Below are 60,948 nucleotides of genomic sequence, written 5' to 3'. Positions count from 1 at the left end.
CTTTATTTTGTAATCCCATTCTTTCCCCCTCATATTTTTTGTTTCTCTCTCTTCTCTTTTCCCTCAATGGTTTGCCCTATCACATTTTCTCTCATCCTGATAAGAATCATTACAATACCAATATAAGCCTTTCCAATTTTAGCCACTGAAGAGGAAAACAAACCAGAAATGAACATTATTCCAATGTTGGCGACAGGACAAAAACCAAACTAAATATATCTTAAATCTGTCATCATAACGGATAATTCAAATCAAATGAATATAAAATGACCTATCATTTCAATTTCTAAAAATTGCATGTTTCCTCTGGAAAAGCAATATTTGTAAATGAAAGGGAAACAGACAAGACAATTATCTCAGATAATTACAATGTTTAGTTTTAACATTATTGCATTTTTAATAATTACTAATAGGAATGGAAATTAGAATAATACATTACCCACATGATTACACAAATAAAGGATACAAGAAAAACATCACTTCATTTCATTTAGTATTAGTTCATACAAGCAGAAAATGAAAGACAAGTTTTTCATGTGATCAATACAATGATCATATATGTATAAATATAAAAAAATGAGATGACAAGGAAGAACCCCTTTAAATCAATGCTTAAAATACAAACACAAGTTATATTTTTACACAGATATTAAAAAACTTGCAAGTGTGTTTTCATTAGAGTGCAAATGAATAGCCTCATCATTGTTCTTCTAAAATCATGAAGCGTAATTTTTTTCAAATTCTTAATCCACTGTACCGCAATAATCTTTTTCGAGTCCAAGATATATTTGGACATATCATTTAGTACTGGTTTGGTCTTAATAAAGACCCTGCTTTCCTAGACATACTGGGCTTATGAAGAAATGTACTTTAAAAATTGTGACTAAAACCAAAACAAACTTACTACACTACAATTACATTCCAAGAAACAAACCATAATTGCTAGACATAAAAGTCAGTTTGGAACCTAAATTGACTTGCAAGTGATTGCACTTTTCTTGTATTAAAAGAACGGCTTTCCGCTCGAAAACTCAAATTCATGCCCGTACAGAATTCAAATTCCTCTTGAAACTTGCATTAGACATTATTAAAGATAAATGTTTGTCATAATCTATTCTTAATCTCTAAATTGTCTTTTGATAAAGCTCATAGAAATAGTCACAGTCCACTATTTCTTAATATGAAAAAAAAATGTGATGTTGCATGAACTGTGCATCAACTTTTAGATATGAAGGATATTTTATTTGAAAATCACTTTTAAATACAGAAAAATCAGAGGTGAATAACTTGAAATTTTGTTTGGTATTAAATTTCCTGGGTTAAGGGATTTATTTTTGAAAGGCAAGTTAATCCCAAGTGACCCCAAATAAAGATATAGCCTAACTAATTACCACATATTAAAAAAGTTATATTTCATGTATATAAACAAAATTAAAATAGGAACATCATGTCATTTTAAGTTGAAATTATTTAATTAACTAAAGCCTTAAGGTGAATATCACCTGGTGTCATGATATTTATAAACCTTCTTTCTTTATTTCAGAGAGTAAGAATAAAAAGGAATTAATCATATACATGTAGTAGTAAAGAGAAGGAACATGGAAATACAAAATGATAATAATATATTTTTAGCATGATTTAAATAGCACTTCATTGTAGTGTCTTTGGATCTTAACAGCAATTATGAACATACAAATGCCTGAATTGAGAAAAACTACAAAAGGAAAAATGAGATGAAAATATAGTGATACAGAGAAAACAAAGACAAAACAGGAATAGAATAAAGCCAGCATTTTATGCAGTCACATCATGATTTACATGTAAAGCCCAAGTTAAATAAAATCACAGATCCTCGAGGATATACAATACCCGGATAATGCCAGCATGATGCAGGGCAGTCCAGGATAGTATTGCCCCGGATTGAACGCCGACCAGTGCTGATGACTGTACACACGGTAACAACATGTCATCTACATAATGGATCTACATGGACCATGGCAGAAGAGCACGGCATCTACATAAACCATCAGGGCATCAACTTGGACCAACACGGCAGCTACAGGGACCATCCCGGATTGCTCTGCCAACACAGCAGTCCACAGATGGCGTCAGATGTTTTAGACCTCCACAAAACTGCCGGTTTGTCTCCCAGACGTTCATGAACCTACACAGACCTCCAAGAACTCTACGGGGATCTTTCCCCCTGATCTGGTCCTGGTTGGTCCGGCGTCTACATGTGACTGGGGCTTTAAATCACTTTGGCAAGAATATGTGTGATTGTGATTTGCATGCTTCATGTACGTAGCTATTGCCTTTCATATCTGACATCTTGACCTTGAAATTAAAAAATATCTACAAAGCAATTATAACCAAAAGAAATATACTGACAGCTCATTACGGAAGAAAATACATTTACACGGATGGACACATGCTGTTTACACCACCCTCCCCCCCCCCCCCAGCCAACAACAATTACACAAAAAAACGAGGCTTTACTATTCAGCACTAATATCCTGTAAAATCATGAACCAGTTTTACAAGTTGATTCCCTTGAGACTTTGAAAAAGCACCGATCTTATTACATGAGAGGCTTTAATGCATTGGTCATCTAGTTTCTTACTTCTAATCGTTAACATTCCATGCAGTCAATTAACATGACGAGAACAAAATGATCGTGTGGCAAGAGAAAAATCTACAGATCAGAAATCTTTGAGCTGTCATAAACACAAAGGCCATCTATAAACAGGGAAACATATTTTTCTAAATAGAACAGGACTACATAAAAATGGTGTTACATTTAGCTTTTTGACCACTCTTGAGGTATCACTTTGGTGAAAAACAATTGTAAATGGCAGAATTTCTGCACTACATGAATTGTGATCAAATGATTTGCAGCATGATTTTGATTTACTTAAGCTTTGCAAATCTAAAGATATTTTTAATTTATAGAACAACTGCAGCACACAAAGAGCAAATCTGTATAGCACAATATCTGCAGTAACTCAGTACATGCTAAGTGGATCAGCAAAAATATTGTAAAAACAGACTCTAAAATTTACAATTTCCAATGAATAAAAACACATTAGCCAGAAAATCCTATTGAAAAAAAAAACGATGCACACATCTCAATGGGAGATATGAATTAATCTAACAGTAACTTCTCCATCCCCCCCCCCCCCCTCTGCCTTCACATACAAATTAACTTTATTGACCCTGATCCAAGGAAGCATTTTTTATACTGATATTAGTATTGGTCCCAAGAATCTCCAAACTTGTACTATAGACACATCCTGAAACAATGCTGTGCAGGAAAACATACAATGAACAAGTGCCTTTCAAGACACCAAATTAAAAACCCAGGCAGATGACTGAAGTCTGTGCGGTGTATCAATTTGCCCCTTTCCTTTAGCACGGCTACATGTGATGCCCAGTTAAACATATGTTCCTCAAATAGGATGTCAAATAGTGATCCTCAGTAGATGAATGTCCACCTTACACTACAACCAATTGCCCTTTCCAAGTTCTATAGTATAGTAAGGAAAGCTAAGGTGAGATTGTCTATCTTCACAACTAGGTCAGGTATACCTGAGGCAAAGGGTGGTTCACTTCTTGCCTGTTGCACTGGCAAAGATAGCTCAGTCGGTAGAGCAGGGGTTTCAGATTCCGGTGACCTAGGTTTGATTCCTACTTGGTGCGCTAGTGCCCTTTGGTAAGGCATTAATCCTCATTACCAGGTTCCTCGGAGAGGTCCTTAAGCTGTCGTTCCTTTGGTTTTTTGCTTACAAGCATTCATGCTTTCTTAGCCATAAGGTAAAAAAAAATCACCACCAATCACTGGGTGGCATCAAATACAATACAAATACAGTAGAACTGCTTTAAATAGACCTTCCATAAGTCGAAGAATCGCCTCAGTAAAAGTATTCTTTTCACACCAGAATATGCAAATCATGTATTATTTAAATTATTATGTAAATGTACCTAAGTCAAACAGATTTCAGTGTTCCAAAGAGATTTGACATTGGTAGATTCACCTGTAATAACACACGATGATCATAGATGGAAGTTCAGATGTTACAGGTGGACAAACGTCATTGATCCCTATGCCGTATGAGTTTTCCAAGTTCTTCCAAGATGGATTCCAAGATGGGGTTTCCTCCTAGGTTTGTTATATGTTGATAAGCCCTGGGATGAAAAATAAGATGAAATAATGATAATAACAATATCCTGAACTTTGATGTATACTGTATCTGATTTTGTCTACATGGCTAAACAATACACCCAAGATAAATAAAAATAAAATTCGTGCAGACACTGACAGAAAAATAATTCATTTAATCTCCTAGGTAAATTAATTAAATACATGTTAGTATGTGGAATGAAATTTGGATGGTTTTTCAAGTCATTTATTTTCTCACATCTTTTAAGCACTCTAAAATATGATTTTGGGGAGAATTTTTTTTTCTGGGCTTCATATTACAACATATCACAGACACAGGTGACGATTGGGACCTTGCAGCTCAGAATTTTAAAAATCATATGAATGTTAGCATATGCCTGCAATGGAAGGGAAACTATTCAAACGAAAGTACCATGATCTGTGAATCTATTACAGAAATATATGCATACTTACTGCTTTTCTAGATCAAAGAGCACTGTCCTTGTATATTCAAATGAACCAAACTGCATAGAAAAACAAAACAAAAATAAATACACATAAATTTTATAAAAAAATAAAGTGTGTCTTAGAAATATCGAGCTCATACAAATAGAAATGTTCTTTTCCAAATTTTGGCTTGTAATTTCCTTGAAGGTCCCATATACAACACAGGGGGACATATGAAAGTGAGCTATCTGCTAAACTTATCGTTTATATGCTGACTGGTGTTACATCAAGCAAATAGTATATGCACTTATCATTCTTGGACATCAAAGTAATGTGTTTGGAAAGACACATTTTCTCACTGCAATGACTAGATTCAGTGTAAATATGCCATGGTAATCGCCATGGTAATTTGATAACGCATTGATGCAGAGTTTTATTGCCCAATGCAAATGCATTGTGGGATGGCCACTCTGCAGTAGTATTGCAGCAATATCTAAATTTAGTATAAATGTAGTAATAGTCTTGTTTACAGTTTTCAAAATTCCGCGCTGCCACCAGGGCAAATAAGTCGACTCTACTACAAGCAGAAAAATCAGAGAAAAATATTAGTGAAGGTTAGAAGAAAATTTGTCAAACAAAATAGCTATGAAAAAAAAAATTGATGTTGTTGGCGAGCAGCTCCTCTGTATGTCATGTGATATACATTTCAAAAAATGTAAACTTTCTGAAGAAATTGAAGATGATATTATTTGTGGGTTGGATAGATCATCAGACACATCACTCCATACCCCCTTCTAAAAGAAAAATATTAATATTCATCATGTTCCATTATATAAATGAAAATTCATGGAATTTATATCACATAATATATGAGGAGCTGATTGCATATAACATCACAAATAAAAAATTTTGAAATTCATGAAGTCCTCTCTTTAAATTTAAAAGCAATTTTTATAATATCTACATCTTGTATATTTTTCTGCTTTTATTAAAACCAACTTATCGTGAGACTGAACTTCACCCTTCACCGACCTACCTTTTCTAGCAGGTCTACACAGTATTTCTTGACATCCATGTCTTCCGTCCTCTGTCTTAGGATACTCATAACCTGTGTGTTCTCGGGTCGACTGCGGATCCCATGGATCAAAGGGAAGGAGAACTTGCCCTCGGTGAGGTCCTCACAGTAACTCTTGTTCTCAGTGTACTGCCTGGAGCAGAGGTTGGCATAGTCATCTCGGATCTGGAAGTAAAGGCCCAAGATGTCACTCAGGGGTTTGAAGTCACTGGAAAAGACAAAGAAATCAAACCTTGGTGAACAAATGCTAAGCACTGCAAATAGGTTTGATCAGATTTTCCACTGATGCAAGGTTTTCTTTTACTGGATTTGCTTTGTTTTTCATGATTTTACACTGTTATTTTGGGAATTCAAAGAACAAAAGAGATGTGTTTTGCATGAAATTCTATGAATTCTGTTTTTATTCCCAATTTCCGTGATTTTTTTTTCTGTACAGCAGAAAACTGTTTACCTTAATCTGTTACTTAGGTGGTTGAAGCCATCACAAAAAACAAAGATAATACTGGCAATAGATATAGGCCTACCTAAGGATTGACAGTCAAGCTATCTGGAATGTTGAGCCTTCATTCCTCATACCCTGTTTTCCAGTAGTTTTCTCTACATAATCTGACTTATAGTCTTTTTAGGACTTCATCCAGTTTAAAAGAGATAATATTGGAACCTTTTTTTTTGCCCAATATTTTAACCTACTTACTTTCTCTAATTCAACTCTTCAAGAACCACAGGCTTGTCAGGATAAACTACATGGGTAACTGTAAACATCTTCTTTTTTATAGAAAATATTGACTCTCCTACAGTATAAGGCAATACAAAAGAACTGACCATCATCTTCTATAAAGATATTGAGATAGATAGAAAGATAGATATAAGGATAGATAGACAGACAGACAGACAGATAGATAGATAGATAGATAGATAGATAGATAGATAGATAGATAGATAGATAGATAGATAGATAGATAGATAGATAGAAATAGTCTGCTTCGGCATATGGAATAAATAATCACAAATGGTTTGAGTAAATGCCGTAGAAATAGAATTGTAGATTTTAAAAGGAGCGTAGCTCTCAAAATTGAAAGGTAAAGTCACACTCTTCGTCAGTGCCCATGATGTGACCAAAAAAAAAGAGAATTCAAATCTGTTTCTGAAACAGTTGTGAAAAACATGATAGATAGATATTACTTTCATGTAGATATACAGGCAGTGACACTTATACTTATTGCAACATTATACAGATGTTTGACAATATTTTCAAAACCTACCTTTTGTTTGTGCTGAAAAGTTGCATGAGTCTGACAGCTAAACCGAACAGACCTCCAGTTTCTGTTATAAGAGTAAATCAAAGTTTACATCATTATTACTATAAACACTGGAAATACTGACTGCTTTAAACATTTTTTTCATAAACTTAGTTATCAACAATATTACTACTAACAATAAAATCATGAGCCAATCGCAATGTCGGGGGTGGATCAAACGTTTCAATATTAGGAGGGCATTGATAACAATTTTGACAAGCCCCCCAAAAAAGACATCACTACAAAATTGCAAAGCAAAGCAAAAGATTGAGAAAAATTATCTGCATAATTATGGACTTATTTTCATTTCTTAAAGAGGTGAGGGTACAAGTTGCCACAGGATTTTTTTTTTAACTGGATGGCACTTTGCAGGGTACTCAATACTACTACTAACAATAAAATCATGAGCCAATCGCAATGTCGGGGGTGGATCAAAAGTTTCAATATTAGGAGGGCATAGATAACAAGTTTGACAAGCCCCCCAAAAAAGACATCACTACAAAATTGCAAAGCCAAGCAAAAGATTGAGAAAAATTATCTGCATAATTATGGACTTATTTTCATTTCTTTAAGAGGTGAGGGTACAAGTTACCACATGATTTTTTTTGGTTAAAAATGGAAGGCACTTTGCAGGGTACTCAATGCTAAATGTCATTATTAACCTTACAAATGCACAGGCATTACAAGGAATAAGTATTCCTGCAAGGAGCCTACATGTATACATTTGCTACACCCGGGTTGAGTGCAGCACAATGATGCTATGGTACTCACTCTTTATGACCATCTCTTTGTATTCTTCCTCTGTGGGGCATGTATAGGAGTCTCTCCAATAGATGTCCATACCCTGTCCTTGGTGCAATAAGACTAGCTGCTCTGAAACCACAAACAATTATAATAATAGTTATTTGACTTGTGACATTTTAACCTAAATACTTCTTTGTGTTCTACCTATAGCAAGTTACGAGTTACATATCCACCAAATTTTAGTGATTGATGTCATCTCATGATCTGAAACTTAAAAGTAGTGTGCTTATCTACTAGGCTACAGATTATGTAACCATTAACAGTACACTTGTCTTTCTGAGACATGTTAGGCAAGACATTGTGATATTGCATGGTTCAGCTTTGTTGTAAGACCTGCTACTTTCTTCATTCTTCTGTCCGACTCCTGAATTCCGGAAGGTATGTATGGTCGGTTTACAAATGTACACTCCTTCTACAATGTCTTACATTAGGGTGCTTATAATAGTAATACCAGTCACGTAGTAGTCGTCATATATGTATTCCTTCCTCAAGGAAGTTATCAAAACCCATAATGTACTTCGTTTAAATTGATTATATTTACATTACCCTACTTTTAACTACCTATGGTTAAAATCACTATTTATTTTCCAGAGGGGCTTGTCAATACAAGCTTTGCTTTTCAATAAGTCCCTGATTTTTATTTTCATATGTTAACTATGACCTGTAATTTTGAATTATTTCATAATCATTGTGTTTAAAATTACGACCTATTTATTTACTGATTATTTTTTGTATGATGTTATCTGTAACTGAAGTATCTATTATGACGTTTAATCTGATTTGTATATTATGTATGTATAATATGTTTGTTATGTTTATTATCTGAAAATAAAAACAAATTGAATTGAATTGAATTAAAAAGGAGATAAAAAGCAAGATTTCAACCAACCTGTAAATATTTTCATTGCATCAGGATGATCAAACTGCATTACTTCCTTCAGTCCTAGGAAGTACATATAGTTGGCCGAGTTGATAGTTTGTGCTATACCATAGATACTGTGTGCTACTGGAATGCCCCGTCTGAGCTTAGAACTGTCCTCTATATCATCAATTCTGTAAGAATAATTCATTACAAGTACATTCAACACAGTTAGCATAATAGAAATTTTACTCTACATATTTTGAGAAAACAAACATATCATTTATCATTATTCCACCACTGTATACATTAAACTTCTAACATAATCCTACTGTTTGTATCATTATGTCATTATCTTTGTACATTAATAGTAACGTATTCAAATGGCGTGTACTACTATAATTCTTACCTTTGTGTTATACCCTCATAACCCAAGAGGGGGTAATAGGATGTACATAATTCTACAAATTCTACAAAATGTTGAAGGAAAAAAAAGAGAAAATAACTCACTGCAGAAGTGAACCTGTCACCATGTGCCGCACCACCATTTGAATGTATGCCTAAACAGAATTCCAACTCGATGTGGAGAAGGATCTCTTTCTTGCTATCAAAGAAAATAAGCTACATAAACTTTTCTTGCATCAGGCGTGATGCCAGATCACACACCGACACAGAATGCTTACCCATACAGATCAATGATCAAATTAAACAAGGTATGAAAAAATTCCTACTGAAACTGTTTCTAGCAATGTTACTTGCAGTTTTGATGATCATCACTACAGTTTCATTTCTAAGATGGCATAAACCCCTAGATCTCACTTCGACGCACACGCTACTCTTTTTTGAACGGTGTTTGGAGATGGCATTCGGCATTCCACTCATCGGCATACTCCATTTCCAAGCGTTCATCACCAATAAAAGTTCACGACGTTTTCCTGTAAGACATGGGATATCAATTCTTCATGGATTGGCCGCGAACAACGAACTGATTCTGCTGCTTGGATGTGGCGGTATATTCATTCTGAACTTATTTCGTCTCGTTGGAGCTATCATCTTCTTGCTATCGTCGGCAGCTTTACCCAGCGATCAGGAAATAGCATATTCCGTCATCCCGTATACAGCTTTTAAGATTTACCTAACCTGGCTAATGACCTCGTTTTTGTAGTTCTATGTTGATGTTCAGAAAATCAAGTGGACCCTAATCTGTTCCGTGTATACAGGGATGCTTAGCGGAACCGTTTGGCTATTGTCAAACACAACCTTTAATCCTTGGCTTGGGTTGCGATTGTTTTACGGGGAGAGAAATGGATTGTATTTGGGGAAACTCCTGAACCCCTTTGTAAGTCTTTTTGGTATCCATTTTTGCTTGGTTGCATTTGAAACATAAAAAAAAAGTTTGTGTGACAAGGAAGACAGTTTCCTCCACTTTCTAATAACTCCGCTCAGATCCTTCTATAATATATAGTCATAAAAATAAAGCAACCAAGTTGCTTGGGGGGACGGGGGAGACACACCCCTAAAAACTTCAGCTGAAGAACGTGAAAGGAAAAGGGCGTGTCCTCCTGCTCCTCCGCAAAAATAGGGGGAATCCTCGTATTTCGTAGAATGGGCGCTCTTGTAATCTAAATTTAGGATCATTTAAGGTAGCAATCACTCTTATAAAAATAGATGTCGAATACCAGTAAACTTGGGGGCAGCAGGAAGTATCCATCTGCTATATTGAAGATTATGATAATGGGATTCATCTCGTGTACAAATTTTGATGTGACGAATTACACACCTTCTAAAGGTAATACTCTCCTTTTGTCTGTCCGTTGCTCTGCGTGTCAATAGAAATGAAATAGTGTCGAAGGGCAATGGGACAAACGTGATAAAGTAATTTACTCTTTAGCACGAGTGTGATCATTGGAATTATGTATTATGTATTACTATCTCAAAAAAAATAATGTCTTCGTCCTTTTATGTATTTTACTCATGATGTAATTTTTTTTGCACAAAAATGTGAATTTTCCATTTTCACTATTCTATCATAGAAACGAATTCTGCATACATTGCATGACCAACTTGTAACCCCTCTGTGTTTGAGTCTGCGGCTTTCTGCTCTTCACCCCCCCCCCCTCCCCCCCCCCCCCTCTCTCTCTCTTTCTTATCCACTCATCAGCTTGCAAGGTAATTATAAGTGTGTGGAAGGAAAAAAAGAAGCCTGGAAATTGAAAAAGACATGGAAAGAAAGGGAAAATAATGGCTTATTGAAAATCAAAACAAGGAAAATATACAAAGAAATTAAAACCAAATATACAGTATACGCTAAAAACAAAAAGGGTGTGCTGTCACATGAGAAACTAAATATCATCCGTGACTTGGTGTCAAGTGAATCCGATACTAAACCAGTACTTTATCATAGATACAACGTCGCCTTTATGTCTATTCAACCTCTGATTATTCTCGTACACATTAACTAAAACCATCACTACCAGGAGATGGCCAGTCATTAAAGTGCATTATGATTTGCGTAATGCATGTCATGCACTTTTCATGCTACGTTGTTAACCACTATCCATTGGTGCTCTATCAACATCCTTCCTCCTCGATTCTCATTCCCCATTTGTACATTTATTTCCTACGACAGCGTAGTGTCTCATTCTGACACATCGTCTATAGGCCTAGGATAATATCAATGCAAATACGATGGATCACCAATTTGCAGAACTCTCCCAATTTAAAGCAACAATAATGATGTGTTTCTTCGTCACTCTGGGGATATGCTGCACTGTTTTACCATCGGTGATTGGGAGCAACTTTGATAGTTTGTCTAATGCAGAGGATCTAGGTTACGCGATAACGAGTGGCGTATTGATTCTCGTCATACTCTGTTGTGATATCATCATGATTAAGTTCCTTCGTGGGAAAGCAGCGTTTCACCAAGCTCAAGAAATTTTTTGGCCCACATGTTGCCGTCATTGTGCCAAAGCTGTCGGGATACTGGTAACAGGAGGGCGACCTGACACAAGTATTGGACATCGCCAAGAGAATAATGACGCTAGCCAAGAACCGAATTCTGAACAATTTTCTTGCATCGCAAAGGGCAGAAGTACACCGTCCGTTGGCCAGTCAACTGCTTCTTCGGTTGTTATTGAGGGACGTGCCCATACCTCTGGACATCATGGGCCAATTGATCCTGACATTTGTTCACAAAAACCAGGATCTAGAAAGAAGATCAACATCGCCGAACCCTCAGATATTGGTATGAATGGAGACTCCTTAATGCCACAATCAACGATGGAAAACCAGGCTCCAAATACGGATAGCAGATGTACATTTCTGGAAGAACACAGTGAAAATCTAGACGGAAAGTCCGAAGGTTTTCAACAAAGTTACCAAGATATGGATGCTCGTTCCCCGTCACTGTTTAAACGTCCTCATAAATCTCTTCTGCGAATATTTACCGTACTGGCGGCCGTTAGCATGCTCAAAATTGTGTTAGTAATAATTGGAGATATCTTGTGCATCTTCCAAAGCGATGAGACTTACAGGAGAAAGGTCTCCTTCGTTGCACAGGCTCTTTTGAATGCGACATGCGGAGGTATACTCGTTATATCGGTGTTCCTTTTCAATTCTTATTACGATGCTGTCTTCACCAGAAAGGGTAAATTTTGCTACCCAATAGAATACATGTTCGCTAGCTGCATTTGGGTTACACTTTCGCAAAATGGGTATCCGTCTAATTTGAACAACAATGAACCAGCACCTCATCTGGGTCATAAAAAGCGTCCATGCAAACTGAACGGATCATCTTTCGGACAATTTGTTCTGGATTTTGAAGAAGTAATAGATCCATTCTTAGTAGAGTGTGGTATTTTAGCTGCTGGTATATTTTGGCACATGTGGTGTAATGCCTTACCAGAGGCCGTTTTGAAACTGTCACCATGTGCGACTCCGCCATTTGAACGTGTGCCTAAACAGAATTCTAAATCGATGTGGAAGAGGATGTTCACCTTTCTTTCAAAGAGATTAAGCTATCGAAACCGGTTAGGTAATTACTATACCAATAATTCACGATTTGACATTGAATCCCTACCCCTACAGATCAACATTCAAATTAAACAAAATTTTAACAGATTCCTATTAAAAACGTTTCTTGCAATGTTACTTGCAGTATTGATGATCATCACTACAGTTTCATTTCTAAGATGGTATAAAACCCCAGATCTCATTTCGACGCACACGCAATTCTCTTTAGAACGGTGTTTGGAGATGGCATTCGGCATTCCACTCATCGGCATACTCCATTTCCAAGCGTTCATCACCAATAAAAGTTCACAACGTTTTCCTGTAAGACATGGGGTATCTGTTCTTCGGGGATTGGCTAGTAGTGATCAGATCCTGTTGCTTGGATGTGGCGGTATATTCATCCAGAGCTTATTTCGTCTCGTCGGAGCCGTAACGATTTTGGCTATTGATTCCGCATCTTTATCCATCGACGATCAGAAAATAATATACTCCATCATCCCGTATGCTCTCTATAGAATTTACTTGATTTGGCTAATGACCTCGTTTTTGTTCATAGCACAACGGCAGTTCTATGATGATGTTCAGAAAATTAAGTGGACCCTAATCTGTTCCATGTATACAGGGATGTTTAGCGGAACCGTTTGGCTATTAGGAAATACAAGCATTCGACCTTGGATAGGGTTGGAGTTGTTTTTCGGGGAGGGAAACGGGTTGTATTTTGGTAAAATCCTGAACCCCTTCGTAAGTTTATTCGATATCCATTCTTCACTAGTTGCATTTGAGATATTCAAAGAAGTTAATAATGATTATAAATATTTATGAAATAAGAAAGAGAGTTTCTCCATGCACCTTCGAATAGATCTGTCGCCACGGATCTTCAGTATGCCTTTTGGGCACGATGTTTTTCGTTTGTTTACTCAATATTGTGAATATGTAGATGTATCGATCGAACTTTACCAAGGAAATATTTTTATCACGAAGTTATATGCCCAATAGAGTCAGTACCATAAACTGTAGTTGATGTTACACTGTAAAAAATGGGGTGTTAAAACTGACACCAGTTGGTGTCTCTAGAGGACCACACCCTGAGGTGTTAAAATAACACCCTAGAGATTGAACATAACACCAAAGAGTGTAAATGTAACAATCAAAGGTGTTATAATATCACCCATAGGTGTTTAACTAACACTGTAAATCTAACACCGGTGTTGTCTCTATGTCTCTATGTACACCGGTTAACACTACAGTTTTTGCTGTGTATCAATTCTGATCTTATTCATGTTACTGAATGCATTAGGGACATTCTTCATTCTTATGATTCCTCGTAAAAGAACTGACATTGTAATTTCTGAAGAGCATAATTATCTCATCTTTTTTTCTATTTATTAGTATGTTTTCTTTATCATTTTGAGCCTGGTTATATCAAGTTTTGTCGCTTCACCAGATCAAACTGGTCTGTCATTATCCCTTCCCCATTTGACCTTTCTTCCCTTTTTCTTATCTGTTTATTGTGTTCTTCTTATCCTGTCATGTACCTTGTTTTGTCTCATCTTCTATATGTCGATCTTGTCTTTTCCTTTTTCCCTTCTTCTTTCTTTCTTTTCTGTCTAATGCACAACGTATCATTCCTGGCGGCGACCTCCTTGTGTGACTGAACATCAGATTGATCCCCATGTACCTTTTCAATTTCTTCCTTCTTTCTTTACTTCCTCGTTATATACGCATGTATCATGTTAAATACCCAGTTATTTCTATATTTCCAAGGGGATCCACACTTTACAAGCATTGCTTTTAGTGGACACTCCTCAGTTCAATATGTTTTATTTTGTACTGCTTTTCTTTAAAATATGAGTCCTTAAATTTGTATCTGATTAATTTAGATTGTGTTTGAATGGAAATGAGAAAAAAAATGAATTTGTTATTTATTTTTCGCTACTAAGCAACAATTATGCTATAATTACCTTATGTAAATTCACATCAAAATTTGATGACATATAATTATCTAATTATGTATTTATTAAAAGGTTATGTATCCAGACTATCAATAAAGCACATGGGCCAATATGGCAAAGGAAAAATCTTGGACTCCTTAGGCGATCCAGCAAATCGTAGAAAAATGTTTTTCTTCAGATATAAGGTTATTCTGGACAAGTGGTACGATATAACTACCCTTGATTGAATATAACCGTAAGGAAAGAGAATATGTGATTTCTTAGAAAACTATTGTAATATATTTTCTATGCTGTGATTTGTAATTTAAATGGTTAGTAAGTTTGTAAGGTAACCAGTGCGTGCAATGCAAGAGTATAAACCATGCTATTAGAAGGGTAGATTATGTAAATAGTTTAATGATCTTTATGTCTACGTGGATATTAAAATCAATCAAATGAGACATTGTTTCATATTTTTTTTGCACACGCTCTTATATCCGAATATTCATTTGAAAGAGGAGTCAAGACGGCATTCATCTTAGGCCTTCTACAAAAGAGCTTAATCTGAGCCCTCTCGAAGTTGTAATGGTGACCAATCCATTAGGGGTGAACTTTGTATCTTTAATACATTTTCACTAAAAAAAGAATTAAAATCCATTCTAAAAGTTGCAAATCTCACTCCGAAAGGAGCGAGGTTGTATTTATCCGTGAACACTGTTACCTGGTCCATATACCTACTACTCAGAGTAGTAGGTCTATGCCTGGTCCAAGGTTCACTCTAATATTTCGCGAGAGCTCATTTTGAGAAGAGGTGGTCATAGTCGACACGCTCGCATCATTTGACTTGGTATCATATTGATCCGCATGACCAGGTCCCTCTGAAGAGAAAGAGAGAGAGAGAAAGAACAACAACAACTGCATTGTGGAAGTGGGAGAGAAAGAGAAGAGAGTACGGGTGTCAGAGACACCGGGGTCAGAAATGGGAGACTGAGAACGAGGAAGAGAGAGAGAGAGAGAGAAAGAGAGAGAGGGGGGGGGGCGGGGGAGAAAGGGGGAGATAAAGGGAGGGAGGGGAAGCGAGCCTCGAGAGTGTGCGTTCGGGTGTATAGTACAGTATAGTGTGTTGATGTGTGTGTAAGGTGTGGGTGCGTATGTTTGTTTCGCCCTAAACAATGAACTTGTTTCAAGAGGCAACTGTAATTATACTTTTTATTGCCCATAAATTCTCTCCCAAAGTGTTCATAAAATATTTAACTAAAAGGCCTACTTACTTAATGATTAAACATAAGCCCCAAAAGAAAATTGAATAAACTAAACCGGACTAAAAATAGATATCTTCAAAGTCATAATAACAGCCACATTTTTCACAAAGACTTTTGAATTATCATTCGTCGTAAATCTAGTTTCACAATCCATTATTTATAGCCTATAAATCATAAAATGTCATTAGTATTGGGTAGTTTTGTTCGACTTTTGTTCATATTTAAAATCATATACCAACACTTTACACCACAGAATGATTCCTCTCCTAGCAATCCGACAAACACACCAACTTCCCACTAACACATAGCACAAAAGATAGATGAACTGTTTTATTTCAGAACTTGGCCTTCGCAGCGAATTTTGAGGTCTGTTGGTGCGTTTATCTGCATCCTTGAAGTAATAGTGCAGATTTTTGATCAGACATGTCTGGTAAGAAAATGGATCAGTTACCAAACAGTGACACAGAGATGAGTGGCATTTTGTTTTTATGTTTGGGAGCAAGCACTGGAATTAGTATTACCTTTGTGTCACTTCTCCCCGTTGGCCCGGACACGCCATCCTTCCAGCAAGAGTTGCTAAACGTCATCGGCTTGTTAAGCCTGTCGGGTGCTTCCCTAATCATCATCGTTCAGTTGCTTCGATTCATCAGGAACAAGAGGAAATACCATGAAAATCAGACAATTTTATGGCCGACGCGATGCAATCATTGTGCTTACAACCTCGGTTTGTCCACCTGCAAAGAACCATCGTACATAGACCAGATGCAAGGAGGTGTAGATACCCGAAGACTTAACCTGAATACCGCCTGTGTTTCTGATGAGTATCCTGTCTCCAGAAATCTTCGGGGTCATAGTTACCAGGATGAAATGCGGACAAACGCGCCCTCTTCTTTAAATGAATCAGTCGATGCCAGCGTGCAGTCATCAGGAATGTCCCCCCAGTATCGCCCCTTGATTGGTTGCAGATATAGCAAAAGGAGTACATTATTTCTCAAGATATTCGGGGTAATACTGATTTTCACAATGCTCCACGTAGTATTGCTCTGGGTTTCCAATTTGACATGTTATCTCCTTGGAAGTGACGACCGTAAGATTATGATGATTTCGGTATGCATCCAAAGCATCATATATCTAGTTTACATACCCGTGACGATGCAGTTCGCTGTAAACTACTATGATGCAGTCTTTGTCACAACAAAAGAGAACCTATACACTATGGTATTACTAGTGTCCGGAGCAGCGTGGATAGCTGTTTATAAGATAGCTGATCCAATCAGTTTACTTTACAATACTCCCAACCAACCCTTGATACCCGCTAGCATAGCCAGTGGACCATGCGGCCCAAATAGTACTCTTGCTAAAGTAGGACAAACTGCGTTGAACATGTTGGATCCATTCAAGACAGAATGTGCCATAGTTGCTCTGTGTCTTCTGTGGCACATGTGGGAATCCTTCGTGTTCAAATTTTCTCTTCGTATCACCAGAGCTCATGCGTCTGAGAGAGACATCTTCCAAGGTGATAGCTGCATTACCCGCATCAAGAATTGTGTCCTAAACTGTCAAGCGTTCATAACCCGACGTCAGGATGGTAGAAACGCCTCGTTGCATCCGTTCATAAAAAACCTCCAGAAGAGCATCGGGAAGGCCTGGATTCTTTCAACCTCGTTGTCCCTCGTGTATTTCATATTCAGTTGTTACATCGAGATAGTTGACCCTTTCAAAGACCACTTTCAATACAAACTCGAAATAGAGTGGAGCGCAGACATCTTATTCATTCTTCCTTTCTTCATCTTGTATATGCACAGCTCGTACGTCTCCCGTCACTCGCGGGAGACATTCACACCCGTTTCCCCAAGGAAGGTTGAAGCTCATGATGTCTTGCTCTTACTTTGTTCTATGGGAATCTTCTGCCATTGCATCATGCGTCTTGCGGCAGGGAGCGGTCTACTTCTTAGCGACCCAACGGAACCCAATCACAGCCACCTTAAAGCGGTGTCCATCTACGCTATCATCTACTCTCTTGTGATCATCCTCATGATATGGAAGGTTACATCCTTCCTGCTACAAGTGCAGGGGATTCGCATGATGAATATTTGTGAAATCAACTGGACCTTGACGTGTCTCATCTACATAACCTGTTTCAACGGAATTCGCTGGCTCATTGAGAGTGTCATCATCATCAACACATGGTACCTTCAGAAGGCATTTTATGGTGAGATTGGAGGAAGTGTGATCTGTACTCTGCTCGAACCTTTTGCCACCTTGTATGGGCTCCATGCAGCGGTGGTTGCTTACGAAGCCTACAAGTCCATTCTCCAAGAAACAATGGATAGATACACACCTGTGCAACATAGTCCTGACGGCTCTGGTCCACGATCAGCACTGTAGGCCCAGGTCTTCAGCTTTCGTGGGGAGTGGGTCATAATTTGGTGACAGCAGCACCTTTGGCAGCACTGATGGAAATTCGTGTAAACTGCATATTTAGAGTTCAGCAACCATGGTGTCCCACAATTACCAAATCTACGGTGGTGAAATTTAGCAATACCCTTAAAAACCTGTGACGTGATATACAAAATGTTAACATGGTTAATGCAAATTATTCTCTTTTTAAAATAGGGTCAAGCACGATTATTGCAGGAGCTGCGGGGGCTTCAGCCCGCGCACAAAACCGTGTACAAAAAATGTAAAAAAATACCATTTGATTATGATTGTTTGCATGGTCAGCCCTCCCACTTTCGGCTCAGCCCATCCCCTCCCCCAACTTTCAAAACTGTTCCGCGGCCCCTGTATTGTTATGTGCACTTCAATTCATTCGCGCTTTGGAAAACCTAGATTTTTCAATAAAAATGGATATTAATCATTACACACAATGTACATTTTACGCTTGCTTTTTTTTCTTCTTGGATGGGATGGTGGAAAACTATTAATATCTGCTCCTCAACCATGATGTTTTTTTAACTCCAATACATAAATCAATGTTATCTAGGGCATTGTATAATGTCTAGCATTTCCCGAGCGATGCCAACAGAGTTTTCTATGTACTAGTAATGAAAAGGCTAAGGTGAAAAACGGGAGAGAAAGAAGAATCTCAAAAAGGGACCACTCTGGGCCGTGTAACTATGTAAAACCCCTATTTTTTTAACTGAGAAAGAAAATGTGCCCCCCCCCATCAAAACACCCTCGTACCATACCTATGCACAACTAAATTTCTACCTTTCTTGTATAGGCTTACTATTTTGTTATATATATCTAGCACTGAATACATGTATATATATGTGTATATATATATAAACCCCTTAAAAAAGTGTGGAAATCTCTGTTTGGCCATTAATTTCTCCCAGCTCATAATTTTACATAATTCATTTTTTACATCATTCTAAAGATCATTTAATTTTCTTTTAAATGATACCATGCTTGTTATGATCATGCCATCACAAAAAGAGCAGGATTAAAAAATGTTGGATGAGGTCTGAATTGAAAAGCTGCAAATCGAGCAAAAAGAGTTTGGAAATCTGAGTTTGGCCATTAATTTCTCCCAACTCCCAATTTTACACAATGCAGTTTTTATATCATTCAAAGGATCATTTAATTCTTTTTAAAATGATACCATGCTTGTTATGATCATGCCATCACGAAAAGAGCAGGATTTAAAAGTGTTGGATGAGTTCTTCATTCATGTTTGTTTGTTATGTGTTTGCTCGTGCAGAGTAGTGTTTGATTCCATGTTAATGTTGGTGTTAAGGTGCATGAAAATAATTAAAAGAAACCGCTCAGAAACCCACTCATCATCACTGAAAAAGAACAGTGACTTTCAATATTGTGTCATTTGGCAACTTTTGAATTTTGACCTTGTCCCACATTTCAAGGCACTGCACCTCCATGTGAACAATAATCACATCATGTAGGGTATCATTTTAAAGGAAATCAAATGATCTATTCATTGATATTAATTACACATTGATATTTACTAAAACCGTTGAGGAATTAAAGATCAAAGTCAAAAGAAACCGCTGAGAAACTCACTCATCACCAAAGAAAGAAGAACAGTGACTTTCAATATTGCGTCATTTTGCAACATTTGAATTTTGACCTTGCCCCACATTTTAAGGCACTGCACCTCCGTGTGAACCATAATCATATCATGTAGGGTATCATTAAAAAGGATTAAATGTTCTATTCATTCATATTAATTACACATTGATATTCACTAAAGCCGAGGAGGGAATATCGATCAAAGTCAGATTTCCAAACTTTTTTTTGAGGAGTTTATATATATATCTGCCAAAGAAAGCTACCTTAAAGAAAAGTTAAGCACTAGTTCAGTTAAAGATGTTTTTACAGTCATTCAGTTTCTTCTAAATAGGAAGGTGGCTCATCTTCCAGTTTATGATTCGGCACAATTACTGTGCTCCCAATATTCCTCTTTCTTTGTGGAAAAAATCAAAATGATTAGAGCAGAAATTGACTCCCTAAATTCTATTCCTGATCCAAAGTTTGAGGATAAAGAAGTTGAGGGAATTAATTTGTTTACTTCGTTTACTTTACTCACACCATCAGAATTGCTCAAAGTGATTATAACAATGATAATCTACTTCCCTTACTTACAGATGTCGTCAATAGTTCACTAACTACTGGCGTTTTTCCTACAGGGGCTCACATTGCTATCAACAAACCATCCTTGAAAATGTCTACTTTACATAAAAACGAGCTAAAAAGCTATAGACCAATTTCAAATTTAAGTTTTGTTGGTAAGCTCATTGAAAAGGTTGTTTGTAATCAAATAATCCAGCATATGGAATCCAACAGTTTACTTGATCCATTCCAGTCAGCATACAGGCCCAAACACAGCTAGTGTAGAATCCGCACTTGTTAAAGTAAAAAATTATATTATGTTTGCACTTAATTCTAAGAAAATTGTATTGATGGTCCTTCTGGACCTATCTGCTGTTTTTTTATACTATAGATCATGATACTTTATCACGCTTGTCCAGTAGAATTGGAGTTAGATCCGTTGCTTTGACCTGGTTTAAGTCATATCTAAGTGGTTGGTCCTCTCAAGTTGAAAAATCGGGTGAATTATCCGAACCACAAATTTCTAACTTTGGACTACCACAAGGCTCGGTTATTGGTCCTTTAGGTTATTCAGTGTATACACTTCCGGTGGGTGACATAGCAAGACATCATGCTATTAGTTATTATCTCTACGCAGATGATACTCAGTTGTACATATCTTTTGACCCTAAAACTGCAGGTGACCTCGAAAATGCCCTTGATAAACTGCAGAGATGCATACTTGACATCAAACAGTGGATGACTGTAAACAAATTAAAGCTGAACGACACAAAAACTGAATTTTTCATAGCTACCTCCCCACACAATTTGAAGAAATTGCCTGATATTCAACTTGAAATTGGTGATCTTCGTATTAATCCTTCAGAAAAATTAAGAACCTAGGAGTATATTTTGATAAACATATGACTATGAATGATCATATTTCCACTGTTTGTTGTATTGTCACATATCATTTGAGGAACATAACTAGAATTCGTAGGTTTATTGATCAGTCAACTGCGAACCATGCCATACGCTCCCTTATCCTTTCTCGTCTTGATTTCTGTAATGGTATTCTTTCTTCAATACCAGTGGCTCACATCAATCGTCTCCAGCACCTCCAGAATTGGGCTGCCCGTCTTATTTTTGAAGTCCGCCGTGACACACCTCCTGAACCCCTGTTACATAATTTACAGTGCTTATCATAAAGCGGTAAGAGTTAGATAAGCTCGAAATGATATAACGAGAGTGTTTTAAAATAATGATATCATAGTTTATATCTGAATGGGGATTCATCGTCTTGTTTCCCCTGCAGGCTTTGATAAAAGAACCAATTACTTTACAGTGGTGCTAAAAACATGAAAAAGTTAGTGAACCCCATCACTGTCGGGTCCAAGTAGGATCACATCCGGCCCGTGCCCCCACCCTTTGAGAGGCATAACAAATGTTTGTTGGGAATATGTCTTAATGCATACGCAAGTGAGGTTCTTTTTTTTTTTTTGCTGGTCAACTTTTTCTGACGTAAATCCCCATTTATTGGGAGTGAAGGCCTCTATTGGGAGCTGTTTTTCTGTACAAAAGTGCCCCTCCCCCCTTGGAAAATCCTGGATCCTTCATGCTGAGTGTTGAATGTAGACACCGTGTAGACAACAACACTCCAATGTCCGGCGAGCCCAGAGAAACAAACTTTATTGAATGTAATATTCCATCATCTGACTTGACAATTAAATATCTAAAAGATGGCGGAACTTGAACAATTTTCTGGTGGGGTTCACTAACTTTTTATTAGCACCACTGTATTTCATTTTTTAAATTAAAATCATCGTCAAATCATTTTTATTGTTCCAGAACTTTGCTTTCGTTGAAACCTTCTAAATTTATATCATAATTAGACACATTAATTTGACGAATGATTCACTACCGTAGAATGCATTTTCTATGCTCTAGTTTGAAATCCTTTAAGCTGTGACATTCATTTTACTCATCAACGCTAAGTAGTTTGTAAATTGATTTAAGCGTCGCTTCGAAACACATGTGATAGGGCCTATGTTAGATTGTAGGCTTATCATATTCTACACGTCTGTAAAATATGGACTGTAATAATGGGTCATTATGGATACTCTGTGAAATCCACATTTAGTTTTCATATATAGATTATTGATTGCGCTGTGAAATTTTTGCTAAATATGTCAAAATCTATGCTACAAACAGATTTTGATTTTAAGGACATTTTATCTCGCTTGCAATTTTTTTTTTTTTTTTTCTCACATACGTCATGTTGTGGCCCCTTAAAATGTATGGCTCATCGTGCCACTGCATTTGAAGGAAGACTTTTGAAGAAAAATATCGTGATCAAATATCTGAGGACAAGTCATCCGATAATTTCTATTGCGGAAACTTATCATTGTACTGTTTCTCTTCGGAGAGGTTTTTTTTTTTGGAACTTGGTGGAGTTTATCGAAGAAAAGGAAAATATGGACACCAACTACAAAATAGAGAAACACATTGTATACACCCAAAACAATCTACTTTGAATGTTATACCTTATTAAAAAGGCACGTTGTATAATCCAAAGATATTGAAGATTCAAAATGAATAGATTACCTATTACATAACAAGATACTTGTTTTGAGTGTAGTTTGTACAGTCAATTTCGTTCTCCTTCTCACCCCTCTCTTCCCGCCGCCCCCCCCTCCCCTCTCCCCCCTCTCTGTGTCTCTCTCCCCCTCTCTCTCTCTCTCTTTCCATCTCTGGAGATGATTGGGCGTCAACTATTTGCGGTCCGTTAAACTTAGGATCCTTATTAATCGCTATTCCCCTCCGAGCTTATGTCAAGTTCAAGCTCTTTTCTTTCCAGCTAATATTCATACCACACATGACCCTGTGTCCCAACCAAGACATGACAGAAACAAGATGATAGATTTCAATTCGGGGCAAGGGTGGATCCAGGATTACAGCGAAAAATAGACACATATGACCAACAGTAGGCCTACATACAGAACAAAGAAAAAAAAACGTGTCTAGTTTCATGCTATAGTATAGAGAGCCTAATTACCGCCATCAAAATTAGTATAATTTCCCTCACAAATATTGGACGAGCATGAAAAAAAATATCCACGTCAAAAGGAAGGGGCATATTTCCATCCTTTCTTCAAAGGAGGAAGGTGGCACAAGAATCCGGGGGTAATTCATCACATTATGTATACAATTTAATGGTAAAAATGCATAATGGGAGCGCATGCATTCTGTGTCTTTATATGGGTCTGCACCTATGTTAGTGATGGGGTGGAGCCTTAAAAAGAGGGGGGGGGGGGGGGTAATCAAGACTCATCATAGCGTTATCATCAATAAACACACATCAATGATCAAAATAATTAAGGAAAATAGTTTGCATATATTAATAATGCTAGATTAATAAGAATTAATGGTTTCATTGCCTTGCTTACACTCTTAAAATGTTGGGATACAACAATTGATAAAAAAATTAGTCCATCCAACTGTGGGTAGTTTTCAACCAATACTGTGTAGATTTCACCCAAAGCACACATTATTGGTTTAAAACTACCCAGAATTGGATAAAGTTTTAACCAATTGTTGTGTGGACAGTATATGTTGCCCAATATTTTTAAGAGTGTAGAAAGGATGATATAATTGAATCTTGAATCTCGAATTTAGTTTAGGCCTACTTCAGAAGGAAAATGAAATTTGGTAGCAAACCCTACAACCAAATCAAAAACCTAAAATAAAGTTTTATGCATGTATATTTGATAAAGAAAATATCGAGGAAAAATGATTATGCTTCATAATATCAAAATAATGATAGAACAATTAAGCATTAATAATTCAAGTCAAGTTGGCAATCGATATAGAGAAAATATTTTTACGTATCTGTTTGAGATCTACGCCCTTGCTGCTGGCTATTGTGACGTCACCGATGAGTTATGATATTAGAATGATTATTTAATAAATTCCACATTGGGTTGATCGCTCAAACCCCTGACGTCATCCAAGAAGCGAGGTATCATACTATTGTATTCTCGTTAGTAGAATCGTGTTGATATGGTGTGACTTGAACCGGATCAGATAGCCGACGGACATGTCCTTAAAAGTTGGTCTGATAATTATTCAATCAATCCTAGCCCTATATACCGATTCGAGTTCGAATAAGTGGATTTTTAACGAGAAACATATTATCTCTGACTTCACATGTTTATTCACCCCTTCCATACCAGGCTCTTCCCCCTCTTTTTTATTCATTGTTCTCACTCTATCTCTGACTTTCCTTTACTTCCTTCTCTTTTGAACTCTCGATTATCTCCCAATCTCTATCTCTACTTCTATTTCTTTTGCTTTATTTTGCAATCCCACTCTTTCCCCCTTTCTCTATCTCTACTTCTATTTCTTTTGCCTCTTTATTTTGCAATCCCACTCTTTCCCCCTTTCTCTATCTCTACTTCTATTTCTTTTGCCTCTTTATTTTGCAATCCCACTCATTACCCTTATATTCTTCCCCCCTTTCTACTTCTATTTCTTTTACCCCTTTATTTTGCAATCCCACTCTTTCCCCCTTATATTCCCCCTTTCTCTCTCTCTCTCTACTCCTATTTCTTTCGCCTCTTTATTTTGCAATCCCGCTCTTTCTCCCTTATATTGTTTTCTCTCTATCTTATCTTTTCCCTCAATGGTTTTCCCTATCACATTTGCTCTCATCCTGATAAGAATCATTACAATACCAATATAAGCCTTTTCAATTTCAGCCACTGAAGAGGAAAACAAACCAGAAATGAAAATTATACCAATGTTGGCGACAGGACAAAAACCAAACTAAATATATCTTAAATCTGTCATCATAAAGGATAATTCAAATCAAATGAATATAAAATGACCTATCATTTCAATTTCTAAAAAGTGCATGTTTCCTCTGGAAAAACAATATTTGTAAATGAAAGGGAAACAGACAAGAAAATTATCTCAGATAATTTCAATGTTTAGTTTTAACATTATTGCATTTTTAATAATTACTAATAGGAATGTAAATTAGAATCATACATTATCAACATGATGACACAAATAAAGGATACAAGAAAAATATCACTTCATTTCATTTAGTATTAGTTCATACAAACAGAAAATGAAAGACAAGTTTTTCATGTGATCAATACAATGATCATATATGTATAAATATAAAAAAAAGAGATGACAAGGAAGAACCCCTTTAAATCAATGCTTAAAATACAAACACAAGTTATATTTTTACACAGATATTAAAAACTTAAATTAAAGAGTGTTTTCATTAGAGTGCAAATGAATAGCCTCATCATTGTTTTTCTAAAATCCTGAAGCGTAATTTTTTTCAAATTCTTAATCCGCTGTACCGCAATAATCTTTTTCGAGTCCAAGATATATTTCGGACATATCATTTAGTACTGGTTTCGCTTTAATAAAGACCCTGCTTTCCTAGACATACTGGGCTTAGGAAGAAATGTACTTGCTATTGATTTAAAATTGTGACTAAAACCAAAACAAACTTACTACACTACAATTACATTCCAAGAAACAAACCATAATTGCTAGACATAAACGTGAGTTTGGAACCTAAAATTGACTTGCAAGTGATTGCACGTTTCTTGTATTATAAGAACCGCTTTCCGCTCGAAAACTCATATTCATGCCCGTACAGAATTCAAATTCCTCTTGAAACTTGCATTAGACGTTATTAAAGATAAATGTCTGTCATAATCTATTCTTAATCTCTAAATTGTCTTTTGATAAAGCTCCTACACACAGTCACAGTCCACTATTCTTAATATTAAAAAAAAATGTGATGTTGCATGAACTGTGCATCAACCTTTAGATATGAAGGATATTTTATTTGAAAATCACTTTTAAATACAGAAAAATCAGAGGTGAATAACTTGAAATTTTGTTCGGTATTAAATTTCCTGGGTTAAGGGATTTTTTTTTTGAAAGGCAAGTTAATCCCAAGTGACCCCAAATAAAGATATAGCCTAACTAATTACCACATATTAAAGAAGTTATATTTCATGTATATAAACAAAATTAAAATAGGAACATCATGTCATTTTAATTTGAAATTATTTAATTAACTAAAGTCTTAAGGTGAATATCACCTGGTGTCATGATATTTATAAACCTTCTTTCTTTATTTCAGAGAGTAAGAATAAAAAGGAATTAATCATATAAATGTAGTAGTAAAAAGAAGGAACATGGAAATGCAAAATGATAATAATATATTTTTAGCATGATTTAAATAGCACTTCATTGTAGTGTCTTTGGATCTTAACAGCAATTATGAACATACAAATGCCTGAATTGAGAAAAACTACAAAAGGAAAAATGAGATGAAAATATAGTGATACAGAGAAAACAAAGACAAAACAGGAATAGAATAAAGCCAGCATTTTATGCAGTCACATCATGATTTACATGTAAAGCCTAAGTTATATAAAATCACAGATCCTCAAGGATGTACAATTCCCAGATAATGCCAGCATGATGCAGGGCAGTCCAGGATAGTATTGCCCCGGATTGAACGCCGACCAGTGCTGATGACTGTAAACATGGTATCAACATGTCATCTACATAATGGATCTACATGGACCATGGCAGAAGAGCACGGCATCTACATAAACCATCAGGGCATCAACTTGGACCAACACGGCAGCTACAGGGACCATCCCGGATTGCTCTGCCAACACAGCAGTCCACAGATGGCGTCAGATGTTTTAGACCTCCCCAAAACTGCCGGTTTGTCTCCCAGACGTTCATGAACCTACACAGTCCTCCAAGGCCTTTACAGGGATCTCTCCCCCGGATCATCCCGGATCTGGTCCTGGGTGGTCCGGCGTCTACATGTGACTGGGGCTTTAAATCACTTTGGCAAGAATATGAGTGATTGTGATTTGCACGCTTCATGTACGTAGCTATTGCCTTTCATATCTGACATCTTGACCTTGAAATTTAAAGAAATATCTACAAAGCAATTATAACCAAAAAATATACTGACAGATCATTACGGAAGAAAATACATTTACACGGATCGACACATGCTGTTTACACCACCCTCCCCCCCTCCCAGCCAACAACAATTACACAAACAAACGAGGCTTTACTATTCAGCACTAATATCCTGTAAAATCATGAACCGGTTTTACAAGTTGATTCCCTTGAGACTTTGAAAAAGCACCGATCTTATTACATGAGAGGCTTTAATGCATTGGTCATCTAGTTTCTTACTTCTAATCGTTAACATTCCATGCAGTCAATTAACATGACGAGAACAAAATGATCGTGTGGCAAGAGAAAAATCTACAGATCAGAAATCTTTGAGCTGTCATAAACACAAAGGCCATCTATAAACAGGGAAACATATTTTTCTAAATAGAACAGGACTACATAAAAATGGTGTTACATTTAGCTTCTTGACCACTCTTGAGGTATCACTTTGGTGAAAAACAATTGTAAATGGCAGAATTTCTGCATTACATGAATTGTGATCAAATGATTTGCAGCATGATTTTGATTTACTTAAGCTTTGCAAATCTAAAGATATTTTTAATTTATAGAACAACTGCAGCACACAAAGAGCAAATCTGTATAGCACAATATCTGCAGTAACTCAGTACATGCTAAGTGGATCAGCAAAAATATTGTAAAAACAGACTCTAAAATTTACAATTTCCAATGAATAAAAACACATTAGCCAGAAAATCCTATTGAAAAAAAAAACGATGCACACATCTCAATGGGAGATATGAATTAATCTAACAGTAACTTCTCCATCCCCCCCCCCCCTTTGCCTTCACATACAAATTAACTTTATTGACCCTGATCCAAGGAAGCATTTTTTATACTGATATTAGTATTGGTCCCAAGAATCTCCAAACTTGTACTATAGACACATCCTGAAACAATGCTGTGCAGGAAAACATACAATGAACAAGTGCCTTTCAAGACACCAAATTAAAAACCCAGGCAGATGACTGAAGTCTGTGCTGTGTATCAATTTGCCCCTTTACTTTAGCACGGCTACATGTGATGCCCAGTTAAACATATGTTCCTCAGATAGGATGTCAAATAGTGATCCTCAGTAGATGAATGTCCACCTTACACTACAACCAATTGCCCTTTCCAAGTCCTATAGTATAGTAAGGAAAGCTAAGGTGAGATTGTCTATCTTCACAACTAGGTCAGGTATACCTGAGGCAAAGGGTGGTTCACTTCTTGCCTGTTGCACTGGCAAATATAGCTCAGTCGGTAGAGCAGGGGTTTCAGATTCCGGTGACCCAGGTTTGATTCCTACTTGGTGCGCTAGTGCCCTTTGGTAAAGCATTAATCCTCATTACCAGGTTCCTCGGAGAGGTCCTTAAGCTGTCGTTCCTCTGGTTTTTTGCTTACAAGCATTCATACTTTCTTAGCCATAAGGTAAAAAAAAATCACCACCAATCACTGGGTGGCATCAAATACAATACAAATACAGTAGAACTGCTTTAAGTAGACCTTCCATAAGTCGAAGAATCGCCTCAGTAAAAGTATTCTTTTCACACCAGAATATGCAAATCATGTATTATTTAAATTATTATGTAAATGTACCTAAGTCAAATAGATTTCAGTGTTCCAAAGAGATTTGACATTGGTAGATTCACCTGTAATAACACACGACGGTCATAGATGGAAGTTCAGATGTTACAGGTGGACAAACGTCATTGATCCCTATGCCGTATGAGTTTTCCAAGTTCTTCCAAGATGGATTCCAAGATGGGGTTTCCTCCTAGGTTTGTTATATGTTGATAAGCCCTGGGATGAAAAATAAAATGAAATAATGATAATAACAATATCCTGAACTTCGATGTATACTGTATCTGATTTTGTCTACATGGCTAAACAATACACCCAAGATAAATAAAAATAAAATTCGTGCAGACACTGACAAAAAAATAATTCATTTAATCTCCTAGGTAAATTAATTAAATACATGTTAGTATGTGGAATGAAATTGGTATGGTGTTTCTGGTCATTTATTTTCTCCCATTTTTTAAGCAATCTAAACTATCATGATTTTGGGGAGAATTTTTTCTTTCTGGGCTTCATATTACAACATATCACAGACACAGGTGACAATTGGGACATTGCAGCTCAGATTTTTAAAAATCATATCAATGTTAGCAAATGCCTTTAATGGAAGGGAAACAATTCAAACGAAAGTACCATGATCTGTGAATCTATTACAGAAATATATGCATACTTACTGCTTTTCTAGATCAAAGAGCACTGTTCTTGTATATTCAAATGAACCAAACTGCATAGAAAAACAAAACAAAAATACATACACATACATTTTATAAAAAATAAAGTGTCTTAGAAATATCGAGCTCATACAAATAGAAATGTTCTTTTCCAAATTTTGGCTTGTAATTTCCTTGAAGGTCCCATATACAACACAGGGGGACATATGAAAGTGAGCTATCTGCTAAACTTATCGTTTATATGCTGACTGGTGTTACATCAAGCAAATAGTATATGCACTTATCATTCTTGGACATCAAAGTAATGTGTTTGGAAAGACACATTTTCTCACTGCAATGACTAGATTCAGTGTAAATATGCCATGGTAATCGCCATGGTAATTTGATAACGCATTGATGCAGAGTTTATTGCCCAATGCAAATGCATTTGATGCAGGTTTTATGTGGGATGGCCACTCTGCAGAAGTACTGCAGCAATCTTTTAATAAATCCAGTATAAAGGCAGTAATTGTCCAGTTTGTCCCGATTTCAAAATGACACGCGTCTGTATGTCATGTGATATACATTTCCAAAAATTATTTGTGGGTTGGATATATCATCAGACACATCACTCCATATACCCCCCCCCCCACCCTAAAAGAAAAATATTCATATTCATTATTTTCCAATATAAATGAGAATTTGTGGAATTTATATCACATGATATATGAAGAGCTGCTTGCATATAACATCACAAATAAAAAAGTTTGAAATTCATAAAGTTATCTCTTTAAATTTTTAAAGCAATTTTTTTCATATCTACATTTATATACAAATTTTCTTGTATATTTTTCTGCTTTTATCAAAACCAACTTATCGTTAGGCTGAACTTTGCCCTTCACCGACCTACCTTTTCTAGCAGGTCTACACAGTATTTCTTGACATCCATGTCTTCCGTCCTCTGTCTTAGGATACTCATAACCTGTGTGTTCTCGGGTCGACTGCGGATCCCATGGATCAAAGGAAAGGAGAACTTGCCCTCGGTGAGGTCCTCACAGTAACTCTTGTTCTCAGTGTACTGCCTGGAGCAGAGGTTGGCATAGTCATCTCGGATCTGGAAGTACAGGCCTAGGATGTCACTCAGGGGTTTGAAGTCACTGAAAAAGACAAAGAAATCAAACCTTGGTGAACAAATGCTAAGCACTGCAAATAGGTTTGATCAGATTTTCCACTGATGCAAGGTTTTCTTTTACTGGATTTGCTTTGTTTTTCATGATTTTACACTGTTATTTTGGGAATTCAAAGAACAAAAGAGATGTGTTTTGCATGAAATTCTATGAATTCTGTTTTTATTCCCAATTTCCGTGATTTGTTTTTCTGTACAGCAGAAAACTGTTTACCTTAATCTGTTACTTAGGTGGTTGAAGCCATCACAAAAAACAAAGATAATACTGGCAATAGATATAGGCCTACCTAAGGATTGACAGTCAAGCTATCTGGAATGTTGAGCCTTCATTCCTCATACCCTGTTTTCCAGTAGTTTTCTCTACATAATCTGACTTATAGTCTTTTTAGGACTTCATCCAGTTTTAAAAAGAGATAATATTGGAACCCTTTTTTTGCCTAATAGTGTAACCTACTTCCTTTCTCTAATTCAACTCTTCAAGAACAAGAACCACAGGCTTGTCAGGATAAACTACATGGGTAACTGTAAATATCTTCTTTTTTTATAGAAAATATTGACTCTACTACAGTATAATTCAATACAAAAGAACAGACCATCATCTTCTATAAAGATAATGAGATAAAGAGATAGAAATATAGATATAAGGATGGATGGATGGAAGGAAGGATGGATGGATGGATAGATAGTTAGATAGATAGATATACAGACAGTGACACATATACTTATTGCAACATTGTACAGATGTTTGACAATATTTTCAAAACCTACCTTTTGTTTGTGCTGAACAGTTGCATGAGCCTGACAGCTAAACCAAACAGACCTCCAGTTTCTGTTATAAGAGTAAATCAAAGTTTACATCATTATTACTATAAACACTGGAAATACTGACTGCTTTAAACATTTTTTCATAAACTTAGTTATCAACAATATTACTACTAACAATAAAATCATGAGCCAATCGCAGTGTCGGGGTGGATCAAAAGTTTCAATATTAGGAGGGCATTGATAACAATTTTGACAAGCCCCCCCCCCCCCCCCAAAAAAAAAAAGACATCACTACAAAATTGCAAAGCAAAGCAAAAGATTGAGAAAATTTTTCTGCATAATTGTGGACTTATTTCTTAAAAAGGTGAGGGTACAAGTCACCAAAGGATTTTTTTTTGGTTAAAAATGGAAGGCACTTTGCAGGGTACTCAATGCTAAATGTCATTATTAACTTTACAAATGCACAGGCATTACAAGGAATAAGTATTACTGCAAGGTCCCTACATGTATACATTTGCTACACCTGGGTTGAGTGCAGCACAATGATGCTATGGTACTCACTCTTTATGACCATCTCTTTGTATTCTTCCTCTGTGGGGCATGTATAGGAGTCTCTCCAATAGATGTCCATACCCTGTCCTTGGTGCAATAAGACTAGCTGCTCTGAAACCACAAACAATTATAATATAATAGTTATTTGACTTGTGACATTTTAACCTAAATACTTGTTTGTGTTCTACCTATAGCAAGTTACGAGTTACATATCCACCAAATTTTAGTGATTGATGTCATCTCATGATCTGAAACTTAAAAGTAGTGTGCTCATCTACTAGGCTACAGATTATGTAAACAAATTAGCAGTACACTGGTCCTTCTACATGTTAGGTAAGACATCGTGGTATTACATGATTCAGCTTTGTTGTAAAACCTGCCACTTTCTTCATTCATCTGTCACTCAGACTCCTGAATTCCACAAGGTTATGTACGGTCAGTTTAAAAATGTACACTCCTCCCATAATGTCTAACATTGGGGTGCTTATAATACTGTTATACCAGTCACGTAGTAGTCGTATATGCATTCCTTCCTCAAGGAAGTTTCAGAACCCATAATGTTCTTCGTTTAAACTGATAATACTTGCCTTACCCTACTTTTAACTACCTATGGTTAAAATCACTATTTATTTTCCAGAGGGGCTTGCCAATACAAGCTTTGCTTTTCAATAAGTCCCTCATTTTCATTTTCATATGTTAACTATGACCTGTAATTTTGAATTATTTCATAATCATTGTGTTTAAAATTACGACCTATTTATTTACCGATTATTTTTTGTATGATGTTATCTGTAACTGAAGTATCTATTATGACATTTAATCTGATTTGTATATTACGTATGTATAATATGTCTGTTGTGTTTATTATCTGAAAATGAAAACAAATTGAATTGAATTGAATTAAAAAGGACATAAAAAGTAAGATTTCAACCAACCTGTAAATATTTTCATTGCATCAGGATGATCAAACTGCATTACTTCCTTCAGGCCTAGGAAGTACATATAGTTGGCTGAGTTGTTAGTTTGTGCTATACCATAGATACTGTGTGCTACTGGAATGCCCCGTCTGAGCTTAGAACTGTCCTCTATATCATCATTTCTGTAAGAATAATCAAATTCAAGTACATTCAACACAGTGTGTATAATAGAAATTTCACTATACACATTTTTATTGATAAAACAACCATCATATCATTATCATTATTCCATCACTGTATACATTAAACTTCTAACATAATCCTATAGACCTATTGTTGTTTGTATCATTATGTCATTATCTTTTTACATTAATAGTAACGTATTCAAATGTCATGTATTTGTGTTATACCCTCATAACCCAAGAGGGGGTCATAGGATGAACCTAATTCTACAAATTCTACAAAATATTGAAGGAAAAAAAGAGAAAATAACTCACTGCAGAAGTGAAACTGTCACCATGTGCCGCACCACCATTTGAATGTATGCCTAAACAGAATTCCAACTCGATGTGGAGAAGGATCTCTTTCTTGCTATCAAAGAAAATAAGCTACAAAAACTTTTCTTGCATCAGGAGTGATGCCAGATCACACACCGACACAGAATGCTTACCAATACAGATCAATGATCAAATTAAACAAGGTATAAACAAATTCATACTGAAACTGTTTCTTGCAATGGTACATGCATTTTTGATGACCATCACTACGGTTTCATTTCTAAGATGGCATAAACCCCTAGATCTCACTTCGACGCACACGCTACTCTTTTTAGAACGGTGTTTGGAGATGGCATTGGCATTCGGCATTCCACTCATCGGCATACTCCATTTCCAAGCGTTCATCACCAATAAAAGTTCACAACGTTTTCCTGTAAAGCCCCAGTCACATATAGATCCCGGACCATCCCGGATCTGATCCGGGGTGGTCCGGGGAGAGATCCGTGTTGGCGCCTTGGGCATCCTTGAAGGTCCGGGTGGTCCGTGTTGGTCCTTGAACGTCCGGGAGGCCAACACGGCAGTTTTTTTACTGTCAAAAACATCCGGCGTCATCCGTGGACTGCCGGGTTGGCAAAGCCATCCGGGATGGTCCGTGTAGGTCCCTGTGGCTGTCGTGTAGGTCCGTGTAGCTGCCGTGTAGGTCCGTGTGGCTGCCTGGAGTATCCTTGGCAGTCCGTGTTCTTTTTTCCCATCAAATCTTTACAACGCTATTTACTTTATGAACTTTTCAGGAGTTGTTAAACAGTTGACACAAACTTGCTTAATTTATCTATGATTAAATGGATGATTTAACGATTCAGGATATTTTCTTACGCTTTGGAGATTGGCCCCAACCTAATATTTGTAAACTTAGTGCATGTATCAATATTTTTTTTATTTTTTCATATTTACCCCAACTTTGTCTGTTATTACTATTTCACATTTCATTTTCTTAAAATAAATGTTATGTACCTAGCTGTTACATCAAAATTGTACATTAAGTTTTATACCACTGCCCTGCATCGACAGTTATGCGTCATGACCTGGGCCTATCTTAATTTTTATTATGTTTTCTATTGACTTTGTAAATTTCTTTCCTTTACTGTGATTTCAATAAAGTGATATCAAATCAAATCGAAATTAAATTTGTAGTTCAATATTTAAAGTACTTAACTACTGTTAAAACAGTAAACTGCGTTGTATAAAAAACAGTGTTTTTACTGGTTAAGGAAGTTTTAAGTTTTGATATCTTTTTTAAAAACAACATAATGTAATGTTGCGACAAGGATGAGAAAAAATAAATAAATATCAGCTCATTATTATGAGCAGATTTTCATTTGCCGTGCTGGTCAATATAGCTGCCGTGTTGGTCCTTGAGCTGACGTGTTGGTCCGTGTAGCTGACGTGTTGGTCCGTGTAGCTGACGTGTTGGTCCGTGTTGGTGACGTGTAGGTCCGTGTTGCTGACGTGTTGGTCCGTGTTGGTCCTTGTAGCTGACGGGTTGGTCCGTGTTGCTGACGTGTTGATCCGTGTAGCTGACGTGTTGGTCCGTGTTGCTGACGTGTAGGTCCGTGTTGCTGACGTGTAGGTCCGTGTTGACGACGTGCTCTGCCGGCATGGTTCGTGTAGATCCGTGTTAAGATGCCGTGTAGATGCCGTGTTTACAGTCATCAACGTTTAATCCGGGGCAAAACGATCCCGGACCTCCCCGGATCATGCCGGCGTTGCCGTGTTGATCCGTGAGGATCCGTGTCTATATGTGACTGGGGCTTAAGACATGGGGTATAAATTCTTCATGGATTGGCGAACAACGAACTGATTCTGCTGCTTGGATGTGGCGGTATATTCATTCTGAACTTATTTCGTCTCGTTGGAGCTATCATCTTCTTGCTATCGTCGGCAGCTTTACCCAGCGATCAGGAAATAGCATATTTCGTCATCCCGTATACAGCTTTCAAGATTTACCTAACCTGGCTAATGACCTCGTTTTTGTTCATAGCACAACGGCAGTTCTATGATGATATTCAGAAAATCAAGTGGACCCTGATCTGTTCCATGTATACCGGGATGCTTAGCGGAACCGTTTGGCTATTGTCAAACACAACCTTTAATCCTTGGATTGGGTTGCGATTGTTTTACGGGGAGAGAAATTGATTGTATTTGGGGAAACTCCTGAACCCCTTTGTAAGTCTTTTTGGTATCCATTTTTGTCTCGTTGCATTTGAAACATTCCAAGAAGTTTGTGTGACAATTAAGGAAGACAGTTTCCTCCACTTTCTAATAACTCCGCTCAGATCCTTCTATAATAAATAGTCATAAAAATAAAGCAACCAAGTTGCTTTGGGGGACGGGGGAGACACACCCCTAAAAACTTCAGCTGAAGAACGTGAAAGGAAAAGGGCGTGTCCTCCTGCTCCTCCGCAAAAATAGGGGGAATCCTCGTATTTCGTAGAATGGGCGCTCTTGTAATCTAAGTTTAGGATCATTTAAGGTAGCAATCACTCTTATAAAAATAGATGTCGAATACCACTAATCTTGGGGGCAGCAGGAAGTATCCATCTGCTATATTGAAGATTATAATAATGGGATTCATCTCGTGTACAAATTTTGATGTGACGAATTACACACCTTCTAAAGGTAATACTCTCCTTTTGTCTGTCCGTTGCTCTGCGTGTCAATAAAAATGAAATAGTGTCGAAGGGCAATGGGACAAACGTGATAAAGTAATTTACTCTTTAGCACGAGTGTGATCATTGGAATTATGTATATGTATTATTATCTCAACAAAATAATGTCTTCGTCCTTTTATGTATTTTACTCATGATGTAAATTTTTTTGCACAAAAATGTGAATTTCCATTTTCACTATTCTATCATAGAAACGAATTCTGCATCCATTGCATGACCAACTTGTAACCGCTCTTTACCCCCCCCCCCCTCCCCCCTCTCTCTCTCTCTTTCTTATCCACTCAGCTTGCAAGGTAATTATAAGTGTGTGGAAGAAAAAAAAGAAGCCTGGAAATTGATAAAGACATGGAAAGAAAGGGAAAATGGCTTATTGAAAGTCAAAACAAGGAAAATATACAAAGGAATTAAAACCAAATATACAGTATACGCTAAAAACAAAAAGGGTGTGCTGTCACATGAGAAACTAAATATCATCCGTGACTTTATGTCAAGTGAATCCGATACTAAACCAGTACTTTATCATAGTTACAACGTCGCCTTTATGTCTATTCAACCTCTGATTATTCTCGTACACATTAACTAAAACCATCACTACCAGGAGATGGCCAGTCATTAAAGTGCATTATGATTTGCGTAATGCATGTCATGCACTTTTCATGCTACGTTGTTAACCACTATCCATTGGTGCTCTATCAACATCCTTCCTCCTCGATTCTCATTCCCCATTTGTACATTTATTTCCTACGACAGCGTAGTGTCTCATTCTGACACATCGTCTATAGGCCTAGGATAATATCAATGCAAATACGATGGATCACCAATTTGCAGAACTCTCCCAATTTAAAGCAACAATAATGATGTGTTTCTTCGTCACTCTGGGGATATGCTGCACTGTTTTACCATCGGTGATTGGGAGCAACTTTGATAGTTTGTCTAATGCAGAGGATCTAGGTTACGCGATAACGAGTGGCGTATTGATTCTCGTCATACTCTGTTGTGATATCATCATGATTAAGTTCCTTCGTGGGAAAGCAGCGTTTCACCAAGCTCAAGAAATTTTTTGGCCCACATGTTGCCGTCATTGTGCCAAAGCTGTCGGGATACTGGTAACAGGAGGGCGACCTGACACAAGTATTGGACATCGCCAAGAGAATAATGACGCTAGCCAAGAACCGAATTCTGAACAATTTTCTTGCATCGCAAAGGGCAGAAGTACACCGTCCGTTGGCCAGTCAACTGCTTCTTCGGTTGTTATTGAGGGACGTGCCCATACCTCTGGACATCATGGGCCAATTGATCCTGACATTTGTTCACAAAAACCAGGATCTAGAAAGAAGATCAACATCGCCGAACCCTCAGATATTGGTATGAATGGAGACTCCTTAATGCCACAATCAACGATGGAAAACCAGGCTCCAAATACGGATAGCAGATGTACATTTCTGGAAGAACACAGTGAAAATCAAGACGGAAAGTCCGAAGGTTTTCAACAAAGTTACCAAGATATGGATGCTCGTTCCCCGTCACTGTTTAAACGTCCTCATAAATCTCTTCTGCGAATATTTACCGTACTGGCGGCCGTTAGCATGCTCAAAATTGTATTAGTAATAATTGGAGATATCTTGTGCATCTTCCAAAGCGATGAGACTTACAGGAGAAAGGTCTCCTTCGTTGCACACGCTCTTTTGAATGCGACATGCGGAAGTGTACTCGTTATATTGGTGTTCCTTTTCAATTCTTATTACGATGCTGTCTTCACCAGAAAGGGTAAATTTTGCTACCCAATAGGCTTCATGTTCGCTGGCTGCATTTGGGTTACACTTTCGCAAAATGGTTATCCGTCCGATTTAAACAACAATGAACCAGCACCTCATCTGGGTCATCCAGAGCGTCCATGTAAACTGAACGGATCATCTTTCGGACAATTTCTTCCGGATTTTCAGGAAAAAATAGATCCATTCTTAGTAGAGTGTGGTATTTTAGCTGCTGGTATATTTTGGCACATGTGGAGTAATTCCTTACCAGAGGCCGTTTTGAAACTGTCACCATGTGCGACTCCGCCATTTGAACGTGTGCCTAAACAGAATTCTAAATCGATGTGGAAGAGGATGTTCACCTTTCTTTCAAAGAGATTAAGCTATCGAAACCGGTTAGGTAATTACTATACCAATAATTCACGATTTGACATTGAATCCCTACCCCTACAGATCAACATTCAAATTAAACAAAATTTTAACAGATTCCTATTGAAAATGTTTCTTGCAATGTTACTTGCAGTTTTGTTGATCATCACTACAATTTCATTTCTAAGGTGGCATAAACCCCTAGATCTCACTTCGACGCACACGCTACTCTTTTTAGAACGGTGTTTGGAGATGGCATTCGGCATTCCACTCATCGGCATACTCCATTTCCAAGCTTTCATCACCAATAAATGTTCACAACGTTTTCCTGTAAGACATGGGGTATCAGTTATTCGGGGATTGGCTGGTAGTGATCAGATCCTGTTGCTTGGATGCGGCGGTATATTCATCGAGAGCTTATTTCGTCTCGTCGGAGCCGTAACGATTATGGCTATTGATTCCGCATCTTTATCCATCGACGATCAGAAAATAATATACTCCATCATCCCGTATGCTCTCTATAGAATTTACTTGACTTTGCTAATGACCTCGTTTTTGTTCATAGCACAACGGCAGTTCTATGATGATGTTCAGAAAATCAAGTGGACCCTAATCTGTTCCATGTATACAGGGATGTTTAGCGGAACCGTTTGGCTATTAGGAAATACAAGCATTCGACCTTGGATAGGGTTGGAGTTGTTTTTCGGGGAGGGAAACGGGTTGTATTTTGGTAAAATCCTGAACCCCTTCGTAAGTTTATTCGATATCCACTCTTCACTAGTTGCATTTGAGATATTCAAAGAAGTTAATAATGATTATAAATATTTATGAAATAAGAAAGAGAGTTTCTCCATGCACCATCGAATAGATCTGTCGCCACGGACCTTCAGTGTGCCGTTTGGGCACGATGGTTTTTTTGGGTTTTTTCTCAATATTGTGAATATGTAGATGTCATCGATCGAACTTTACCAAGGACATATTTTTATCACGAAGTTATAAATAATGTTATATGCCCAATAGAGTCAGAACCATAAACTGTAGTTGATGTTACACTGTAAAAAATGGGGTGTTAAAACTGACACCAGTTGGTGTCTCTAGAGGACCACACCCTGAGGTGTTAAAATAACACCCTAGAGATTGAACATAACACCAAAGAGTGTAAATGTAACAATCAAAGGTGTTGTAATATCACCCATAGGTGTTTAACTAACACTGTAAATCTAACACCGCTGTGGTCTCTATGTCTCTATGTACACCGGTTAACACTACAGTTTTTTCTGTGTATCAATTCTGATCTTATTCATTTTAAAAAAAAATCTTTTTCCCCTCCACAGGGATTTTATTGGCAATCAAAAATCAATAGGTACAGAGCACAATGAATAATACAATCACTGATATAAACAATGAACTGACAAGTATAACAAAATAATTTTACATGTTGAAGTCAAACAATAAAAAGATTTTTTAACCGAAACCATCTTTTGTCAAATCTGCGTTGTTTGAAATTAAGTTGGGCAATGTATTTCTCATTTTGATAATAATTGATTATTGAGGATTTGATGAAACTGAAAAGAGGAATTGTATTGTTTATTTTACAATCATACACAGTTTTTCTTACTATGATAAAAATCGTTTTTTCCAATAAATCCGAGTATTTTATTTTCATCTGAAAAGTGTAGAGTCTCACTGGTTTTGGTCCTAATCCAAACCACTAACTCTTTCCAAATGTGGGCCATCCTGGGAAAATGGGTATTATAGGTGAAATTTGGGATTTTGGTTTTTTTATGTTTTCTGGTACCTGGACACATGTACAATGTGTATACAAAATATTAGAGTCTAATTCATATTTAAATTAGAGATATGGCCAATTGAATCAGGGGTACCCCCCCCCCCTGCCTGCCTGTATGGGTCGTCATGGTAGTCGGGCTTATTATTCATCTTTTCATGATAGGGAAATGTTGGTGCTTTTGTAACGCCCAACATACCTGGCATAGGCGAGGTGATCTTTTGTAGTGCAGACATAATTTCATATATATACACAGCTAGGCGAATACAATAAAACAAATTATTCTACATATTCAACCACACCCACACTAGAACCCACACACTCACATTACATGCAAAAAAAAACCCTTATGGAGACTATTTGTCGTACTATATATAGTTCGTCATAGCGCGTAGTTTTAACATGGGAGGAGGTTCCCAGATCCAATGACCAGGGGCAGATGGTGTTGGATTATTCATCTGATTTTGTTGTTGTTGGGGGGGGGCAGCTTATCATTTTTTTGGGGGGGTGCCCACCCCCACAGGCGCCGCAGAACATTTTTTTGAAAATGGGAGGGGCTGACCATGCAAAAAAAAAATCACAATCAAATGGTAATTTTTTTTACATGTTTATACATGCGTTCTGGGGGAAAAAAAGTGGGGCCAAAGCCCCTGCCCACCTCCATCCTAGATTTGTCCCTGCCCATAACCCCCCCCCCCCAAAAAAAAAAAAGACACCACCTTGCTGTTTGTCCATACTTCACTTTCTCGTACAATCTAAAAAAAGAATCATGCTTAAGCTTTGGAAAATAAACACAAACAAAATTCAATTTTGCAAAACCAAGTTTTTTCGGTGGCAATAAACAATAGTGAAAAGCTGATGCGAGCTACATTTCATAAAGATTTAATATGACAGCAACTCTTAAAGAAATATCAACTCTCTTTGAAGTAGCGAATCAGGAAGCAGAAGGTTCACTGTTTTCATTCGAGCAAGGGATCATATCAACATTTCATGAAATGGGCCACATTTGGTTTCTTTTTAGGGATGGGGAAGTCATGAAAATATAATTCACAAATTGCTGCCAAATTATCTGGATCACTGAAATTTTTTGTTTTGGTCACTTCGTTTGAAAAGAAGAATAAAACTGCATAAAAACTTGGCTCCACATATTAAAACGACAGGTATTATAACTAACAAATAATCACAAAAGGCATAATCTTCTTTTCTCTGCTACACTCTGTACACGTGTGTAATGATATGCGTTGTAAACATCATTAAAAAAATAATATCAGAGTTTAATTCTTGATATGGAAGAGACTACATACATTTACTCTCTTCTATGCAGCAGTATTAGCAAAACTCAGGAATGTGCATCGCTCTCCACTGTCCAAATTTGCACTAAAAAGGATATAAAACACGATAATCTCCCCTTAGTGTGTGTCTTTAACATTATCACAAACTTCTTAATACAGCAGCAAACTTACCACATTTCAATTTTCTACAATGACATCCTTCTAATGGGTCAGCAAACGTTACAAATTAAGTTTAAGGTTTTTTTTATCGAAAACTTCATAGAGTTTGTTCATTCAAAGTAAAACATGTATTCATTGTTCCAATTTCCTCTCCTACGGGGGCGGGGGGGGGGGGGGGCCGAGGTGCCTTGTCCTCATCTAAGATCTTTCCATATATCATATTCCCTCTATTTGGAAAATCCAGTTGATAGCTTATCTGGGAGTATCTGAGAGAGTATGTCAGCAGGATTCACCAAAGGGGATAATTTTCTTCCTCTGCATTGTTTGCTTTCTTCATGTTCCAGTCTTAAAAATGCCACGTTCGATGACTCGAATCTGCATGTTTGATGAATACATACATAAAAACAATCACATTACACTCTCATTTCTTCATGATTCATGGACATTTATCATCAACATGATATTTAACATACATTAACTTTTCACTCTTTGACTTTGTGTAAATGTTACTTGTAAAGGTGGAAGTACTCCCTGATGTCATATTTTTCTACCAAAAATAATAAGATTAACTATTGTTGGGTAAAAAAAAAAATCCCTCCAAAATTCATGAGATGTTCATATTTAAATGTTTAATTTTGATATATCACTTGCAAAAAGTTTTCTCTGCATGAGCCTTTATCCAAATTCTATATTTTTTCATTTTTTATGGTTTTTATCATTTTATATTTTCCATAATTCTAGATTTCATGTACTAATAGTGGTAAAATTAATTTTAAAACAATATCTTATAAAACGGCAATTAACCAAATTCGTGGAGAAATCGGTTACAACTGACATGATAAAGTCAAAACTGGCACACTATTTCCATACAGAAAATGGATAAAGCATGGAAAGCTACCTGAAGCTGTGGTAATGGTGAACCCCATATCAGAGTCTTAAAGTACTTCTTGAAGGGCTGCTGTCAGCTGTATGTTGATTCTGGGATGTCTTGTCCTCACTGCACTAATACAGTTGCTCTGTAGATACCGTGCCTTTAACATGTTTAACAGAACGAAAGAAAACAAGGCCAATTAGTTAACAAATTTTCAGAGTTAAAGTTTATTAAAAAAAAAACTACTTAAGAAAAAAAACTTAAAAAAAAACAATTAAAACTATAATAATTTTATTTTATTTTAAAAAATATGCCTTTTCATTTTTTTTTTAATATTGAATGATTTTGTGTAGAAATTTGGCGAACCTCATGTAATGTAGCTCGACCAGATTGTAGATAAAAATAAGAAATACCCCCCCCCCTCCCACCCGCCCCCCAAAATATATTGTTATTTTTTAATCAATTTCTTATAAATTGTGACAATCTGTTTTCTAGTTATAATTTCGATATCATTTGCACAGCTTTGGTGAACCTCATACCAAATGGACCCCACCCCCTCCGAAACAAAAACCAAATTTAAAATCAGAAGTCCGACAAATAAGAATTTGTTAGGAGAGGGGATTTGAAAAATGTCCATAATTAACCGATTTAAAAGGGTACTCCGAGCTGAAAATAATTTCATCAAATGTAAGCAAATGCTGCAAATTTCATCAAAATCTGATAACAACTAGATCTAAAAGGGTTTTTCATGCATTATAAAAACAGTTATATGCACGTCTTAATAAATATTCGTTAGATGGGCTGATGATGACACCCCACTTTAACTTTTCTTATATCAAAACATGAAATCATAGGATGGGGGGTCGGGTGTCCGGACACTTTATATTTTTGAAGCCTTCTTTTTTGTCTTTGGATTACACTAAAAATACGAATTCAATACTTGTAATCATCTTCTATTTTGTTCTTTATAATATTTCCTAACATTTTGTACTAAAAATTGATGAAACTTCACTTGTAATTTTTTCCAAATGACTTTCTAAAATTGATCGTCCGGACACACAACCTGTCCGGACACACAACAACTGGGTATACTTATTTTATTTGGTCATACGTGTGTGAATGATATGTCACCCTTTTGCATTAATTAATATCTAGTCTTGGAGGGGGGGGAATAGAACAAACATAATTTCATGTAACAAGGTGAGACATCTTTGCATCAGTTTGTCAAGTAAATTCATAAAAACATGCATAGAACTGTTTCACCGAAATCCATATCTTTAAATTATCATAGCTCTTTTACTCCTTGTCCAATGTGATGCATGTGATAGATTTATCTTACATGGTTACAAGTATGTAACAAAGGCCTATCTAAGTAGGTGCAGATCTAAATCTAGTTGATAGCCTAGGCAGACATAAGTTAGATCTTAAAAAGGCCGTCAAAGTCCCGGACAAATACCGCGAATCGCTGCAGCAGTCGCATGTAATTTGACGTTTAAAGTCGTTCCTAAAAAAGCTCTCTCTCGATCGATCCATATAAACACGCAACACAAAATTCACATTCACACGTTTAGTTGCCATGTTCCTCGCATCGCAATTATCAATTAATTTAACAAAACAACTCAATCTGCAATATAGTTTAACTTACCTTCATGGATTTCAGCCAAGGGAATTAAATCCAATCAACATATATCCGAACCCGCCACCAAATATATCGAGCCGATATCCACAGTTCTGAAAAATAAAAATGCGCCTGACATTTTTTTTTATTTCCCGCGAATTGTTTGTTTTGTTTTTCCTCGCGACGCGCGCCAGACAAAAGTTTGATGACACGCGTATTTAAATGACGTCCTAGCGCATTTATTTTCTCTCACCAATAGTCTGGTTTTCGCGCGACGCCACACAAATGTGATTAACATGCCTGCACTCCGAGTATAGATGCAAAACCGTTTCGATTTCTTTTCGGCAGAAGGTGCATTTGTTTACTGAAACTAATTTCAATTTGAAAAGCAAATCATTTGTAAATAATATACGTTGCACAACCTTATTTTGAAACCAACGCAATGTCACATCAATGGTACACTGAAAACCCAATGAGCAATAAGATTCCCACCTTTTATCGTTCAGATCAAATATGCACTTCCATTTAAGAAAGCTTTTGTTTTCTGTTTTTCGTCGTTTCAATAGAATGGAATAAATATGCGAGCATCCTTTTTTATGTTTAGTAATAAATGATAGCACATCTGGAATTAATGGTTGGGGGATTCTATTGAAAGTGGACCTTTTGTAGGCTTCCTTGATAGCAGCACACAGTGAATGATAAAAAAGAAAATTTGACTGGACATCATAAAGATCCTGAAAATCTTTGAAAGATAAAAAATGCCCTCCTTCATCCAAAATATCATTAATGAAACGAATACCCCTTTCACTCCATTTCTTCATATATATTGGCAAATTGCCTATTTTGATGTTATTATTCCATAAAGGATGTGAAGATACATTAACATGGTTATTATAATAGATAGTTAAGAAATTACTATAAGCAAAAAACATTTCACTCCAGAAAGAGTTATAGGTCTGTTTTGATAATTCTCGAAAGTAGTGACTACCCATATATGTCATATACAAAAGAACATCTTGTTGTCTTGGCAAGGATAACGTAAGAAAGCATAGAATGTAACTATCAATTGATCCGTTTACAATTCTCCTAATCCAAGAAATCTTTTATGATTGACAATGTGAATATATGTCTATCATTTTAACCCCGCCGTTTAAATATGTTTGGGACATTTGAATCCTACAAACTTTGTCCGGTTTTTCCTCCCATATGAATTTGTAAAATAATGAATTTAAATCCTTTAAAACTTCGTCACTAGGATTCGGAAGAGACATGAGGTAATTAAGTTTAGAAACCAACAAGGATTTAACCACAATTACTCTTCCTAACACAGTTAGATATCTTTTAACCATGATGTCATTTGACTCTTTATTTCTATAATTTTTTCGTTGTAATTATACTGTACCATCTTCTGCAAATCAGTACAAAAATCAACACCTAGATATCTAAAGAATTCATCAAATACCCATGTTAAATTACGATCAATAAGTATCTTATCTTTTTTGTTTTTATTTAGCCCTATCCAAATCGCTCGTGTCTTATGAATATTTATTTTTAATCCAGATATTGCAGCATATTCATCTAAAATATTTAATGCGATATTCAATTCCGAAGCGGTACCATTTAACGTGAGTAAAGTATCATCCGCATACTGAATCAATTTCAAATTTTGTTCAGATATCCTTATTCCATTAATACACTTTGTATTTCTAAATAAAATTCCAAGAATCTCTGCACACAAGAGGAAAATATAGGGAGATAATGGGTCCCCCTGGCGACAACCTCTTTCGATTCTAAATCTCGGAGTGAGGTGACCATTTACCACAATACAAGATTGAATATTTTCATAGAAGACATTAAACCATTGTACAGTGCGTCCCAGAAAAAACGAAACCGAGATTTAGCGATGATTTATCATATCTTAATCATAAATAAAATAGACAAATGACCTACCAATGTAAAGCTTAGAATCTCCTCTTTCATCTGATATTACTTAGATAATTCCCCATTCACGCATGAGTGAGCAAAAACAATTTGAAGAAAGGATACCAAAAACTCATTTGGCGGGGGGTATCTGAATTTCAAAGAGAAAATCACATGACTGAAAAGTTCAATATCTGCTCTTTTATTTGATACCTTAATCACAGAAAATGGTCTAGAAGTAAAAAAGTTATGATCCCTCGAAACAATGCTTGTATTTCCATAATTTCATTAAATAAACGTGTTTTCACTGGCTTCCCACAGAAGCTATCGCACGGTAACAAAAGACTTAATGCATGGCTGATCGTCAACAAAACGGAATGTCGAGAGAGTTTGAACGCTAGCCTGTAAAACCTCTTCATTTTATTAAATTATTGAAATTCAAGCCTTATTTCAAATAACCAGAACTTTGTTATTTCTTGACCATTTTCTGTAATTGAGTTATCAAATTAAAGAGCAGATATTGAACTTATTAATCATGTGGTTTTCTTTTTAAAACCCAGATACGGCCCGCCAAATGAGTTTTTGGTATCCTTTCTTCAAATTGTTTTTGCTCACTCATGCGTGAATGAGGAATTATCTACGTAATACCAGATGAAAGAGGAGATTCTAAGCTTTAAAATGGTAGGTCATTTGTCTATTGTATTTGTGATTAAGTTATGATAAATCATCGATAAATCTCGGTTTCGTTTTTTTGTGGGACGCACTGTATAATCGATGGGCCAAAATTAAAGTATTTAAAAACTTTTATAATGAAGCTGTGAGAAATCGAATCGAAAGCCTTTTCGAAATCGATTAAAAGCAATAAACCGGGGATATCGTTCACATCTATATACAAAAGCAAATCATATAACAGTCGAATATTTTCACCAATAAACCGGCCTTCCATGAAACCTTTTTGGTTCTCATGTATTAAAAAAGGAAGCACCTTTTTGAGTCTATTTGCGATACATGCCGAAGCTATTTTGTATGTAACATTCAAAGATATTGGTCTCCAATTTCGAAGATACAGTCTTTCTTTTTTATTTTTGGGAATAAGAGATATCACACCAAGTTTCTGAATCTGTGACATGCTTCCTGACTTAAAGGCAAAATTTAAGCATCTAAGCAAAAAAAAGTTTATATCTTTCCAGAAATGTTTGAAAAACTCGACTGTATACCCATCTAGTCCGGGAGATTTACAATTCTTCATATTTGTCAATGATTGATATATCTCCTCTATAGTAAGCTCGCCTTCCAAAGATTGAGATAAACAGTCTGTTAACTTGGGTACATCAGCATAATTTAAAGAGGTGTTCAAATTAATATCAATGACCTCGTTCTTTCGATACAAATCTGAATAAAAACGTAAAATCTCGGATTTGAATATTTTCCTGAAGACAAATAGTTTTATTTTCGTTATCAATCAGTCTATTTATTTGTTTGTTCACTGCATTCCCTTTTTCTAAATTTAAGAAGTATTTTGAAGGTTTTTCACCAAATTCCATCCATTTGACCTTTGATCTCATCTTTAGACCAGCTATCTTTTCTTTTTTTATCAAATATAACTGAACTTTCTTGTTTTCCAACATCTCAATATATTTATTTGTATCATGTCCATTTAACATACCAATTTCTAAGGCTACAATTTCCTTTTCTAAATCATTTTCTAAATCACGCATTCTTTTCTTTTTATTTACAGAATATGAAATCGTCTCACCCCTTATTAAAGTCAATAAGGTGTCAAAAAATAATTGGTCATTAACCATAAATTTACAATGCTCGTAGTTATCACGCGGGAAGTTTATATCACCGTCACGTTTTACAATATAAGTTTCAACTGTTTCTGCAATTAGCTGTCTTATTCTATATGTATAATCATCGTCTTACAATCAGGAGTTGTTAAATTTCCAATAACCGGGACCGATTTTGTCACGATTCAAACATAATGATAGGTTTACCCATGAGTGATCTGATCTGTAACCAGGTACTACCTCTGTACTGTCAATTACTGACATTAATTCTTTTGAGACTAAAAAGAAATCTAATCTGGCAGCCTTGTAAGGAATAGGCTGACGCCATGTAAATACTGTATCACTGCCATGCAATTCCCTCCATGGGTCAATCAATTCTAAGTTAATCTTCATCTCGTCAACCCTTTGTTTCGCTTTGGGATTGTTTAGTCGGATATAATTGTGTGTATCCTTCTCAAAATCCTGAACCAAATTCCAGTCACCACATATGATTGTAAACGGGTTGTTGAAATCCAATATTAATTTCTCAATGTGTGCATAAAAGCCAACATTATCCGTGTTAGGACCATACAGTGAAATCAAAGTAATACTGTAATCATATAACATCATATCTATAGCAACAAAATTTCCATCATTACATTTTTCAGTTCTTATTACTTTCACTGGTACATCATCACGAAATAAAATCACAACGCCTCTTGCGTTTGATGTTTTGTTACTAAAAAAACAATTGTTTCCCCAAAATCTTTTTATATCATCTTCTTTATCAGTGTTAAAATGTGTATCTTGTAAACAGCATATATGATAATTCTTTAATTTCAATAATTCAAAAACATATCTTCTCTTCACTGAATTGCCTAAACCTCGGCAGTTCATTGAAACAATCTTTATACTACTCTTCATAAAACTGTTTTTTCTTTATATTATAAAAACCAACAAATCCTGTGGAGTTTATCCTTTCTTTAAAAACAGAAGACGACATTATTACCAAAATAATAAACAAGCTACAAATACAAAAGTGGTTTCCACTTCTCCTGAACAATGACAAAATACATATATAATAATTCAAGATAAGATGATACGGTGACCTGTTCAGTCGTGGTTCTAGCCTAGACTTATAGGCTCGAGACAAATAACCAAAAAATACAAATGAGACAAAACACATAGTGATCCTGGTATAATTACACACAGTGTTTACTATTAAAAACATTCAGATAGAGGACTGATCTTTACTCCAAAAAAGAGAGCAGGAGGATTTTTACTTTCTCTTTTTTTAAAAGGTATGTAATAGCCATACTAATATCATAAGTATTAAAATAAAAAACATTAACCGTCTTCTTGGTCATGATAATCAGAAAAACATAGTTTGATATTCTGTTGATGTGTCGATAATGATCATAATCTGTCTTTACATTTATCTCACTCCATTTGGTTTCCTCGATTATTATTTTTTTTACACGTTTTACCTTTTGGAATGATTCTATTGTAAGTCTGTCACGTGGAGTGTTTTCAACGGTCCCGGTCTATCTTTAGCACCTTCCTTGTACTTAATTACTCTGGGAATGGAGTTAGGTATGAACGCAAACTTTCCTTCTTCTCTTAGCTTCTTCACTCTTATCATCAGCTTTTTGTGCTCCTCGCGTGTCTCCGGATGTACATCATCGCTAATTCCTATTTTCTTATCTTGTGTGCGGACATCCTTCAGCGCTGCACTCCTTTTCAGAATCTTTTCTCGGTCGTTGAATCTCAGTAGCTTCACGTGAATGGGACGGTGGTGTGCTGTTGCCATGGTTGCATCTCTTTGTCTAGATCTTCCACCCGACGCGGCGTTCTATGTGCTCTTTCGACCTCTACGTTGGAAACATTCATATGCGTATCGAAGAATTCTTTGACGAAATGCGTGCGCGTCACCTTCGACTCCCTCCGGAATTCCATGGAGTACGACGTTATTCCTCTTGCTCCTATTCACGAGATCAACAACATTCCGCTTCAACTCATTTGCATATTTCACATCCGCTTTCATTTCCTTCATTTCTTCAACTTGCCGTTTCAAATCCATAACTTCTGTTTCAATGAACTCAACACCCTGCTCTAAATCTATGATCCTTGTATCCAATGCTTCTACTTTCCTTTCAATGCTTCTACTTTCCTTTCAATGCTGACAACTTTCTCAGAAATAATATCAACTTTTTTATACAAATTTTCCAGGCCAGATACTTTGTTCAAAATTTCTCGTAAGAGTTGGTCAGTAGAGTTTGGATTCGAATCACGTACCTCTGCCATGTCCGTATTGGGATCAGAGCTGGGTGTGGCGCCTCTCTCACGAACTGTCGTCTTAAAAATCCTGTTTTCTCCTCTTTGTTCTTCCTCTGGAGAAGGAGATCTCAGTCGTTTAAGAGAAAACATCGTAATTACTATCAAATCAGTACCTTGTTGACCGAAGATGTGTATTCCAGGCTAAAATACGGATTTTTTCTCCTGCTCTCCGCCCCTTTCTGTGTCTCTTTAGCTTGACATCAAGGGCGCCCTCCTCATCAAGGGCGCCCTCCTTTCACCAAAAATTTGAAAACAAGTCACCATGCAGACTTTACAAATTAGACCAAATGGCATGTAGACGAAATGAATGTTAGACTATCTGGAAATTTGACCAAGTGGAAATTGGCCGAAATGGAAATTAGACCAACTGCATATTAGACCAACTGCAATATAGACCAAGTGAGGATTACACCAACTGGTATAAGACCAACTAGTATTAGACCATCCGACTAATAGACGAACTGGTATTAGACCAAGTGACAATAAAATACATTAGACGAAATGGCAATTAGACCAAGTGACAATAAGCCCAACTGGGCATTAGACCAAGTGGCTATTAGACCAAGTGGTCATTAGACCAATTGGCTATTAGACCAAGTAGTCATTGGACCAAGCGGTTATTAGACCAAGTGGTCATTAGACTAATTGGCTATTAGACCAAGTGGTCATTAGACCAAAAGAGAATTGGACTAAGTGGGTTTAGCCCGAATGTTGTTAGCCCATCTGATGATTAGACCAAGTGATAATAGACCATCCGTCAGTAAACCGATATAACTACCCTCGATTGAATATAACCGTAAGGAAAGAGAATATGTGATTTCTTAGAAAACTATTGTAATATATTTTCTATGCTGTGATTTGTAATTTAAAGTTAGTAAGTTTGTAAGGTAATCAGTGCGTGCAATGCAAGAGTATAAACCATGCTATTAGAAGGGTAGATTATGTAAATAGTTTAATGATCTTTATGTCTACGTGGATATTAAAATCAATCTAACGAGACATTGTTTCATAATTTTTTTTGCACACGCTCTTATATCCCGATATTTATTTGAAAGAGGAGTCAAGACGGCATTCATCTTAGGCCTTCTACAAAAGAGCTTAATCTGAGCCCTCTCGAAGTTGTACTGGTGACCAATCCCATAGGAGTGAACTGTGTATTTTTAATATATTTTCACTCTAAAAAGAGGTAAAAATCAATTCTCAAAGTTGCAAATCTCACTCCGAAAGGAGTGAGGTTGTGTTTCTCCGAGAACACTGTTACCTGGTCCATGGACCTACTACTCAGAGTAGTAGGTCTATGCCTGGTCCAAGGTTCGCTCTAATGTTTCGCGAGAGCTCATTTTGAGCAGAGGTGGTCATAGTCGACACGCTCGCATCCTTTGACTTGGTATTATATTGATCCGCATGACCAGGTCCCTCTGAAGAGAAAGAGAGAGAGAGAGAAAAAAAACAACAACTGCAAAGTGGAAGTGGGAGAGAAAGAGAAGAGAGTAGGGGTGTCAGACATGGGAGACTGAGAACGAGGAAGAGAGAGAGAGAGAGAGAGAGACGGTCCCCCTAAGATTTTAGTTGATAACCTATTTTTTTTTGCTTGTCAAAAAATGTTGGTGGACCCCCCTATTTTTGTTGGCTTCCACCGCAAATGCTTGTAACCCCTTTGTGTTTGAGTCTATGCTTTCTGCTCTTCATCACCCCCCCCCCTCTCTCTCTCTCTCTCTCTCTCTCTCTCTCTTATCCACTCAGCTTGCAAGGTAATTATAAGTGTGTGGAAGAAAAAAGACGGCCGGAAATCTATTAAGACATGAAAAGAAAGGGAAATGGCTTATTGCAAATCAAAACAAGGAAAATATACAAAGGAAATAAAAACAAATATACAGTATACGCTAGAAAAACAGGAAATGGGCATATAAACAGAAAGGGTGTGCTGTCACATGAGAAACTATAAATTCATCCGTGACTTTATGTCAAGTGCATCCGATACTAAACCAGTATTTTATCATAGTTACAATGTCGCTTTTATGTCTATCCAACTTCTGATTATTCACATACACATTACCTAAAACCATCACTATATGCCAGGAGATGGCCAATCATTGAAGTGCATTCTGATTTGCGTAATGCATGCCATGCATCCTACTCCCTCGATTCTCATTCCCCATTTTGTACATTTATTTTCTACGACAGCGTAGTGTCTGATTCTGACACATCATGCATCTAGGCCTACGACGATATCAATTCAAATAAGATGGATCACCAATTTGCAGAACTCTCACAATTTAAAGCAACGTTAATGATGTGTTTCTTAGTCACTCTGGGGATATGTTGCACTGTTTTACCATCGGTGATTGGGAGCAACTTTGATAGTTTGTCTAATGCAGAGGATCTAGGTTACGCGATAACGAGTGGCGTATTGATTCTTGTCATACTCCATGGTGATATCATCATGATTAAGTTCCTTCGTGGGAAAGCAGCGTTTCACCAAGCTCAAGAAATTTTTTGGCCCACATGTTGCCGTCATTGTGCCAAAGCTGTCGGGATACTGGTAACAGGAGGGCGTCCTGATACAAGTATGGGACATAGACACCTTCCTCCCCAAGAGAACAATGACGCTAACCAGTCCGTTAACCAGTCAACTGCTTCTTTGGTTGTTATTGAGGGACGTGCTTCTGGACATCATGGGCCAATTGATCCTGACATTTGTTTACCAAAAACAGGATCTAGAAAGAAGATCAACAACGCCGAACCCTCAGATATTGGTATGAATGGAGACTCCTTAATGCCACAATCAACGATGGAAAATCAGGCTCCAAATACGGATAGCAGATGTACATTTCGGGAAGAACACAGTGAAAATCAAGACGGAGAGTCCGAAAGTTTTCAACAAAGTAATCAAGATATGGATGCTCGTTCCCCGTCACTGTTTAAACGTCCTCATAAATCTCTTCTGCGAATATTTACCATACTGGCGGCCGTTAGCATGCTCAAAATTGTATTGGTAATATTTGGAGATATCTTGTGCATCTTCCAAAGCGATGAGACTTACAGGAGAAAGGTCTCCTTCGTTGCACAGGCTCTTTTGAATGCGACATGTGGAAGTATACTCGTTATATTGGTGTTCCTTTTCAATTCTTATTTCGATGCTGTCTTCACCAGAAAGGGTAAATTTTGCTACCCAATCGGCTACATGTTCGCTGGCTGCATTTGGGTTACACTTTCGCAAAATGGTTATCCGTCCAATTTGATCAACAATGAACCAGCACCTCATCTGGGTCATAAAAAGCGTCCATGCAAACTGAACGGATCACCTTTCGGACAATTCGTTCTGGATTTTGAAGAAGTAATAGATCCATTCTTAGTAGAGTGTGGTATTTTAGCTGCTGGTATATTTTGGCACATGTGGTGTAATGCCTTACCAGAGGCCGTTTTGAAACTGTCACCATGTGCGACTCCGCCATTTGAACGTGTGCCTAAACAGAATTCTAAATCGATGTGGAAGAGGATGTTCACCTTTCTTTCAAAGAGATTAAGCTATCGAAACCGGTTAGGTAATTACTATACCAATAATTCACGATTTGACATTGAATCCCTACCCCTACAGATCAACATTCAAATTAAACAAAATTTTAACAGATTCCTATTGAAAATGTTTCTTGCAATGTTACTTGCAGTATTGATGATCATCACTACAGTTTCATTTCTAAGATGGTATAAAACCCCAGATCTCACTTCGACGCACACGCAATTCTCTTTAGAACGGTGTTTGGAGATGGCTTTCGGCATTCCACTCATCGGCATACTCCATTTCCAAGCGTTCATCACCAATAAAAGTTCACAACGTTTTCCTGTAAGACATGGGGTATCAGTTCTTCGGGGATTGGCTAGTAGTGATCAGATCCTGTTGCTTGGATGTGGCGGTATATTCATCCAGAGCTTATTTCGTCTCGTCGGAGCCGTAACGATTTTGGCTATTGATTCCGCATCTTTATCCATCGACGATCAGAAAATAATATACTCTATCATCCCGTATGCTCTCTATAGAATTTACTTGATTTGGCTAATGACCTCTTTCTTGTTTATAGCACAACGGCAGTTCTATGATGATGTTCAGAAAATCAAGTGGACCCTAATCTGTTCCATGTATACAGGGATGTTTAGCGGAACCGTTTGGCTATTAGGAAATACAAGCATTCGACCTTGGATAGGGTTGGAGTTGTTTTTCGGGGAGGGAAACGGGTTGTATTTTGGTAAAATCCTGAACCCCTTCGTAAGCTTATTCGATATCCACTCTTCACTAGTTGCATTTGAGATATTCAAAGAAGTTAATAATGATTATAAATATTTATGAAATAAGAAAGAGAGTTTCTCCATGCACCTTCGAATAGATCTGTCGCCACGGACCTTCAGTGTGCCGTTTGGGGGCGATGTTTTTTTTCTTTTTTTTCTTAATATTGTGAATATGTAGATGTTATCGAAGGAACTTTAGCAAGGACACGTTTTTATCACGAAGTGATAAATAATGTTATATGCCCAATAGAGTCAGAACTATAAACTGTAGTTGATGTTACACTGTAAAAAAATGGGGTGTTAAAACTGACACCAGTTGGTGTCTCTAGAGGACCACACCCTGAGGTGTTAAAATAACACCCTAGAGATTGAACATAACACCAAAGAGTGTAAATGTAACAATCAAAGGTGTTGTAATATCACCCATAGGTGTTGAACTAACACTGTAAATCTAACACCGGTGTGGTCTCTATGTCTCTATGTACACCGGTTAACACTACAGTTTTTGCTGTGTATCAATTCTGATCTTATTCATGTTACTGAATGCATTAGGGATATTCTTCATTCTTATGATTCGTCGTAAAAGAACTGACATTGTAATTTCTGAAGAGCATAATTATCTCATCTTTTTTTTATTTATCATTTTGAGCCTGGTTATATCAAGTTTTGTCGCTTCACCAGATCAAACTGGTCTGTCATTATCCCTTCCCCATTTGACCTTTCTTCCCTTTTTCTTATCTGTTTATTGTGTTCTTCTTATCCTGTCATGTACCTTGTTTTGTCTCATCTTCTATATGTCGATCTTGTCTTTTCCTTTTTCCCTTCTACTTTCTTTCTTTTCTGTCTAATGCACAACGTATCATTTCTGGCGGCGACCTCCTTGTGTGACTGAACATCAGATTGATCCGCATGTACCTTTTCAATTTCTTCCTTCTTTCTTTACTTCCTCGTTATATACGCATGTATCATGTTAAATACCCAGTTATTTCTATATTTCCAAGGGGATCCACACTTTACAAGCATTGCTTTTAGTGGACACTCCTCAGTTCAATATGTTTTATTTTGTACTGCTTTTCTTTAAAATATGAGTCCTTAAATTTGTATCTGATTAATTTAGATTGTGTTTGAATGGAAATGAGAAAAAAATGAATTTGTTATTTATTTTTCGCTACTAAGCAACAATTATGCTATAATTACCTTATGTAAATTCACATCAAAATTTGATGACATATAATTATCTAATTATGTATTTATTAAAAGGTTATGTATCCAGACTATCAATAAAGCACATGGGCCAATATGGCAAAGGAAAAATCTTGGACTCCTTAGGCGATCCAGCAAATCGTAGAAAAATGTTTTTCTTCAGATATAAGATTATTCTGGACAAGTGGTACGATATAACTACCCTCAATAGAATATAACCGTAAGGAAAGAGAATATGTGATTTCTTAGAAAACTATTGTAATATATTTTCTATGCTGTGATTTGTAATTTAAATGGTTAGTAAGTTTGTAAGGTAACCAGTGCGTGCAATGCAAGAGTATAAACCATGCTATTAGAAGGGTAGATTATGTAAATAGTTTAATGATCTTTATGTCTACGTGGATATTAAAATCAATCAAATGAGACATTGTTTCATATTTTTTTTGTACACGCTCTTATATCCCAATATTCATTTGAAAGAGGAGTCAAGACGGCATTCATCTTAGGCCTTCTACAAAAGAGCTTAATCTGAGCCCTCTCGAAGTTGTAATGGTGACCAATCCATTAGGGGTGAACTTTGTATCTTTAATACATTTTCACTAAAAAAAAAAATAAAATCCATTCTAAAAGTTGCAAATCTCACTCCGAAAGGAGCGAGGTTGTATTTATCCGTGAACACTGTTACCTGGTCCGTAGACCTACTACTCAGAGTAGTAGGTCTATGCCTGGTCCAAGGTTCACTCTAATATTTCGCGAGAGCTCATTTTGAGAAGAGGTGGTCATAGTCGACACGCTCGCATCCTTTGACTTGGTATCATATTGATCCGCATGACCAGGTCCCTCTGAAGAGAAAGAGAGAGAGAGAAAGAACAACAACAACTGCATTGTGGAAGTGGGAGAGAAAGAGAAGAGAGTACGGGTGTCAGAGACACCGGGGTCAGAAATGGGAGACTGAGAACGAGGAAGAGAGAGAGAGAGAGAAAGAGAGAGAGGGGGGCGGGGGGCGGGGGAGAAAGGGGGAGATAAAGGGAGGGAGGGGAAGCGAGCCTCGAGAGTGTGCGTTCGGGTGTATAGTACAGTATAGTGTGTTGATGTGTGTGTAAGGTGTGGGTGCGTATGTTTGTTTCGCCCTAAACAATGAACTTGTTTCAAGAGGCAACTGTAATTATACTTTTTATTGCCCATAAATTCTCTCCCAAAGTGTTCATAAAATATTTCACTAAAAGGCCTACTTACTTAATGATTAAACATAAGCCCCAAAAGAAAATTGAATAAACTAAACCGGACTAAAAATAGATATCTTCAAAGTCATAATAACAGCCACATTTTTCACAAAGACTTTTGAATTATCATTCGTCGTAAATCTAGTTTCACAATCCATTATTTATAGCCTATAAATCATAAAATGTCATTAGTATTGGGTAGTTTTGTTCGACTTTTGTTCATATTTAAAATCATATACCAACACTTTACACCACAGAATGATTCCTCTCCTAGCAATCCGACAAACACACCAACTTCCCACTAACACATAGCACAAAAGATAGATGAACTGTTTTATTTCAGAACTTGGCCTTCGCAGCGAATTTTGAGGTCTGTTGGTGCGTTTATCTGCATCCTTGAAGTAATAGTGCAGATTTTTGATCAGACATGTCTGGTAAGAAAATGGATCAGTTACCAAACAGTGACACAGAGATGAGTGGCATTTTGTTTTTATGTTTGGGAGCAAGCACTGGAATTAGTATTACCTTTGTGTCACTTCTCCCCGTTGGCCCGGACACGCCATCCTTCCAGCAAGAGTTGCTAAACGTCATCGGCTTGTTAAGCCTGTCGGGTGCTTCCCTAATCATCATCGTTCAGTTGCTTCGATTCATCAGGAACAAGAGGAAATACCATGAAAATCAGACAATTTTATGGCCGACGCGATGCAATCATTGTGCTTACAACCTCGGTTTGTCCACCTGCAAAGAACCATCGTACATAGACCAGATGCAAGGAGGTGTAGATACCCGAAGACTTAACCTGAATACCGCCTGTGTTTCTGATGAGTATCCTGTCTCCAGAAATCTTCGGGGTCATAGTTACCAGGATGAAATGCGGACAAACGCGCCCTCTTCTTTAAATGAATCAGTCGATGCCAGCGTGCAGTCATCAGGAATGTCCCCCCAGTATCGCCCCTTGATTGGTTGCAGATATAGCAAAAGGAGTACATTATTTCTCAAGATATTCGGGGTAATACTGATTTTCACAATGCTCCACGTAGTATTGCTCTGGGTTTCCAATTTGACATGTTATCTCCTTGGAAGTGACGACCGTAAGATTATGATGATTTCGGTATGCATCCAAAGCATCATATATCTAGTTTACATACCCGTGACGATGCAGTTCGCTGTAAACTACTATGATGCAGTCTTTGTCACAACAAAAGAGAACCTATACACTATGGTATTACTAGTGTCCGGAGCAGCGTGGATAGCTGTTTATAAGATAGCTGATCCAATCAGTTTACTTTACAATACTCCCAACCAACCCTTGATACCCGCTAGCATAGCCAGTGGACCATGCGGCCCAAATAGTACTCTTGCTAAAGTAGGACAAACTGCGTTGAACATGTTGGATCCATTCAAGACAGAATGTGCCATAGTTGCTCTGTGTCTTCTGTGGCACATGTGGGAATCCTTCGTGTTCAAATTTTCTCTTCGTATCACCAGAGCTCATGCGTCTGAGAGAGACATCTTCCAAGGTGATAGCTGCATTACCCGCATCAAGAATTGTGTCCTAAACTGTCAAGCGTTCATAACCCGACGTCAGGATGGTAGAAACGCCTCGTTGCATCCGTTCATAAAAAACCTCCAGAAGAGCCTCGGGAAGGCCTGGATTCTTTCAACCTCGTTGTCCCTCGTGTATTTCATATTCAGTTGTTACATCGAGATAGTTGACCCTTTCAAAGACCACTTTCAATACAAACTCGAAATAGAGTGGAGCGCAGACATCTTATTCATTCTTCCTTTCTTCATCTTGTATATGCACAGCTCGTACGTCTCCCGTCACTCGCGGGAGACATTCACACCCGTTTCCCCAAGGAAGGTTGAAGCTCATGATGTCTTGCTCTTACTTTGTTCTATGGGAATCTTCTGCCATTGCATCATGCGTCTTGCGGCAGGGAGCGGTCTACTTCTTAGCGACCCAACGGAACCCAATCACAGCCACCTTAAAGCGGTGTCCATCTACGCTATCATCTACTCTCTGGTGATCATCCTCATGATATGGAAGGTTACATCCTTCCTGCTACAAGTGCAGGGGATTCGCATGATGAATATTTGTGAAATCAACTGGACCTTGACGTGTCTCATCTACATAACCTGTTTCAACGGAATTCGCTGGCTCATTGAGAGTGTCATCATCATCAACACATGGTACCTTCAGAAGGCATTTTATGGTGAGATTGGAGGAAGTGTGATCTGTACTCTGCTCGAACCTTTTGCCACCTTGTATGGGCTCCATGCAGCGGTGGTTGCTTACGAAGCCTACAAGTCCATTCTCCAAGAAACAATGGATAGATACACACCTGTGCAACATAGTCCTGACGGCTCTGGTCCACGATCAGCACTGTAGGCCCAGGTCTTCAGCTTTCGTGGGGAGTGGGTCATAATTTGGTGACAGCAGCACCTTTGGCAGCACTGATGGAAATTCGTGTAAACTGCATATTTAGAGTTCAGCAACCATGGTGTCCCACAATTACCAAATCTACGGTGGTGAAATTTAGCAATACCCTTAAAAACCTGTGACGTGATATAAAAAATGTTAACATGGTTAATGCAAATTATTCTCTTTTTAAAATAGGGTCAAGCACGATTATTGCAGGAGCTGCGGGGCTTCAGCCCGCGCACAAAAACCGTGTACAAAAAATGTAAAAAAAATACCATTTGATTATGATTGTTTGCATGGTCAGCCCTCCCACTTTCGGCTCAGCCCATCCCCCCCCCCCAACTTTCAAAACTGTTCCGCGGCCCCTGTATTGTAATGTGCATTTCAATCCATTCGCGTTTTGGAAAACCTAGATTTTACAATAAAAATATATATTAATCATTACACACAATGTACATTTTACGCTTGCTTTTTTTTCTTCTTGGATGGGATGGTGGAAAACTATTAATATCTGTTCCTCAACCATGATGTTTTTTTAACTCCAATACATAAATCAATGTTATCTAGGGCATTGTATATTGTCTAGCATTTCCCGAGCGATGCCAACAGAGTTTTCTATGTACTAGTAATGAAAAGGCTAAGGTGAAAAACGGGAGAGAAAGAAGAATCTCAAAAAGAGACCACTCTGGGCCGTGTAACTATGTAAAACCCCTATTTTTTAACTGAGAAAGAAAATGTGCCCCCCCCCCATCAAAACACCCTCGTACCATACCTATGCACAACTAAATTTCTACCTTTCTTGTATAGGCTTACTATTTTGTTATATATATCTAGCACTGAATACATGTATATATATGTGTATATATATATAAACCCCTTAAAAAAGTGTGGAAATCTCTGTTTGGCCATTAATTTCTCCCAGCTCATAATTTTACATAATTCATTTTTTACATCATTCTAAAGATCATTTAATTTTCTTTTAAATGATACCATGCTTGTTATGATCATGCCATCACAAAAAGAGCAGGATTAAAAAATTTTGGATGAGGTCTGAATTGAAAAGCTGCAAATCGAGCAAAAAGAGTTTGGAAATCTGAGTTTGGCCATTAATTTCTCCCAACTCCCAATTTTACACAATGCAGTTTTTATATCATTCAAAGGATCATTTAATTCTTTTTAAAATGATACCATGCTTGTTATGATCATGCCATCACGAAAAGAGCAGGATTTAAAAGTGTTGGATGAGTTCTTCATTCATGTTTGTTTGTTATGTGTTTGCTCGTGCAGAGTAGTGATTGATTCCATGTTAATGTTGGTGTTAAGGTGCATGAAAATAATTAAAAGAAACCGCTCAGAAACCCACTCATCACCACTGAAAAAGAACAGTGACTTTCAATATTGTGTCATTTGGCAACTTTTGAATTTTGACCTTGTCCCACATTTCAAGGCACTGCACCTCCATGTGAACAATAATCACATCATGTAGGGTATCATTTTAAAGGAAATCAAATGGTCTATTCATTGATATTAATTACACATTGATATTTACTAAATCCGTTGAGGAATTAAAGATCAAAGTCAAAAGAAACCGCTGATAAACTCACTCATCACCACGGAAAGAAGAACAGTGACTTTCAATATTGCGTCATTTTGCAA

At 37.0% G+C, this 60,948-nt stretch overlaps 2 protein-coding genes across 2 annotated transcripts; both read right to left on the bottom strand.

Moving 5' to 3' along the window:
• Nucleotides 1-374: 374 nt before the first annotated feature.
• Nucleotides 375-16,402, bottom strand: LOC135157550 (geranylgeranyl pyrophosphate synthase-like). The gene is made up of 7 exons (XM_064113493.1): nucleotides 16,365-16,402; nucleotides 8,670-8,833; nucleotides 7,748-7,849; nucleotides 6,941-7,001; nucleotides 5,640-5,886; nucleotides 4,631-4,680; nucleotides 375-4,182 (listed from the first exon to the last, which is right to left on the bottom strand). Exons 1-7 carry the CDS (start codon nucleotides 16,400-16,402, stop codon nucleotides 4,089-4,091), a joined length of 756 nt encoding a protein of 251 aa, XP_063969563.1. The 3' UTR covers nucleotides 375-4,088.
• An 11,479-nt stretch (nucleotides 16,403-27,881) lies between these two features.
• Nucleotides 27,882-34,168, bottom strand: LOC135157549 (geranylgeranyl pyrophosphate synthase-like). Its single transcript, XM_064113492.1, has 7 exons — nucleotides 33,876-34,168; nucleotides 33,078-33,241; nucleotides 32,152-32,253; nucleotides 31,594-31,654; nucleotides 30,550-30,796; nucleotides 29,664-29,713; nucleotides 27,882-29,211 (listed from the first exon to the last, which is right to left on the bottom strand). Exons 1-7 carry the CDS (start codon nucleotides 34,166-34,168, stop codon nucleotides 29,118-29,120), a joined length of 1,011 nt encoding a protein of 336 aa, XP_063969562.1. The 3' UTR covers nucleotides 27,882-29,117.
• Nucleotides 34,169-60,948: the final 26,780 nt, after the last annotated feature.

This window comes from Lytechinus pictus, chromosome 18 (genome assembly GCF_037042905.1).
Source record: "Lytechinus pictus isolate F3 Inbred chromosome 18, Lp3.0, whole genome shotgun sequence".
NCBI lineage: Eukaryota > Metazoa > Echinodermata > Echinoidea > Temnopleuroida > Toxopneustidae > Lytechinus > Lytechinus pictus.
This window is presented reverse-complemented; position numbering and strand designations above follow the sequence as displayed.

Coding starts and splice junctions, on each gene's coding strand:
- LOC135157550 (XM_064113493.1), bottom strand. CDS start 16,402: ATGGCGTGTCCGGGCCAACGGGGAGAAGTGACACAAAG. Junction 8,834..16,364: donor CGGGGAGAAGTGACACAAAG/GTAATACTAATT, acceptor TTATTCTTACAG/AATTGATGATATAGAGGACA. Junction 5,887..6,940: donor CTTTTCAGCACAAACAAAAG/GTAGGTTTTGAA, acceptor TGTCTTTTCCAG/TGACTTCAAACCCCTGAGTG.
- LOC135157549 (XM_064113492.1), bottom strand. CDS start 34,168: ATGACGCCGGATGTTTTTGACAGTAAAAAAACTGCCGTGTTGGCCTCC. Junction 31,655..32,151: donor CAAAGAGATGGTCATAAAGA/GTGAGTACCATA, acceptor CTCTTATAACAG/AAACTGGAGGTCTGTTTGGT. Junction 30,797..31,593: donor CTGTTCAGCACAAACAAAAG/GTAGGTTTTGAA, acceptor TGTCTTTTTCAG/TGACTTCAAACCCCTGAGTG.